Source organism: Peromyscus maniculatus, chromosome 15, assembly GCF_049852395.1.
Source record: "Peromyscus maniculatus bairdii isolate BWxNUB_F1_BW_parent chromosome 15, HU_Pman_BW_mat_3.1, whole genome shotgun sequence".
In the NCBI taxonomy this organism is placed as follows: Eukaryota; Metazoa; Chordata; class Mammalia; order Rodentia; family Cricetidae; genus Peromyscus; species Peromyscus maniculatus.
In genome coordinates this window covers 45287253-45359341 of record NC_134866.1, presented here as the reverse complement: position 1 = coordinate 45359341, position 72089 = coordinate 45287253, and the positions used below count along the sequence as shown (strand labels likewise).

Here is a 72089-nt window from a genome sequence, read left to right as displayed (position 1 = left end):
GTAGGTTGTGTGCCTTCCACACAGAGCAATCAAAACATAGCATCATAGCATCGGAAGGTAAGTTATGGGTATTTGTTCTCTCTCTTCCTCTTCCTCCCTCCTCTTGGTTTTCTTTTCCTTCTTTTTTTTTTTTTTTTGAGGTAGAGTGTCTACCTATATAGCTGCCCATGCCTACCATACCTACTCATACCTACTTCTTCCTTCTGAGTACTAGGATTACGACTGTGTACCACTGCACCAAGCTGTTTGTTTGCAAAGATGCCATCTAGGTTATTTAAAAGTATGTATTCATGGTTATAGTTATGTATACAACACAAACATTGGCATTTTAATCATATTAAGTGCAGAATTTCAAGGAGAGTTTCCTTTAGGCTTTATAGGTGTTAGCCAAAGAAACAAGTACAGGATGATTTGTGCATTGAGGAAGCAGGAGATTTGGGGAAAATGGAGAAAGTGATTGGTTATTCTCATAACATTCCTGTCACTATTGCACCAGCAGCCATATCTTGCCAGGTTAGTTGCTATGGCAGCCTCACAGCTGTGTAAGACTGTTGATTTCTGTTCTCCCCCAGGCGCATCTATAGAACCTTCCAGAACTATAAAAGCTAGCCAGCAGGGAATGAAGCTTCCAGATCAGCACCATGTCCATTTGGAAGTCTATGGGAACCCACTGACCAACAACCTACACCTGGAAGTGGGTTTTGTTTGTTTGTTTGTTGTTGTTTATTTGTCTGATAGTCTATGCTGCCTGGGCACTGTACCCATTATAGGGTAACTCTATTTAAATAATTTTTCTATAAATATATATGTATGTATATTATAGGAAGCTCCTAAAGTAGCAGGTTCCCATATGACCTTTTCAAAGGTCATTAGTGTTAATTGTCTATTGTATGCCCTCCCTTACCTCCTCCTTCCATTCCCACCCTACTTACACATCCCAGAAAGTTTAAGATACAGTGAACCAGAATCTTCCCAATGTATTTCCTTAGGACAAAGTATAAATATCAAGATCAAAGTCTTGGACTAATTCATGTCTTATCATGGACCACACTAAATTTATCAAAAGTCAATCAAAACATTTTCCCTTACAGAATTCTAGACATATTGTTTTTATCAAGTGACATAAGCAGGAGAGCCAATCCAAAACACAGCACAAATAATAATTTTAACCATTGAATTAACCTGTCTAACTAACTGGAAAGAAATTATCTACCAGTACCTTTGTAGATATTTGTAATCATATTCAAATTTAGAAAAACTGAAGCAAATAGCTAATACATGAACAGTAAACATGAAATGTCACACTCCTCCGTGGTGATGCCTACAAGCTCTAGGGTGTCTTGCAAAGGATAAATAAGTAGATGCATCAGCCTAAGTCCCTAGCAACATTGTGCATTTTTGGTGCTCAGAGATTCTTAAGCCTCAGAAGAAGAAAAAGAATAGATCACTTTTAAATGATGAGAAGTTGGCCTTGAGGTGTGAGGTTTACTCCCTACTCCAAAAACAACTCAGAGAATTTGGTAAACCCTGAACTACTGTAAGCAACTGCAGTCCTTATTGCAGAAGCAGTGGTTCTTGACATGTGGGTCACAACCCCTACAGAGGTTGCACATCAGATACCCTGCATTTCAGATATTTACATTAAAAACCATAACAGTAGCAAAAATGCAGTTATGAAGTAGCAGTGAAATGATTTTGTGGTTGAGGTCACCACAACATGAGGAACTTATTAAAGGGTTGCAGCATTAGGAAGGTTAGAACCACTGGGAGAATTTCACACAGGTGAACTGTATCAGAGACAATGAGCCTTCTCCAGAAAGGCTAGTAAAAAGAGAAGTGGAAACTACGTTCTGAAAGAGCTATGATCGGAGAAAAAGGAATGAGAAAACCTTTGGTTACCATGTTATAAGTGAGACCAAACCTCAAGTGATGATAGAGATGCATCAGAGGATTTGGTGGGAAGAAGGGTGTCATGTAAATGCTTCTTAGAGGAGGATAATGTGGTGTCTTGATAAAGAAGGATGGGAGGAAAGGGAAGTTGACAACAGCTAAGGGATCTGGGCTCTAAGCCTTTCTGGAAGTGGGATGCATTTTAACATGGGGGCGCACTATCATTGTAAACACTCAACATTGAGGTAGTGGGTAGTAGGATAGTTTTAGCACTTCTTTGCATCCCACAGTTACACCAGTTATGCCACATTGGTCCCTCAGCAGGTCGCTTGGTTTTTAAACTTGGAAGGATCCAACCCACATGAAGGTGACCCCCTTCTGCTTTTAGAGTGTGTGTAGAGAACCAGACTGTTCATCCAATTCTATTCTAAACTATTCCAGGACCTTGGGCATATACAAGGTAGACTAGAGAAGTATGACCCAGGACTCTCAGCCTCAACCACCATGTGTATCAGGAGCTCAGCTCAGCTTAGCATTACTGTTCATCAGATTCTTAATGGAACAACCATGACTGCTACCAACACTAAAGATTAATACACCTTTGCCAGTGTGTGATATCCCTCACAAGAGACAGGGAACATGGCAAGTTTGTTTTTAAGCAAAAGACTAGCTAGAAGAATGTTTCAGAAGTGCCATAAAAAGGAAACAGATGAATGCAGAAATTATTGTTGGTTTTGAACGGTACCCTACAGAAAAGAAGCCTTCTTTTGTTGGACAGATTGTAGGTGTTTAATACACCAGTTGTGTAAATGACTGGCAAATAAGTGCTTTAGAATGATTAATCACCCGACACTTAGCCATAGGCTGGCTGTGCTGCACAGAGCTGCTTAGCATTCTACTTCCATTGTAGAGTCTGGACTTGGAGGGCCTCTAGTGGCTGCTGCCAGCCTCATTAAGAGAAAAGTGAACAACTGCCATGTCATCTGAAGAGCTTTACATACAGAGTTTAAAATGGAAGAGTTCAAAGTCACCCCCCTTTTGTGACAATTAGGAAGCTTTGTAGTGACTATTTAGCAAGCCAAGTCTGAAAGAAGAAAACAGCAGCGTTGGCTGTCCTTGACAACGTGTACGTGCTATTGAATCAGTACAAGAGGTTCCATGGAGAAATAAAAGAGGTAGACAAAATACTCTATTCCAGGAAATGAATTTACTGACCTCTCAGCACCCACTTTAAGATGCTGGGTGGATAATTTTCAAGACTTAAGCACAGGTAGTCCACTTGGTTGCAAACTCCATTTGCTTCCCATTGATCACCCATAAAAACAGATACCAAAACAACAATGCACTTGTTGGTCGGAGAGCGAAATGCACCAAGCTTTTTGTCTGTTTGGATCCCACTAGTAAATTTTTACTTTGGACTAGAAAGTGAGACTGGAAATGCATTCTCTTGAGAGGTACTCCAGTCAGAAGTTCTGATCAGAGCTAGCTGAGTCTGTCAGGAAACCTCCATGTTGAAACTGTACAATGAGAGAAACTTTGCCTGTTCTGTTTTGTACCATGCCTCCTATGTCTCATTTTACACTAAAGGTTTTCAAAGCATTTTTTTCCAATTAGGTAATGAAAACATTTTAAAGCAAGTTTGTTTTTCAGAGCTAGTTGTGTTCCAAACATCATGGAGTGGTGCTTCAAAAACATTGTTTGACTTTGAATCGTTGTCATATGGTAATGCATTAAGATGAGCCTTTGCACAAGTGAGATTAGAAATAGTAAATAATAAATGGGAGAACATTACCCATATCCTGAGAATTATAGTTTCCTGGGTATGCTATGAAAGAGACTGAATACGTCATGACATCAACAAGAGAGAATTTGTTAGTGTCCAGAAGGCATGAACAATGAGAAACACAACTAATAAAACATTCAAGTCTGAAACTTTGGAGCGAGAAGGAGAATGAGGACATATAAGAATTTTTATTTAAACTTTTAGACTTTTCCTACACATATGTTTCACTCACATAATTTCTTCCTTTTCTTCTTCCTGCTACTCATCCCAAGTCCTCTCCCTCTTAAATTCATGGCCTCTTCTTCTTTGTTATTGCTACACACACACACACACACACACACACACACACACACACACACACACCCTGCTGCATCCATTTAATGTTGCTCTTCTGCATATGTGTTTAAGGCTGAGCAGTTGGGATTGGATAAACTATCATGGAGTTCTTCCCTTGAGAAGACTGTCCTTCCTCTTGCTCCTGTCAGTCATTCATCTAGGGTTGGGACCCTGAGAAATTTCCGCCATCCATGTTAGCATGTCAGCTGGAATTGTCATTGCTCTGGTGTTGTTTAGACAATCATACTTTCATTTTCACTTTTACGTTTCCTGGCTGTAGCTTCCCTCTCATGCTGTAGAAGATGCTATCTTGCAGCAGATACCCTGGTCCTCTGGTTCTTACCAACCTTTCTGTCTCTTCTCCCACAATTCCCTAAGCCTCGGGTGTAGGAGTTGTGTGTATCTATTAGAGTTGGGCAAACCACAGCCAGTTATTCTCTGCATTTTGACCCATTGTGCATTTCTGTAATAATTGCCATATGCTACAGAGAGAAGCTTCTTTGGTTAGGGGCCAGAGCTATACTTATCTGTGGTTATACAGATAAGCTTTTGGAATGCAATCAGAAATTATATTTGTTTAGCAAAGTGGCAGTAGTATGTTCTCTTCTAGGAGCTGTATTCTCACCAGCCAAGAGTAGTAATTGGCTAGGTTACAACACCAGGCATGGGTTCTCTCCTATTGATTAGGCCTTAATTACAATTAGACAGCTGTTGGATACAAACTAATACAGAAGTACCACTATTCCATGATGGGGCTATCTTGCAGTGCTAGTCATTACTGTGGTTTGTGGACTTTACAGTTGAGGAGGACTATAGATTACTTTTCTCTTGTTTCTACTGGTGTTAGAGAGATGGATGGTAGCATAATCCAGAATAAAAGAGATAAAATAAAATTTAAGAATTATTTTTATGTCTATGCATGTTTGTTTGTTTGTGTGTTACAGAGTGTATCAGATCACCTGGAGCTTGAGTTACAGATGCTTGTGAGCTATCTTATGTGGGTCCTGGTAGGTGAACTTGGGTCCTCTAGAAGAGTCGCAACGATTCTTAATTTCCGAAGCATCTATCAAACTCCCAACCTGACATTTGACTAAGGGCAGACATCTCTATTGTTTGGTTCTAGAAAGCAGAGATACAACTGATACAACTAAAGGTCTGAGAAGCGGTGTTCCATTTAGCATTTTGCTAGCAGTCAAATAATGATATTTAAAAGTAACGGAAAAACAATTATATATGTAGGAAATGAATCTTACCTCCTTTGTAAGTAGGTACTAGAGGCTGTGCTCCAATCTGGCAAAAGCAAATTAGGGAAATAAATATAAGTTAGATGTGGGATCCAGGAAATAATGGCTCCAACTCAAGAAAACAATTATAAAAGCTCTCCCTCATGCAGCAGGTGCCAAGGTCAATTATTCTAGCTTAAATCAAGGGCTGGAAGGTGTCAAATGAGGAGAAATAGACACAGGACAAGAATAAAAATGAAAAACAGCAATTTCAGGAAAATTAAAGGATACATGATAAAAAGAAAATGTACTCATGATTCTTTTTCTATACTAAATAGCACAGTAGTCTAGTGATATGAATTCTTTACATTAAGATTCAATCTATGTACAAAGTACAAAATGTTGTTACAAAATTGTTGTGGGATAATGCCCTTGTACACTAGTTTAATAAAACACTGATTGGCCATTAGCCAGGCAGGAAGTATAGATGGGATAAACAGACAAGGAGAACTCTGAGAAGAGAAAGGCTGAATAAGGAGACTCCAGCCCACTGTCCAGGGAGCAGCATGTAATGGCACACAGGCAAAGCCACGGAACATGTGGTGACATAGAGATGAACAGAAATGGGCTGAGTTTAAGTGTAAGATCTAGTCAGTACTTAGCCTGAGCTAATAGCCAAGCAGTTTTAATTAATATAAGCCTCTGTGTGTTTACTTGGGTCCGAATGGCTGCAGGACTGGTGGGTGAGAAAGATTTGTCCTGACCACCATGAGCCAGGCCGGGACAGAAGAAAACTTTAGCTACACAAAACAGCATGTAAAGGTTGAAAAGTAAAAGACAATTGGATAAAAATGAGAAACAAAAGAAGAGAAGGAGAGAAGGGGGTCAGGTCAGGGTTCAATACATGCTGACAGTTTGTACTGCGTGAAGGTGCCCAGGTACCGGTGCAATGAAGGCTAAGAGACAACACCTGGGAGACAAGACGAGTTTTCTCTGTGAACAGGAGCTGTTAGGAAGGGCCTGATATATAAGCCCCTAAAAATTCAACAACAATGTCTCAAAAATACATACAAGATGAAGAAGTAAGATTGGTAGCATCTGTGTTGCCATTCAGAGCCACACATGAAATAACTAAGCATCACAATTTACTCTACTTTTCCTTTTTCTCTCCTGCCTCTCTATGCATTAACTGTGTTCTTTTCATTGTTGGTGCACACATGCATGTATACACAACAGAACACTTCAAATAAACAAAAGGAAAAAGGAGGATACACTCACCATTCAGCTTCTATCTTTAAACAAAAATACCCCAACTTCCCTACTAATCTGTCCACTAACTCCTTATCTCTGCCTGTCTGTGACCTCCAAAACTGTTGATCAGAAGTACAGGGGCCATAAAGATATTTTAAAAAATGAGTCAAGTGATTTAGACACAAATTGTCACTTACCCACTGAAACTACACACATTTCCCATTCTCAAGAAGCTTCCTTTATAGAACAGCAGAGAGAGAAGATAAAATACATCCACATGTATTTTATCACCAACAATATTTTTAATACTTTTTTCATGTATAACTTAGGGTTTTAGGTAGCTTTTTCTGATGTCCCTAATGGTTTGGGATTGTCTTGAGATTGGTAGAGAACTATTGGAAGCACCATTCACAATTCTCCAAGGAAGAAAGTCTTGCTAACTCTTCCTTATATAGGTGAGAACACAGGCCTGGCAAAGTAAACCATAGGCTCAAATGATACATGAAGAAGGAACAGACTTAGCACTGAAAACCAGGCTGTGGAACTTCTAAGTCCCTCTTCCATCTCTCTTGTACCAGGGAAGTTCGTATGACATCTTAGTGAATATCACAGTATGAAAGATGAATGGAAGCAATGTGACAAGGTAGGTCCATTAGACATGTGCCTTCCCCTCCTAATGGAACCTTCTAGGAACAGTGGAAGGGGAGGAAGCCAATGGAAGAAGTGGAGAGAGACATACAGAGCCTCAGCTTATTGGGGAAGTAAAGAAATACACAAGAAACAAGCCAGGATATTATCACAGCCTCACCAATATTTTATCAAACATTATTTTTATTAATTGCCCATGAATTAAATGGTGGGATTTTACATTAAATATGCTAATGGTGTATTGTAGCTGCAAGACGTTATTCCCAGTTATGTCTAAATTCCACAATTTCTCCCCAATGTTTTTTATCCCCTGTGGTGACGGTGAGCACATTGCCTTTTAGAGAGGAATCTGAAATTTGGGAGGGAGAGTTAGAAGTGGGGGAAAAAAAGATGGAAATGGGAGAAAAAGAGGATAAAGAGAGAAAATGGAGGACTGAAGGGAACCCTCTAAAAATGCCTAACTTGGGAGAGATGGCTCAGTGTGTGAGAGTACTTACTGTGCAAACATGAGAAGCTGGGTGTGAATCCCCAGGCCAGGCCCATGTAGGAAGCTGGGCATGGCCTGGCTGCACATGCCTGTGACTCCAGGGTTGCCATAAAGAGACAGGTGGCTGCTGGGAGTTCACTGGGGAGCCAACACAGTTGAAATGATGGAAGAGCCTGACCCCAGGCCACAAGGTAAAACAAGACAGACACCCAGTGGCCTGCTCTGGTCTCCACGTGTTCATACACCCACAAACTCAAGCACGCATACACACGACCCACAAAAGCACAACATCAGAAATCATAATGCACGAGCAAAAAAAAAAAAAACTGGTAACACACACACACACACACACACACACACACACACACACACACACACACAGCCCAAACACACAAAGCAATAATAGACAAAAAAAAAAAAAGTCTACCAAAGCACCATTGAGTTCATTTTGTGTTGGCCATCTACTGCTGGGCACAGGCCTGCCCTACACAGCCAAATGCTAACATTGCTCACTTCATTTCACAGATTCCCCTAATAAAATTTGGTATGGCTATAAAATAACACATTTTTGTTTTGTGTGACCCTTGAGAAAATTGGAGGTAACATTTCAGGTAGGAAAACAAAATGTCAACCAGGATACGGTTAGCTAAGAAATACAGAATACACATCATAAAGGTTTAATTATGGGACAACAAGCTTTCTCTGATATGTGAATAAGATGAGATTTTACAGGAACCAAAGTTTGTATAGCAAATGATGCCTCTATTTTACGTCAGAGGAATGCAGAAGACTTTTAAGCCTACACCCTAACAGAACTATGAAAATGTCTTTAGTTCTGGTGTAAAATGCACAAAGCCAACTATGCACATTTAAGAATGACTTAACAAGTCTATTCTAAGGAAATGCTGACTGGGAATCTCCACCATCTAAAGATTTCTAAAATACCCATTAGAAAATTTCCTCCCAAGTGCTTGGTACTATCATTTCGATCTTGGTGACTGAAAAATGAAAGAAATAAAATCCATTATCACTTCAGGTGCCAGTCACTTGGTCATTGTCATGTGTAAATATGGTAACTAAAAACTATTGAGAAGAACTTTTAAAATATAAGTGCTATGTAAATTCAGACAGATACATCCTACTACAGAGATACTTGCTCATCAATGTTCATTGCTGCTCTGTTCCCAAAAGCCAAGAAATGCAAATAACCTAGATAACCATCAACTGAAGAATGGATAATAAAAATGTGCTACATGGACACAGTGGAATATTATTCAACTGTTAAGAAAATATGAAATTTGCAGGTAAATGGATGGAGCTGGAAACAATCATCCTGAGTGTGGTAACTGAGAGCCAGAAAGTCAAAAGTTAATATAACTTGAAAAAAACACTATTAATAATTTATAGTACCTATTTAAAGAAAGCATGCATGGAATCAGCCACATTGCTTGCCCTTGGGCATGTATTAAGTAATGAGTTTGTCATAGTCAAAAGCCTAACATACATTCAAATATTTCTGCATAGTATTTCCTTCTAGAAGAAGTATTTGACTTTTAAACAATAGCTTGAAGCAAATTCAAATATCTGAATCTCCAGTTTGCTGTCTGCTTTTGAGTTTGTAGTCTCCCGAGGAAGTAAATAAATATTCTGAGCTGGGTCACCTAGTCCTATTTTCCAAAGGTAAAACGGTAAGAAATGCCCTCTACCTGAAGCTAATTGTGTATCTTCTCTAGTGGAAAAATTTATAATGAAATTCTAATCTCTGATTCCGTTCTTGGGATGAACTCTGTGGGGGTTATTGGGGGAAGCAGAACAAACTTGCCCCAAACCAAAGTAAAATAGGACAAGTTCTTCATTTAACTCTAATTAGATGAAGCCCAGAGCAACTGAAAAGTTTAAAAATGTTCCAGGAGGTCATATACAGGATAGAATACATTGTCATCACTTCACATAACACTCTGAAGTTTGTCTGTGTTAATGTTTCAGTCAGTGGTTTGTTCTGTCTCACGGGGGTGGCACGGCTTTCCAGTTCACTGAGCAGGCAGTGGATGCTGAAGTCGGAGCCATTGACCTCCGAAGGGTCACATGCTAGAGACCGTTCCCCAGCATGGGTGGTAGTAGAGCCTGTAAGAGGCGGGGCTTAGTACAAGATAATTAGGTCAGGGTGGCACCGCCTCACAGGGGCTTGAGATGGTCTCATGAAGTGAGTTAGTTCCTGTGAGAATGAGTTGTTACAAAGCATGGCTGCCTCATGGGCTTGTCCCATCTACGTGTGCTTTTCTTCCACTCTATGTTGCAACCAGGAGGGGTCACCAGAGGCTGAATAGATGGAACACCTCCAACTAAGACTTTCAGCTTCTAGAATTCTGAGCTAAATAAATGTCTTTTCTGTAAAAAGTACCCAGCATCAAGTATTGTGCTAAAGCATCATAATTTTCATGAATATAGTGGCTATTGGAGATATTTTAAATATTTGACTTCTGTAAATCAAGCATCTAAACATACAATGTATGGACATCTTTTTGTGTGTGTGTGTTTGTTCTTGATAGACATTTTGCTGCATCTTCTAGTAAATGCATGCTAAACTTCACAGGAGGCCAGTCCCAAATCCTTATCAAGTGAAGCACTATTTGTGCATCCCTGCAATGTGTAGAGACCCAGTTCAGCAGCCTTGCCAAGCCTGTTTATGCAGTGCTTTGAACTGGGTCCATTTGAGAAGCCATGCAAAAAGTAACTTATTTGAAATTATGTTTCACTAGTGACTCAGATTGTTGAGAGGTTCCTTGTGTGCTTATTTGACATGAGCACTTTGTCTGGTAAGCATTTCTTTACATAACTTTGCCATTTTGACTGGGATTTTCATCCTTTTAAAAAGAGCTCTAAGTATTAATTTAAATTTAAGATACTGTCCTTCATCAGATAGTTACATGGCACTTATTTTCTCCAACCCTTTAGCCTGCATTAAAAGATTTAGTTTTAGTCTACTATATTAAAAGAAAATGCAAGCTTTGAGCTCTTCCTCAGCTCACTAGCCCACGTCCATCCTTGGGAGTGCTTTGTTTTTTCTTACGCTGTCTCTATATCTGTTCCATGTCTAATCAAAGAAAATGAAGCCATCTACTTCAGATGGGTTACATTGAAGGAAGGGTACTTGGAAGGGCCTGGAGGGGAAAAATGGAGGAGGGAGTGATATAATTCTATTTCAATTGAAAACATATATTTAAAAAATGATAACACATACAGTTTTTAAAAGGCATGCCTTTTTCTCTATCTCCCTCCTGGTGGATGCTGGAAATATCACCAAACATGAACAGCTTTTCTCTAATAAAATTGTCCTGAAGCTAAAACAAAACGAAAACCACCTATAAAGAGTTTCACTGAGCATCGGTTCCACAGAACAGCCTAAGGCTTCTCCTGACCTGCATGATGGCAGAGTAGACATCTTCCTCTCACCTGCCCCATACCCTGGAGTCTACCTCTTCTCCTGTCTGCTTGTGATGCTGTGCTGCACCATCTGTTTATCTCTCCATCACTATATTTTTAAATACCGAATATTGCATAAAGTTCCTCCTCTTCCTCATCCCCTTCCTCTTCTTCAGTTTGGTTTGGCAAAATATTTATTGCCACTATGACATAAAAGATGGTGATAATTGTTACTACATAACCATAATCTTAGTTTTCTATACTTTCATGAACGTGTTTATATGAACCTAATGGCAATTTATCCTAATTGGACATCTGGACTGTTGCATGCTTATACTGACAGTGTTCACATATTATGTCAGGAAGGACTCCACAGATAATTATTTCATACTTTGCCAGCAACTCTCATGTACACTCAAATTCTTGTCAAGTGAGGACAAGAATTTGGTGGGCTACAAATTGTTGGGCTGAGTAAATAGAACTTGTATCTTGTTAGAACCCAGTTTTGACTTATTTTCTGTGTTTCAGAGTCAACATTTATTTTTCCTTATTGTGTGGGGTTCTGGTTCCCTGGGACACTCACGAGACTTCGGCTCTAGATGAAAATAGGCAAATGGAAACTATCTGTCCCTCCTCTTGTGTAGGGAGCGTGCAGAAAAAAATGTGAGTGTAGCATCAAGAATGTCACGGGTCTCATGGAGACTCTGCTTCTCATGGCTGCTGTCTGTTCTATTCTTCTTCCCATGAAACCAAAATGGCCAAAGAGAACAAAGTCAAGTCGAAGCTGGAATTATGGTCAGGCTCGGAAGATGGGAGGTAGAGTGAGTCATAAGGAACTGAGCTTGTGAGTGCAGTTATCATAGGAAATAGGAAAACATGGGTGGTACAGTCATGTGACTGCAAGAGAAAGACATGCTCCGCCAGTATTTCCATAGACTTGCTAGTTGAGCATGATACAAGAGCCACTCACAGTAGATGGGAGTGGCAGCTGTTAGTCCCATGCTGGTAATAAATACCCCACTGAAAGAGTCAAGAAATTAGTCAAGAACTATTATCAGATTAATATCTATAGAAATTAATTTGGCAACACAATGTTTTACATTATAGATATCAATCATTTAATGTAGCCTCCTTCACATACTCAACAAGTTAAAGACAACTAAGCATAATGAGATTTTGAAAAGACAAATTTCATTGTTCTACACCAAGAGATTTTTGATTTAGTCTGCAGAGATCCTCAAAAACCTAAAGAAGTATCTTGGAAGACTGTTAAAAATTAGTCAATAGTTATAGGCTTGTGTTTTTCAGGCCATGAATAAACATTTTATGTAGGTTTTGAAGTGCAAGTAGGAAATTATGAATAGCTGGGTTTTAATAAAAATCACTTTTCTTTGGAAGAATTCTTGTTAAGATCAGAGAAGATGCTGAAGAAGGATATTGCTCCAGGAAGTTATTAGATTCAAAAAATAAGATTGCATTATATTGCTTGCAGGATTAAATTTAGGATCAAGTGTTTAGCTAAGACAATAAAAAACACTGAACACCATTATTAGCTCCAAACTTTTCTCTAGTAATTTTCTAAACATTTGTGAATTATAGTATCTCCTAGGTTTGGGGCATTAGATATGTCCTTCCTACATTCCTATAGAAGAAAGAGGCAGTGCTCAGACTCCATTTTCTTTAGAAACATCACTGTTAACTCATGTATTAGGAAAAGACATTTTATATATATATATATAAACACACACACACACACACACACACACACACATATGCCTGATGACCCAACACACACATACATACACACACATACATATACATTAGCAACTGTTAAAGAAGCGAGATATACATATGCAATGAGGTGTACACGCATACACACACACTCACACACACAAATACATATGCTGGCTAAAGTGAACAAAATGCACAAGTAAACACTTTGGCCTGTCAATATTTTTTGAGGGCCAAGCACATAATTCAATTTTTTTTATTCTAATACTATTACCAGCCAGGACGACAAGACTAGTATTAGAAAATTGTCAATTCTATGTCTAAGGGAAAAATAAATATTTGGATATACCCAATTATTACTCAAAAGCTGGGGAATGTGGAAAAAATAAAAAGCCTGCAGGAAGAAGACTCAACAGGCTAGTGGTGATTACTTGAACTTTGAGCAATTATAATACATAGTGTGGTGTTAATTTGAATAAGGTTGCCTGTGAAAGTTGATGAGTATTTAGTGCCACTCCAAAAAAATGGTTTGTATAAACCTTGTAAAGAGTATAGAAGAAAAGTGATTAATGAGAATGTCTTAAGTTTTATACTTAGTCTTCAAAGGTGTAGAAAATACTATATATAAGGTGTTTAGTTTCTTATGTACTTATGTGTCTTCTGTGTGTCTGCTTAGAAAGTATAAACTTGATTTTACTTTCTTCTGTGGATAATAGAAAGAATAAAAAGAAAAGCCTGAAGGAAGCCAAGAACTGCCAGGCGGTGGAGGCACATGCCTTTAATCCTAGCACTTGGGAAGCAGAGCCAGGTGGATCTCTGTGAGTTCGAGGCCAGCCTGGTCTACAAAGCGAGTTTCAAGACAGGCTCCAAAGCTACACAGTGAAACCCTGTTATGATAAACCAAAAAATAAATAAATAAATAAATAAATAAGCCACAAACTGCTGGGGAAATACACACACACACATTAATAAGCACACATGTACACACCCATATATACACAGATGTACACCTATATAAATATTCACACACAGACACACACACATGCAGACACACACAACCCAGAAACAAAACAAAACAAACAGAACCTATTATACCACAGCTTCAAGGGGGTGGGGGCAGTGGTACATGTGAATCAACAACAACAAAATTGATTGGCAAGGGAATTAAAGAGTGGCAGTCGGTGTCCACAAAGAAGCAGTTAGGGAGGGTGGTCACCACTGTTCCAGCAGAATTAATGAGCTGGTTCTCTTAATAAGCCGTGCTGACTACCTGGAGCTAATCCTGTGTGCCCGAGGACATGAAGTCCCTGTCTGGCACCACGGCTGCAATAATAACAAGTCCTAACAAACAATACATCAGTTCTTAATAATGCTTACACACTAGGTCAACATATCATAATGACAAGACTGTGGGTTGTGTAATGTTAGCGAAGTGAGGGCTGAAAAACACAATATGTCAGAAGTAGGAAAACAGGAGACAAAATAATGACAATAATAATATCCACACAAGAAATAAGGACAGGAAGTGAGTTGGCAAAATAGCAAATAAACCATGACCATTCAACAGGAACCTCACTGGGAAAGCAGACAACTTATTGCCCCATCTGTTAGTAATGATAATGATAATAATAATAATAATAATAATAATAATAATAATAATAAATCCCTTGTCAATCTGAGAAAGGTACATTTTTTCTTTTGGATATGCTATTATTAATTCATCCCCCAATGTTATCAAAATAATATCATTGTAGCTCTTGGTATATATGAAAAATAATATAGCAAATTTAATAAAGAAATTCCATAAAGGATACTAACAGAGAGAATAAAACAGTGAAGTAATTTAAACCTATAGTATTGAAGATACAGAATTCTTTTGAGAGCTAACAAGTTAACAATCATGCTAAATGTGTGTGTGTGTGTGTGTGTGTGTGTGTGTGTGTGTGTGTGTATTCTCATTTTAGGGTTTTTGAAGCATTCAAAGAAATTAATCACAGAAATGTGTATTTTCAGTTTAAAATTAAAGAAATTTTAATCATCCATATATTGTTCACATATGAATATTTGCGTAACTCGCTTTCAAAAATCTTGTGTGTGTGTGTGTGTGTGTTAGTGTATATGACTGTTAGAGTGTGCCATGTTGCAGGTGTTGGGGTCAGAGGTCAACTCTGGGTACCAGTCTTCATTTTCTACCCTGAGATGAGGTGTCCTTGGGCTCTGCTGCATAGGCCACCTAGGTAGCCCATAACCTCTGGGGATTCTCTGTCTCCTTCTCGCATTTATCCATGGAAGTGCAGAAATTAGAGATGTGTGTGCCATCGCATCTGGCCCTACAGACTCTTAAAAACCCAAAGTCAGGTCATCAGGCCTGCAGAGTAAATGCTTTACCCAATGAGCACCCTCCCCAGCTGACACTCTTGGGTATTTTTCTTTATATAATGGTATACAGTGTCTATCAACATCAACATCCTTGTGACTATTTCTGGTTTAAATCACACTGCTGTTGATATCGCTACACACACACACACACACACACACACACACACACACACACACACACACACACTTTTAAACCAGGTATAATCTTCATTTATTTTTCTGACATCTTTTTAAATTGTTTGACAGTTTCATACACTTACATAATAAATTGTAATCATTTTTACTTCCCATTTCACTGCTTTATCCCCAAATATAAGTATATATGTCTTTAATATGACAGTTAAAATAACTGTGTATAGTCTTGGGTGTTTCTCTCCTTGAAGTGTTCCTTCATCACATTAACAAAAAAATTGTCAGTTCAAAGCCATGCATAGCTATACAGTGAGAAAGCAAAAAGAAATTAAATAAGAACGTACTCTAAAGAATACTGTGGCTTATAATAAATTTCAGTTTTACTCAATTATTGAAAAAAAAATAGCCAAATGAATGGAAACACATGAACTATGAACCAAATGCTGAGGGGCCCCCAGCTGGATCAGGCCCTCTGAATAGGTGAGACAGTTGATTGGCTTGATCAGTTTGGGAGGCAACTAGGCAGTGGGACCAAGTCCTGTGCTCATTGCATGAGTTGGCTGTTTGAAACCTGGAGCTTATGCAGGGACACTTGGCTCAGTCTGGGAGGAAGGGACTGGACCTGCCTGGACTGAGTCTACCAGGTTGATCGCAGTCCTCGGGGGAGGACTTGTCCTGGAGGAGGTGGGAATGGGAGGTAGGCTGGGGGTAAGGGGAGGGGGTGGGAGGGGGAGAATAGGGGAACCCATGGCTGATATGTAGAACTGAACGGTATTGTAAAATAATATATATATATATATATATATATATATATATATATATATATATATATATATATATATATTACTGCACAGTTGTGTATCACTCATGTGCATGAATTTCAAAATCAGTGTTTCAGTTACCTGATGGCTCACGCCTGTAATCTCTGCACTTGGGAAGCTGACACAAGAAGATTACTTAAGACTGTCTCAAAAAAAAGTTACAATGAAGACATGGAAATACAAAAAGCCAAAGCATAAATCACTTTTTTTGCTGGGTTTAGCTTCTTTTATGGTTTCTTAATTTAACCTGTTAAGCGGCAAAAGATGAGATTGTTTGTTATATTTAAAAAATGATCTTTTTTTAATTAATTTTATATATATTGGTGTTTTGTCTGCATGTGGGTCTGTGTGAGGGTGTTGGATCCCCTGGACCTGGAGTTACAGACAGTTGTGAACTGCCAACTAGGTGCTGAGAATTGAACCCCGATCCCTCAGAAGAATAGCCAGTGCTCTTAACTGCTGAGCCGTCTCTCCAGCCCCCAATTACTGATTTTTAAAATTAGATTTCTTTTTTATTAAATTTTATAATTTAATTTAATTTTTACATATCTTTTGTAAGTCATATTCACAAATCTTTAAGCCTTCATCTGTTCTATTTCTATTTCTGTTTTCAACTTTCTTGTCCTCCTGTCTTTAACCATTTTATCTTCCTTTGAAACAAGTAGATTTTATTTCCTAATGTGTATATTAGAGTACATTTGGACAGCCTGAATAGCCATCTTTTACATTTGGCTTGTCATATTTCATGAGAAAAGACTATTAGGTTGGTTGGGAAAATGCATGCTATTTCTACTCAAAATCCCAATGGTGAGAGCTAAGCAAATATGACCTAAAAAAATCTTTAAAAGACATAAATGTATAAAGTAAGGGTGTATGTTGTATTTTTGTTGGTGAATAAAGAGATTGAGAATGGAAGAGAGTATTATTTTTCTGAAGTAAATTATAATGAGCTTTTATCTTTTAAAAAGATTTATTCCTCAATCTGTATTTCTCCTACGTATTTAAGTTTTCTCTCACTTATTTCTAAAACATACTCAAAACAATTTCCTGTTCCCATGAATGGATATGAATGTATCAGTAGGTCATGACAAACATGACGAAAAGCATGAAGTAATTGTATCCTGCTTTATTTTGTTGATGGTGATGGGAGAGGAAGACGTGAGGGAGGATGGGGCAAGAAACTCTTAAGAGAGGACATGTGTTAACAAGACACAGGTGAGGCTCTTTCAGCCCCACAGGAGTGTTCTCTGTTCCCTACTCCATTGCTGGGGATGGAAACCTTCCATCTATCTTTATCAGCCTTGCCAGTTGCTTTCCGGTTTGATTAGAAAGTAAGATTGCTGTGGGATATCTTTCTGTATGCTGTGAATTATGTGTTGGTCCCATTGGCTAATAAATAAAACTGTTTTGGCCCGTGTCAAGGCAGCTTAGAGGCAGGCAGGAAACCCAAGATAGAGACAGGAGAAGAAAGGAGAGGCAGAGAGAGACACCAGCCACTGCCCAACAAGCAGCAAGATGCCAGTGGAAAAACATAGATTAATAGAAATCGGTTAATTGAAGATGAAAGAGCTAGCTAGTAGAAGCCTGCCATAGACCATGCAACTGGTAATTAATATTAAGCCTGTGAATGGTTATTTTATAAGTGGCTGAGGGACCTCAGGGCCTGGTAGAACCGGAGGAACATGGGGCTGTGGGGCCAGGTGTGAACGGAGAAACTTTCGACTACATGGGATGAAATCAGAAGGTCTTAGTTCCGCTTTCTCTCATACCCGCTGTGGTGATGGCTCAACAGTGGTGGCTGCCAGTGGCTATGCGTGTGGCTTCCTAGGCTCCTGCTCACACAGCTTTAGTTCACCAGCCAGCTTGTGGCAACTGTGGGCTCTGGGCAGTTCTGCTTCCTTTGCTGCTGCCCTCGCTGCGCAGCAGGGGATGGAATTTAGGGAGGAGGGAGAGAAGGAAAAGAAGTCATCAAGGTGTGGAGAGAGCAAGAGGAAAGCTCAGGGAGATAACTTGGTTGGTAAAGTGCTCACTGCACAAATGTAAAAACCTGAGCTCAGATCTCCCATACCCATGTGAAAGGCTAGGAGAGGTTGTGAGGGGCTCCGATCCCAGTGCTAAGGAGACAGAGTTGGGAGGATTCCTGAGGTTCGCTGGCCAGCTGGGAGCTCAATCAATGAACTCTTGATTCAGTGAGAGACCTGTTTCAAAAAAAAATGTGCAGAACAATTACTCCTGGGCATGGTGTCTGCCTTAGGGTGTAGTTGATATGTCCAGTGATGTTCCATTGGAGAAAATGGATTTTTATGTCTTTCCCAGCAGGTAGCAATTCCAAATAGCTTCTTGGGTAGGAGTGGGACTTTGTGTCCATTTCTCCATTTCCCTGTTGAGATTTTCTCTGGTTTGAACTTGGTTAGATCTTGTGCATATTTTGTTTTATTGCTTTATTTTCTTAGTGTGTTGGGGGGAGACTATGAAAGAGAGAGAGTTGAGTGGATAGAGAGGTGAGGATCTGGGAGGAGTTGGGGGAGGGGAAATTATATGATCGAATATATGTGAAGAATGATTTAAAAAGACATCAACTTTTACCTCTGGTCTTCAGGTGCATGTGCTCACATCCAGTAACACACAAACCCCAAATAAATAAACAATTTTTTAAAAAAAATAAAAAGCATAGGTAACAGAGAGTGAATATGATCAAAGTGGATTATTCATGTGTTTGGAATATCACAGTTAAACCTATTACTTTGTACAATGAATGTGTACTGATTTAATTAAAAGATAATGGGTTGCCAGGGCGACTGATCATTGAATACATGATACCTTCTTTAGTGACAGAGTCCTCCAATATCTTTGTAACAAATTCTTTTATTTAATTTTCACTCCTCAAAATGCTTATATATACTCATGCATGGATTTCCTACAAAATTCTCATGTCTGTGCTCACATTTGCTCTCACATTAAAGACAGCTTATCCAGTTCATAATATGGATGTATTTCCAGTAAATTCCAGAGTAATAAAGTCTTATGCAACTTCCCAAACTGAGCTCCACATGTATTTCTGATGACACCCATTTTACTCTTTCAGGTAGAATTAGACTTTCTTATCTTTGTTCATTTAGCTTTAAATCAGGATAACACTTACAAGTCCAGTGGACTGTGGATTGTACTGACCATCAGATCAGGGAAGGCATATAAAGCTATAAAAGTATGATATAGACACATTGAATCCACAGTCAGAAACTGGAGGGAAATGAATGTGTGATGCTCTATCTGTCTTCTCCTTTTAACTCAACTTGATATCTCAGCCCATTCACATGTGAAAACACCGTCGTAGAAACAGTCAGAAATTTGTTTCCCAGGTGATCCTAAGTGCTTTCAAGTTAACAATCAAGGTTAAGCATCACAGCACATATGGAAACTAACATTTAGCTAGATAATGTTTGTACATTAGACTCATTTGAGTCTCTCGGAACTGCTGGAGGGAACAGTCTCATTTATCTCCCAACCAACCACCCTCATCTTGATGCAACATCCTTGCCCCCCCCCTCCCCCCCCCCCCCCCCCCCGGTTTTCTAGAAAGAAATTTGGGCAAGACCTACTATGAAGGGACTCTTAATGTGAGGGCTGGCTATTTGGAGTTTCACAAACACAAAGAGGTTGTAGATTATTCTCTTTAATCATTTTTTAACGTGAAAGTTTAAGAGGCCAGTGTCATCACCCTCATCAAACTTCTGGATGTTAGCGACAAGCATGATTATAAAAAATTTCAAAAAGAATTACTATGTGATAAATAAAATTGTTGTATTGACCGAAGTATTTGAAGACCTTTGGAGGGTAAGATCTGGACAGAGCATGTAGTAATGAGAAGAATAGCCACCGACAGAAGAGACAACCAAGGGAAGCCACGTGAGAGATGACCACATAACTCCCCCAGTTGCTGCATGGTGCTGCCATTTGAAGTGCTTTCATGTATTTTCTCATTCAATTTTCTAAGCAACCTTCAGGATTCTTGGTACCACTACTTCCTAGCTTTGAGTTTTCTACTTCAAAAAAGATAAATAATGTTTTGGAGCCATGCAGCTAATATTCATCAGAGCTGTCGCCCGAATTTTGGTCTGCTAAAAAATATAGTGTTTCATTTGCCCCCATGTTACACTGCTAGACATAGCCACCTTTATGCCAGGCTTGTGTAGAAAATCAGTCTTTACTGACTTTCTGGAGCCCACTACTTAATTGAACACCTTACACAGCCTTGATGCAGGGGGAGGGGCTTGGATCTGGCTCAACTGAATGTACCAGGCTCTGTTGACTCCCCATGGGAGACCTTATCTTGTCGGAGGAGGGAATGGGGAATGGGTTGGGGGTGGGAGGAGGGAAGAAAGGGGGATCTGTGGTTGGTATGTAAAATGAAAGAAAAAAAGAAAGAAAGAAAATCAGTCTCTAGGAAAATGTGTCAACCAGGGTGTTCATGTTCCTTTCTGATCATTTTAGTAGCACTGTAAAAACCTTTCAGAGCAGTTTGAGATTTGCCCTTTCTTTTAAACAAGCAAACTAATACAAATGCTAATGTTCGCTAATAATGGGTCTCTTTTGTATCAAAGCAGTCACTAATTCTTGTTTTCTTCCTAGGTAAATTCTGTTATATAATTAGTACATTAGTAATGGAGTTTAAATAGCCTGCTCCAACTGTTTGAACAAGCCAAGTTCAAGTTAGTTTATTATAAGCTTTCATAGCACCCACCACCTTGTTCTTTCTTCATGGTGTTTATCTTTTTGCTCCTAATTATGATTCAGTTATGTGGCTTGTCGTTCAGTATTTCATCTGTACTCTGGTCATGTTTTCAATTATCATTGAAACCCCAGACCTTATTATAATGTCCAGCAGCTAACAGTCTCTTAATATTTGTGGGTTGGGTAGCTGGCTAGGCAGACAGATGAACAGAGAGACAGGGAAGAAATCCACAAATACATGAGCTATTTAGAATTGCTTGTATTGAAGAAAGCTTCACAAATGAGCTAGGATTTCATCCAGACTTTGAAAAAGGAGGGAAAAGTAATATCCCAATTTACATGCTGAAAATACACAAGTTATTACATTTTTTTTTTTTGCCACTAAATGCAGCCAAGAAGATGCATCCTAAATTAAGCGTCCCAATTTTCTTTTTAACACAGGTGGGAGAAAGTGGCACATTAAGCAATGAAGCTAATTAAAAGAAGAAACAAAAATCACTCTTAGATGAACCACACTCCACTTTCCCTCTGGTTCCTTTTGCTGTTACAAAAGCATCCATCTTCGGTGGATGTATCCTTGCATGTGCCATTCTTCCCCGAGAAATGACTTTTATAAAAGAAACCGAAGCCATCTTTGCACATTTAACATATCTGCACAAGGCATTAGGAATGAAAGGACAGTGCCTTGCCTTGGAGCTAAGGGGCATGCTTGTTTTCTTGTTTTGTCCTGATACCTGAAAAGAAAACACAACAGAAGAGCTGCTTAGCCTGTTCGATGCAAGGACTCATGTGTTGCTCAATTTTCTCTTCCTTGTGCAGCTTGCCAGAACTCTCTTAAGCGTTTATTCTGCTTTAATGGGGACTGCTAACAAACTAGTACTCATTCTTGCTTGGCAACTGTATTTTCATCTTTTGATTTTAAATGTCACCTCAGCGTTTCCCGTCATGGATAGTTCATCATTTGTTTTTCTGGATTTTCTAAAACAAAAAAAGACCAAATATAGCTTCCAGGCTTTTCCTGTGCCAACCCAGAGAGGATGATGGGCTCGTCACGAGCTATTCTTTATTCAAATGTGCTCGCTGTAGTGTTCTCATTGAAACACTCTTGTCACAAACACAGCTCTTCCTCCTGATTCCTCTCCTATCTTTAAGAACACTATTCTACTCTTGGTTATGTTTCTTATCAGGTAATTGAGTTGAAGTAGATATGGTCTAGACATCCTGACAGATGAGACAAGAATGACAAAAGAGTGTACGTTAAGAAATGATGACCAGAAGAGGACATGCTATACATCACTCTGTTCTTGACTGTCTTCATGATGGATCTCCAACTACGGAAGTGCTCATGATTAAGAATTTGAAAGAGAGAAAGGAGGGATATACGGAAGGACTTTGAGCAGGAAAGAGAAGGGAAAAAAGAAATCTGTATAATCTCTTCTTACATCTTTCTTTGCCTATCTTGTGCAGTGTCATACTGCAACATCCATTTTAAATTGAAACATTGGCTCCAGGATGGAAGAAGGCCCAGGAGCCTAGGGTAGTAGACAAAAGGGAAGCAGAAGGTCATGTGTCTGTGTTTGTATCTAGGAGAACAAAGGCTCAGAAAATATTTGAGCTCCCCTAACAACAGTGTAAGAGGAATAAAGAGTTGCTGCAGGGTGGCCACTGAGCAACCAAACTGCTGAAATACAGATGTTCAGAATGTGAAGCCTGCAAGCCTTGTAGAGAGCTCCAGGGTTGCAGTTTTGGGGGAGCTGTGACTCATGTTGGAATGGGAATTCTGGTGATGCAGCTGTTTTTGAATTATCCTTGCTCCTTGCCAGTAAGTCCTCACTCATGATCCCCCTAGTAACCCCAATAAAGCCATATGGGTTCACGAGATCGGACATTAGTTCAATAGCTATCCAAGTAAGGAGGTTCTGTGACGAACACTTGAATTAACAAACTTGAACAAGGGGCTGGAGAGATGGCCTGGTGCTCACTGAGCACTTGCTGTTCTTGTAGAGGAGCAGACTTTGATTCCTAGCACCCACGTGGATGAGAGGACCAAGTAGATGCCATAATAGGCTGCTCGGTCTTCTCTCGGAGATGAGTCCTTGGCCCCTGCTTTATGTAAGTGAGCAGGCAGTTTCTGAGAAAGAACCACAAACAAAGAACAATTAATCACTGGTGCCCCCGACAACAGGGACAAGGGAGATAGGATGCACCAAGCCTGGGTCACTGAGCGGGACCCCACAGTCAGCACATGCTAGGCCATCCAGTCTCCACAGCAGCTCAAGGACAAAGCCAGGGACTTGTCCAGGCCTGCCCCAAGATGTAAAACTGTACCGTGACCAGCCTCTAACTATCCCTGGCCAATTAAAACATACTAATATGATTGCCATTTGCTTAAGCCAATCATATCTAAAATGACCTAACTGCCTTAGGACCTCCCCTTGGCTATGCTTAAAAGGAGCCCACACATCCCTTTCGGGGTCCTCGCTATCTTGCCTTTGTGTGGGATGGATGGTTCCAGTATACTGGAATAATAAATGCTCTTGTTGATTGTAGATGTGGATGGTGGTCTTTTGTGGGACTTCTCCAGGACCCTACTAGTAGAAACTCACAGCCATCTGTAACTCCAGATCCAGGGGATTCAATGCTCTTTTCTGGACTCTGTAGATACCAGGCATGCAGGTGGTGCACAGACACACATGCGGGCAAAACACCTATACCCATTAAAATATGAAAGTAGAACGTGACTTAACAGTCAATCAATAGAAAAGGAACAAGCTGTGCTGAAAATCATCAGGGAGCTTGGAGCCCTGGATCCTGGTCTTGGTTATTTGTTAATTCCCTGTGAAAACTCAGGGACGGCAAATAAAATTTCTAAGCTTGTTCTTGTTCTTAAAGGGGAAATCTCCATTTAGGTAGCTTCAAAGTAGTTCTTCAATCTGAAGTTCTATGATGCTACAATGTAGGGGTATTATCATCTGCTGAGACTACTTCAATAAAACATCCTGAGTGAGGCACTCTCACTGGGACAACTGGGTTCAAATACTGCCTCTAACTATTTTCATTCATTCTGAGATCTTTGATCAAATTTTAGTTTTCCCAGTTGTCACGATCTCATCTGTAAAAATGGGAATTGTGACAGCATTTGAGAGTCAGGGTTGTTGATAAGTGAAGGAAAGTAGTTCACTGTGGTGTGAGTGTGCAGAGGCCTCACAGATAATCAGCATATGATGTGATCTGGAGTCTTTTTCAGATATGCCCAGGGAGAAAAGTCGAACAAAACAAGAACCTTTGTATTTATTTGCTTGATGAGTTTCAGGTATCCTGATATACTTTAAAAGACCATATGTTAATGTATGAAACTTACTTTTCCCTCTCAAATTCTAGCTGTTGCTTACAGTTAAAATATCAGCCCAACACACAGCATGAAACCTGGGAAGTATGTTTGAGGTACCATCTAAATGCAGCCATTTACTGAGTGTCCATCTTGAGCTTGTCACAGGTGCTGGGCTTCTGAGGAGTTCACCTCAGCCCGAAATAGATACTGTCTCGCCTCTGTAGCTACAAGCACATGTGTCAAAAGACGATCCACCTTCCTTAATTTTCAGCCTCAACTGTTCACAAAAGCCAATCTGGCCTTCCCAGGGAAACCACACTAGGACTACGGAGCTGTGGTTTCCATGGCAACGATGGAGGTCAATAGTCGCAGTGACACCTTCATCAGCCTTGATTGCAGTGGCAACTTGCCATCCTCTGTGCTTTCCTTTGTTTGCGTGTCCCTCATTTGCTTAATTTCTATTTCTCGGAATCCTCAAGTGAAAACCCACAGGAGCTGAACTGAGATTGAAAACTGCGCAGGCTTTATTAAAACGCTGGGGAGCACGCTTGCCTTACCACTCGTAGGCATGTGCGTTGAGAAATGAATTCCCGTATCCTCCACTGCAATCTTTCATAATGTGCTGCAGCTTAGAAATTCTTTGTTTGCCGCGCCCTGTGCTGTTTCTTTCTTTATTATTTTAAAAAGCCGTTTTCAATCCATGCCGGTTTTGCCCCCAACACCGAATTTTGGCAGCAAAGATAACAGACGTGTTGGGTGAAAATCCGTTTTTGAGTTATCACACAAAGGCTTGCACATGGCCTTTGCTCTGTCTCCGCTAGCCCCCCCCCCCTCTTCCCCATGCTGTCCACATCACTGCTCCTCTTCCTTTGGATTCTTCAGCATACCTTCTGCTCTTGGCCTGCATATGCTGACCTCTCTCTCTCTCTTTTAAATTTGCTAATTTTATACATGAGTATTTGCATTCTTTCCCCCTCCAAGTCCTCCCATGAGGCCCCAACACCCCCCTTTGAATGCATAGTCTCTTCTATATTTATTTTGGGGAAAGCTATCTACCATATCAATCTATCATCTATCTATCTATCTATCTATCTATCTATCTATCTATCTATCTATCATCTATCATCTGTCTATCTATCTATCATCTGTTTATCTATCTATCTATCTATCTATCTATCATCTGTTTATCTATCTATCTATCTAGCATCTGTCTATCTATCTATCTATCTATCTATCTATCTATCTATCTATCATCTATCTACCTATCATCTATCAACTGTCTATTTATCTATATACTAGCATCTATTTATCTACCATCTATCTATCTATCTATCTATCTATCTATCTATCATCTGTCTGTCTATGTATGTATGTATGTATGTATGTATGCATATATATATGTATGTATGCATGTATGTATGTATGTATCTAACTATCTATCTATCTGTCATACCAAGTCCAATTAGTGTTGCTCTTATTTGCATGTTTTAGGATTGACCCCTTAGGATTGAGATCTTATCCTTTAACAAAAACCAAAGGATTTCTTTCTTTCTGAGCAGCTACTGACTGCCTGTAGTGCTTCACCTAGGTGTGGAACCTTATGGAAGTTTCCTCCATCTATGTTGATGTATCCAGGTCTTTTGTAGGTAGTCATAATGTTGAGAGTTCATGAGACTAACATACCGTCCTGTCTAAAAGAAGCTATGATGCAGTAGTCATGGCAGTCCTCAAGCTCAGTTTTTCTGCCCCTCCCCATGCTTTTCCCTGAGATTTAAGTGTAAGGATGTGTTTTAGATGTCCCATTTGGGCTTGGAAAGCCCATGGGCACTTACTTTCTGCAGTTTGGCCAGTTGTGTGCCTAACAGACTCTTCCTGCTACAAAAGGAAGCATCTCTGATGAGATGTGAGAGCTGTGATTGTTTATAGATACAAAGATGAATATTTAGAAGGCAGTTGGAAACTGTATTACTATAGAATGTGGTCAGAGCAGGTCCTTTTCTAGGGTCTATGGCCTCTCCAATCACAGGTTCTTGGTTTGGTTTTTGCTACCAGGCATGAATTCCCTTGAATTGAGAGGGTTTTGCATCTAATTAGACAACAGTTATTTGCCCCAAAGATACAAGTGCCACTATCACACCATTGGTGCTATATTGCCTTAGCAGATTTGATAGCACCTTCTCACACAAGGAGAGCTATCTCGGGGAGGAGACTTCCTCTGACATCAGTCCCTCAGCCCATCAGAGGTTATCTCTTCCTTGTCCTGTCCCATCTGCAGGAAAGCTTTCCCAATCCAAGCCTGTCTTTTGTCTCCATTATTACACCATGTGCTTCTCTAATAGATCATTATCATGAGACCTTTTAATAGCTTCAGTCTGGGAGTGCTTCTGCCATTTGAGAGCTGTGTGACTGCTGAGACATTATCTGTTTCCCCACCCTGCTCCACTATTGATGCCCCAGAACCGTCTCAGGGCTTAGGCACTTGAGTGATATTTACAGTATGACTAAAATTCCTTTATCCTATTTGGTCATTAAAGTTACTTAGAATATTCATGACTTTGATGTCCAATAACTTCACACCCATCCAACAGAGGCAAACAAAGTGCTCTTTATTTCAGAGATAGTTACAACCAAGATATATTCCACTCAAGATATCATTCTGTATTTTAGAAAAATAAAAGTGAATATCCACTCACTATATGTGTAAAAATTCTTAAATTCCTGATACAGCTCTTTTTTATTTCAACCCAAGATAGTTAAAACAATCCAGTACAATAAAGGAACTTCTAGAGGTATCACCATTCATGACTTCAAGCTCTACTATAGAATTATAGTAATAAGAACAGTTTGGTATTGGCATAAAAACAGACACATGGATTAATGGAATCAAATCAAAGACCTTGACATAAAGTCACAACACTTAATGAACTCCTGATTTTTGACAAAGAAATCAAAATTATACAAATGGAAAAAAAAAGCATCTTCAACAAATGGTGCTGGCATAACTGGATGTCATAACTGCATGCCAAAGAGTGCAATAGATCCATGTTTAGCACCCTGCACAAAACTCAAGTCCAAGTGAATCAAAGACCTCAACATAAATCCAGTTGCACTTAACCTGATAGAAGAGAAAGTAGAAGTAGCCTTGAACACATTGGCACAGGAAACCGCTTCTTTACACTAAAATTGACAATTAATAAATGAGACCTCCTGAAACTGAGAGGCTTCTGTAAGATAAAGTACATAGTCAATAAGACAAAGTGATAGCCTACAAAATGGAAAAAGATCTTCACCAACCACGCAGGGGACTGATCTCCAAAATACATAAAGAACTCAAGAAACTACACATCAAAATATCAACTAAAAAACAGAACTAAACAGAGAATTCTCAACAAAAGAATCTCAAGTGGCTGAAATACACTTAAAGAATTGTTCATAATCCTTAGTCATCAGGGAAATGCAAATTAAAATGACCCCGAGATACCTTCTTACATCTGTCAGAATGGCTAAGATCAAAAACACTAAGGACAGCTTATATTGGAGAGGATGTAGAGTAAGAGGAACACTCCTCCACTGCTGGTGGTAGTGCAAACTTGTACAGCCACTTTGGAAATTAATATGGCGGTTTCTTGGAAAAATAGGAAGCAATCTACCTCAAGACCCAATCTTGGGCTATACCACTCTTGAGCATATACACAAAGGATGCTCAACATACCACAAGGACACCTGCTCAACTATGTTCATAGCAGCATTTTTCATAATAGCCAGAGCCTGGAAACAACCTAGATGCCCCTCAACTGAAGAATGAATAAATAAAATGTGGTACATTTACACAATGGAGTACTATTCCACTGTTAAAAACAATGACCTCATGAAATTGCAGATAAATAAATGGAGCTAGAAAAAAATCATTCTGAGTGAGGTAAACCAGACCCAAAAAGACAAACATGGTATGTACTCACTCATAAGTGGATATTAAGTATAAAACACAGAAAAACCAACCTACAATGCACAGCCCCAGAGAGGCTAGATAACAAAGAGGGCCCAAAGAGGAATGCATAGATTTCCCTAGGAAGGGGAAATAGAAGAGATCTCTTAGGTAAACTGGGGGACAGAAGTTGAGGGTGGGGGATGGTAACTTGAGGGAATGGGTTGACTAAGGGTGTTGGGTTGGAGGGGAGATGGATAGAGAGAGTAGGAAAGAGACATTTTGATGGGGGGATCATTGAGGGTTAGGGAGAAACCTGGTGCTAGGGAAAACTCCCAGGAATCCACAAGGATGACCCCAGCTAAGATTCCCAGCAATAGTGGAGAGGGTGCCTAAACTGGCCTGCTCCTGTAATCAGATTGGTGGCTACCCTAATTGTCATCAGAGGGCCTTTATCCAGTAACTTAGGGAAGCAGATGCAGAGATCCATAGCCAAGTATTGGGCTGGGCTCTAGGAGCCCTCCTGAAGAAAGGGAAGAAGAATTTTAAGAGCCAGGGGGGCCAAGGTCATGACAAGGGAACACACAGAGACAGCTGACCTGAGCTCGTGGGGGCAATAGTTAGGGAGCCAGCATGGGACCAACCTAGGCCTTTTGCATGTAGATGACAGTTGTGTAGCTTGGTCTGTTTGTAAGGCTGCTAGCAGTGAGATCAGGACCTATCCCTGGTGCTTAGCTGGCTTTGGGGAACCTCTCCCCCAGGCTGTATTACCTTACCCAGCCTTGATGCAGGGGGAGGAACTCAGTCCTATCTCTACTTGATATGCTATGTCTTGTTCAAGCCCATGGGAGGCCTGCCCCTTTCTGAATGAAGACAGAGGAGATGTGAATGGAGAGGAAGGTAGATGGGAGTGGGGAAGAAAGGAACAGAAGGGGAGGAGAGGATGAAGGGAAAACTGTAGTATGTAAAATAAATTTAAAAAATGTTAATTAAATAAAATTAAATTTAAAAATATTCTGTACATTAGCCGGGCGGTGGTGGCGCACGCCTTTAATCCCAGCACTCGGGAGGCAGAGCCAGGCGGATCTCTGTGAGTTCGAGGCCAGCCTGGGCTACCAAGAGAGCTCCAGGAAAGGCGCAAAGCTACACAGAGAAACCCTGTCTCAAAAAACCAAAAAAAAAAAAAAAAAAAAAATATTCTGTACAACGTGTTTTTTTTTTGTTTGTTTGTTTTGTTTTGTTTTGTTTTGTTTTTCGAGACAGGGTTTCTCTGTGTAGCTTTGCTTCTTTCCTGGATCTCAGTCTGTAGACCAGGCTGGCCTTGAACTCACAAAGATCCACCTGCTTCTGCCTCCCGAGTGCTGGGATTAAAGACATGCGCCACCACCACCCAGCCAACATGGGTTTTTAAGTCTAGTTCAATGTAGTGTGTGTGTGCACACACGTGCATGCTTGCGTGTGTGTGTGTGTGTGTGTGTGTGTGTGTGTGTGTGTGTGTGAAGTATGTTGTAAATTGAAGTGTTGAATTAAGTTAAAGAAACCACAGGACCATGCCAGGCACCTACAGCTATTAAAAAAGTCCTTTAGCCAGATGCCCAATGTGCTCTGACTCCATCTCTACTCTGCTCACTGCCATGTATTTAAGACCCCTTTACTCAGAGGCCATGAAGAACAGGAGAGACACACTGTAAAGCTTTCTTGCTTCCAGGCTGGAGATTACTGAGCCAAAAGGCTTATTCTTTTGAGTCAGATGCTGCTGTTGAAGACGCAGAGACTTGGCAGATGACACATTCATATCATGATATATGATATGATGCTTTTGACACTGAAACGTTTTTGACTGTCAGCTTTTTAAGTCATTAGCGAGTAACAAGGATAATGGGTGCTTCCCTTTCCTCCATGTGTCTTCTATCCCAGTTAATTCCATATCTATTTCTAAGTGAGCTCCTAATACTGACCCTTAGCCTACTAGTTTGGATCAAATTGAATTTCAGATGTTTGAAGTGCACCAGCTAGAAATAAGAGGTTGACTATCTTGATGAAATGATTCAGAAAGACCTTGGAGCAGGAGATTTCTCATATCAATGCCCATCCTTATGGAAAGAGCCAGGAGCAAAGAAAAACAAACAGAGAGCCACTTACCAAGGGTTGTAAGACATTTCAAAGGAACCCTACAAAAGAAGATCAGGGATCAAAAGTACAGTGCCCCCAGGCCTTAGGATAAGGCAAGCACTGAAAAGTAGATGTTGTACTTACGCTCTGAATTAAAAAAAAAAAAAAGAAAAAGAAAGAAAGAAAGAAAAAGGAAAAAGAGGATAAGGATTGTGGAATATAAGTCTCCAAAGTGTCTGCTTAGGCAGCTATAGCAAAATGTCACAGAATGGAGGGCTAAAACAGTCATGCATTTCTCACAGCCCTAGAGGCTGAGAAGTTCAATATCCAAGTGCTTGTATTGACAAGTGCTCTCTGCTTCTTAATGTTCTTGCACGGTAGAGAGAGGAGATGGGGGAAAGAAGGAGAAAATTCTCCTCCATTCTTTCCCCCTCATCATCTTCCTCATCCTCCTTTCTCCACTTCTGTGTTTGTCTATCTGCATCCATACTGGGGACTGAACACAAGGCTTCACAGTGCCAGTCAAGCGAATGCCACTGAGCCAAATCATCAGCTCTCCAGTCTCTTCTGGTAAAGATGCTAATCCCATCCCCATTCTCCATTCTCATCTAAACACATCCAACGCTAATCGCACCCCAATGTGCCCACATCCAAACACCGTGGAGGTGCAGTTTGAGGATAATAACACCAAGGGAGCACAAACATCTAGACCATAACCGTGTGGATAAAAGTGACATCTTCTTCTCGGTTTCTGTCTGTTACCTATTTCACAAGGAGCCCAATCACCTTGGCTTAAGTGCCTAGTGGCCCTTGCTCTTACTCTCTAGCCTAAGCAGTAACTAGGAGGTTGTAACGCAATGCTAATGATGGGATAAGCAAGGCTTTCCTTGTAATAGAGATCAACAGTGAGTTAGGAAGCAAGATATAAAATAGAGAGCAAGGTCAGTATAGCCATCCGCTCACTGTTGGTAGCTGACGCTCACTGTAAGTCATAGGATGTGAACACATCTTCATGTCTTGTAAGCATACAACCAAATAACACTCAGTGTAGTTGATGCTGTTATCTCCTCTCCTCTACCCTAACCTCTTTCCTCTTTTGTTGATGTAGGTAATTACATCTAATAATATAAAACAAATACAAAATGATGTCCTCAATAGATATAAACAAATTTATTATCTCCCATGGAAGATTTTCAGTTTCAAAGTTTTAAGAATGTATAGAAATCCTATTTTAAAGAATGAATTCACGCCTAGTATTTGGGGTTTTTATTAGAGAGCCGTACACAAAGAGTTACAGGCAACTATGAAGTGTTGAGAACAGGGGAATTACTCTTCCCTAGGGAAGAGCACACCAACTGCTTGTCAAATACTAAATGGTCATCCCTGAAAACATACATATGAATGAGTAACACACAGGCTGAGCAGGTTTAAACATGTGTGTTTATAACACCATTATTAATTAATGCAGAAAGAGGCTGTGAATTTGAGAGAGGAAGGAGAAGGAGTATATGGAAGGGGGTGGAAAGAGGAAGGGAGAGAGGCAAACGAAGCAATTATATCATAATCTCAAAAAAAGAGAAGAAAGAATTTAATAAGTAAATAACAATAAAAGGAATAATAAAAAAGTGAACCTGGGTGACAAATGTTGGAAGAGGAAAGACCAAGGAAGGAAAAAGTGGAGAAGAAGCAGGACAAGCAGAGAAGAGGAAGCTCCAGTCAGGGAATGGAGAGGTAATGAGTTGGGGGCCAGACAGGAGAGAGGTACAGACAGAAAGAAGAAAGCTGGATCACAATTCCCCACCTTCTAGGGCCTCCACCCAAATATCTGCTAGGTGAAAAGGGAGAGGCTTTCAACTTCCAATTAATTTTAAATTATTTAAATTTTTAAAGGAATTTTAAAATTTTAAATAATTTAATTTTAAATTTTAAAAGGAAGTTAAAATTAAGCAAAACAGGTAAAGGATCATTTATGAAACACTTCTGTTACAAAGTTTGCCGGGTTAGTTACTTTTTGTGGCTCTGACAAGAATTACTAACAGGAGCAATTTAAGGCAAGAAATTTTTCATTAGAGCCCTGGTTTTAGAGGATTGCAATCCAGCCTGGCGTGTCTCTGCTGGAGCAGAAGGCAGCCAGTTGGTCACATTTTGGGTGACCAGAAAGTTGGAGGAAGGGACTGGCAGCATGGCCAACCTGTAGCCCTCAAAGGTCCACCCATAGTGACCCATTTCTGACTCTCAGGACCAACAACTTCCCCTAACAGTGCCACCCATAGGGACCATCTTCGAGTCAAACCATGACGCCACCTATTCTTTTCGAAGAGAAAAAAAAAAAAATACCATCTACAAAACATTCTCTTATCTGTTGGTGGTTAAGATTTCCTCCAGGCACAGACGGGAACCAGAGTCCTGCAGGAAGCAGCAATAGCCCAAACCAAACAGGATCACCTCAGCTAAAGTTCCACACCACTAAATTGAATCTGAAATATTCGTCTGGAGATCAGAGAAATCCGGAGAGAGATGACAGCCAATATCCAGAGGCCTTTTTCAGTCAGCACAAGAAAGTCCAATCTGCCTCCACAATGAAAGTAAACTCAAGCAGCTTGCTGTTAATTAACCAACTTCACAGTCTCTGCTGCTGTTCCTACAGATCATGGGCATGAATTGGTTCTTCCCCGGACACTCTTTCGTAATCTCTTCTGTTGTACTTTCTTCACTAATTAGGCTCAAAAAATGCTACAATTTGTGTGTACGTGTGTCCTTCTGATTTTTCTCTAGCCTCTTCTTTGGATTATCAATTTTGTGTTCCATATAGTTGCAGGATGCTCACCCCCATGTCTGTTCCTATGAAGTCCATTCATATGGTTCCCAAACATAACCCCCCAGCTATGACCTCTCCTCCAAAATCCAAACATGGACACACAAATTGAATATTTCTTTGTATGTTTCAAGGAGTATTTTTTAACTTGCCCAAATATGCATGTACCAAACTGATTCTTGTCTCTGAGGTAAGTACTGCAGGTTGATTAAATCTCCATGACTCCCCTTTCCACTTCTTCTGTCTCTATGATGCTATTGAAATTCAGACTTTACTTTACCATCCACCCTTATAACCAGAAGTGTCTGTGTCACAAATTCTGGATGGCGAGCTATAAACCAGCATCTCTCCATACCCCTCTTCCTCTTATTCCTTCCTCATGGCGGGAGCTGACTATGAAATGGAACATGGCCACACTGCAGATGGTAGCGAGAAGATGCATTACCAGAAGGACCTGGCTGTTTCTGGGCACCATCATTGAGCTGGTGGCTTCATGGTGCTGACATGTTAACCACTGACTGCCTAACTGTAGTCTCTTGAATAGAGGAAATAAATGAAACTGTTAAGTGTCTCGGCCAGTGCAGTCTTGTTCTTTGTTCTTGATATAATAATAGGCAAAGCACCCTATTCCTGGTGGCTATAGCATCCTAGCCTGCTCTCTCCTGAGGTCTGCTCACCTCAGTAGAGTACTTCACCATTGCCCCTAGTCTGAAATAAGGTGGCTCTTCCAGATTCTTTTTATCACAGCTTCCAATCTTACCTCTCCCATACCAAACACACTCATTGAGTTCACCTGGAAATCCTGTGCCCTTTCTTCAAGAACAAAACAGCATTATCAATGTCTCTGTGTGTCTAAGTTAACTATAAAATCTACCCTTCTACTTCATTTGCCTCTTCCCAGTCATTTCTCAGCTCAGAAGCTCTTCTAAAACTACAAATGTTTTATGTTATATCTCTATTAAAACCCTTTACTATTCTAGTTGTACCCACAATAGGTGGAAGCTACACCTATAAGCAGGTCAGAGCCACATGCCCATAAGTCCCATAGTCTATTATATATTCACTACCCCCATCAGGTGGTTCTGGAACTCTCTCACCTCCATACAGCTCCAGCCACATCCTTTCCTTTATGTTCTAAGATCACCATGAACTCCTTCATGTCTTTCTGACCTATTAGCCCATTCTTACCCCTCTGCACACCATATTTGCATGTCCCCTTTCCACCCTTAGCTCTCAGCTTAAGTGTGTTCTAAGAGGCCTCCATTGACCATTCACTAAACTTAAATTCTCTTTTCTATTTCACCTCACTTCTCTAAAAAGTAGAATGTCCTTTATTTCTCTCTTCCTTTCTTTTATTCCCTCTTCAAAGCACTCACTATCATCCTTACTTCTGTACAATTTGGAGTCTAGTTGGAGAAAGAAGGTTTTTCAGTTTAACAAAGAAAACATAAGAAAAATAATTGAACAGGTGTTGCCAACACACACACACACACACACACACACACACACACACACACACACACACACACACACACACGGGGTGGGGGTGGAGAACTAGATGGGACATTGAGGCATTACAGAGATAGTAACTTCAGATGTCTGTAGCCTCGTAACTAAGATCTGAGCTTCAGAGGCCTGCAGAGCTGATACTTAGAACTCAGAATGGGTCTTGTCCCTTGATGGTACCCAGGGAGGATCTGAGAGCTAACCCTCTGGTTCTAACAAAGGATGCTGCCTGGCTGGTGTGGACATCCATGAAAGAGAGGGATAAGGCTAGGAGAAACTAGGAACTGCACACTCTTGGCAATGCTGGAGTCAAACACATGCTTGTAGAGAGGACGAGGAGGAACAAATTCCTTTTGATTCCGGTTCCTCGGAAAACTTCTTGGCAGCAAAGCTCAGTAAAGATTCACCCGGCGAAAATAGCAGTCTTCTAGATACCCAGCCAAGTAGTGCAGAGCATCCTATAAAAGCCTATGCTTAAAGATGAGATATCCATGGTTTCATAATGAAATGTTGTTTATTGTCTTTTCTTTTTGTGTAGAAAGTATATACTCAAGATCTCTCTCTTTCTCTTTCTTTCTCCCTTTCTTCCTTTTCTTTCCTTCTTTCTTCCTTTCTTGGCTTGCTTATAACAATTCCTCTCTTTATCCCCCAACTGCCTAGTACAATTACAAGTATATATACTCTAATAAGTAGTTAAAAACATTCAATAAATATTCATTAGATAGATTTGGAATTAGTGAATTTATTAATTTTTTTCAAAACTACTTAACAAAATGCAGGATATAATTTTGTCAATAAATCAAACTTTTAGTTCCTCATATGATTTCTTTGGGATTAAAAGCATGTTAACGAGCCAGTTCCTTCCTATTCAACTGCAACTGAAGATGTTCTCATACTACATTAATAATAGAATTCATAGCAAATATTCATATCTTTAAATGCTCAAAGAATTAAACAGTCAGTAATATCTACAGAATATTGGAAATTAAAAAAGGAAATGGAGGTTTCAAATGATTCAGAGGATGTTGGAGAAGTTATAATCTGAGGCAGGCTTGAGAAGGTGGACAAGGAACACCATGGAGCAAAGAGAAGGGCTTGGCAGCTTTGAGATGATTTTGATACAAGTAACAAAGTGAAAGGTTAGGAGAAATCATCACTGGGAAAAGAAATTGTAACTGGAAAAGTCATAAATTCTGGACTCAGGCTTTGGAGCTTTATGTCTTTTGCAAACAAAACATAAAATTATATTTTGGCAAAGGAATGGTCTGGCGATCTAAGATGTTTTCTGAAGATCAATCTGCTGTGTCACAGGCTACTGAATGGATATAATTCAGAAGACCAGGGTAGACATGTGGCTCAGGGGTTGAGCACTTACGTGGTGTGTGAAAGGCCTTGGGTTAACCCTTAATCACAGCAAAACAAAAGAAGAAGACAGGTGAATTGCTAGGAGACTGGCAATAATATTGAGCCTCAAAGATAGTAAAGGAAGAAATGAAGGAAAGCTATACCAGCAAATATTTAAAAAGAAGAATTAATATAATACAACACAGATTTAATCCAAGGCAGAGAGGGTTTCTAGAATTTGTGCACAGTGGTTCTCTTAGTGAGGATGTATAAGGGCAGAGATAGGAAAGAGACCTCTGATTTCATCAGAATAATTTGATCATCAGTCCACCCAGAGGCCTGGTGATCATTTTTTTCCTGCAGCAATGAGTCTCAGCTCCTTCAAAAGCTAGTAAGAATCTGGAAGGATGTATATGTCTTCATCTTGAGGAGCAGGAGGAGGAGGAGGGCTAGGCTTCTGGAAATTATAATAGAGGACATCTGTTTGATTACCGTAGACGTGCTCCTCAAGATTAGATGGCTGCGTGTTTTCATACAGCGCCTTCTCAGGTGGCTCTTCAGTGCGGGGAGGACCCACTTTCACGTTTTCGTACTCGCCATGCATCCTATTTCTCTTGGAAGTAGACTTGTGGCCTTTGCTTTCCACTGAGGTTTTAGAGCTGGAGCAAATCTTGTGGTCACTCAAGCCAAGGTTTTTTGTGCAGTCTTTATGTCTGCTACTTCTTTGCATAAACTTCGGTAAGGTAAAGGGTGCGCTGTCCTGGCGCTTCCAGTGCCAGACACACCCAATTCCACAGACCAGCAAGAGTACAAGGAGGGAAACGCCGGCAGCCACGCCCATCGACGAGCTCACAAAGCTTCTCAGCATTTCAGCACAGTGTTGTTCAGCGGCTCGATAGGGCTGATGAACTCACAGGCACGAGCAGACGCAATTTTTGGTAGCCTGTTGTGGTTCAAAGCCGAGTTTGGAGGCTCTCTGAGGCATTTCTTTTGCAGAGCTGAAAGGTCATTACGTGGCAAAGTCCTGATGCAGCGGGAGGTGAGCTTGAACAGTCTCTGAAGATGGCTGTTACATCACCGTTCCTGTACACCAGAGCTGCATCGGGGGAATTTTATTCCTCTCCACTTCTTTTTCTTTCAGTGAATCACAAAATGAAGCAGAGAACAATATCGCAGTAGAAACCTCAATAAAGTGGAGGCTGAGGAATCTGCCGTCCAGACACGGGCTATAAATTAAAAATTAAAAATATATTAACACTGTATACTTAGTACCTGGTGGGATTATACATTTATTGTATCTACCAGACATGGGAAACATCACCATATTGTCAGTCCTGTCTTTTAATATTGAGTGTAATATGAGCTATTTTGAGAAGAGAGTGAAGAATTCCCTGCTCCCCTCCCCCTAGGGCTGGCTACATTGTTTGTGGTGATATGGTTGATGATTCAAGTCAAATATAAGGTACTTCCAGCATTGGAGCAGCATGACAAAACCATCCATGTGTGGTCAGTCCATTGCTTCTTGCCTAGCTAGGAAGCCTTGTTATCCTTCTTTAGAGAGGACAGAGGCTGTGTCGTCTTCCTGGTCACTCCTCCTTCTAGAATCCCACATTAATCAGCCCATTCTCTAACATAGTGTGGCACCATAAATGAAAGGGGATTGTGTCTTCCTACCTGGTCTAAAGGTGAGCAGGGGTCAGCTCCTTCCATCTTTAGATGCCTACACAGAAGACGAATTCCATCAGTATTTATCTGAATGAAAGAGGGCATTTTTAAGTGACTCCAAATTTCATCAACTAATTGTTTATACTGATACTTGCAGACACAAGGTATGAACTTTAAAGGGTGTATAGATTATTCTTAAATTTTAAAAGATCTTTTAAAGTGAAGCAAAGTATCGTTGTAAAATTATTAATGACAAATTTTCTTACATCTTGTAGCAAATAATTTTCACTTAATTAAGGTGATGTTTGAAGTGCTCTGTTGAAACTTTAAAGTATCGAGGATAAAAACACAAAGTATTCTACCAGGCAGAATTTTCTCCTGCAATTTTATCAACAAAGCATTCTTGCTATATACTATGTTAGACATAGGAATAGTTGACAACCAATATTTTCAATAGTGTTTGTAGCATTTTTACTATTGTCTATTGAATGTCATCATTGATCATATTTAATTAGGAGCATACTTTAAATTGGCTTCCAAGCATTTTTATGAGGATTATCTTATTTAATCCTACAGCTCTTATATGTGGGTATTATTGTTATCCTCATCTTATAGACAATAAAGTGAAGGATCCTAAATGATAACTCCCTAGCAACTAGTAAGTTTTATTCATCTCCTAGTCACTAGGACTAGTAATAAGCATGGGTGTTACGGGCCACAGCATAAACATGAAGTAGAAATTCAGCTGATTATGACAAAGCTAATACCTGGAAGAAGCTAAGGGCCTTCCAGAGGATTAAGCCAAATCTCAAGGAGTATTTGGTGTTATTCAGCTTTTAGTATATCAGCTGTTTTCTGCTATGAATTCCATGTGCACTTATAACTTCCACAAGAACTTTTAACAATGTTTTTACCTAGCATCCTAGGCCAAAACAGCGAACAGCCTCCTGAATTAAGGTAAATACCCTTCTGGAGACATCGCCTTGGAGACAAGGTGCATAGCTTTGTTTCCTGTGCAAATGAAGCCCAGACCCTCCATCCTCTCACAGGCCAACTGGCATTCCAGAGCAATTGACTCAGAGCAAAAGGGTTTTTTGCATACCAGGTGCCCTGAAGTATTGAGGCAGAATTCCTAGCTCAGAGCAGAGTTGCCCCACCTGGCCAGGTAGCAGCAAGGCAGAGTTTTTGCAGATTGTAGAGAAACTGACTTGGTCAGGTTAGGAGGGTAGAAGAGGAAGGAATGTGTAATAGATAGGATTGGAGAACGTAGATGAGGTGGAGAGCAAAGGAGCTAAGTTAGAACTGTGACAATGAGAAGACAGGAAGAGAAGGGACAGAGAGGAGCTACATGTGAGAACAGAATGGAAGCCATGTAGAAAGAGAGAGAACTGACTCAGAAAAATAAAGCATATGGACTAAAGAGTTTCTTGTACATAGATTCATTTAATATCATCAAAGATTAGATTATCAGCTGGCCATAGATTCTCCCTGGATTCTGGGAGAGGGCTATCAAGGGGCTGGAGCCCCATAGTCAGCAACATGTGGGGAGGCTAATATACTAAACATCTGCTAATGGATAGAGTGATCCATTCGTAGCTACAATAACAACAGTGAGCAGGGAAAAGAAATCCTATAAAGTAATACCCTGCCCTCAGTGAGAGCACATTTCTAATGATGACTTTTAATAAATTTACTTAAGGTCTGATCATATCAATGCACAAATTTTCAATTTTGAATTTTTATATCAACAGAAGGAATGTGGCATGCAGCTTATTTGATACCAATTTAGTGACAAACATCCCCAATCCAGATATCTCTCAATTTCCTTGGGGCTCTGGAGAGCGGTACATTGGGGATGAGTATAGCATTATCTAGTCATCATGTAATATTTACAGTCTGAGCTCTTTATGGTGGCTCATGCCTGTGTAGTCCTAATACAGGGAGGCTGAGGCTAGCCTGGGACACAGAATGAGACCCTGCGTCAAAACAGAAACAAAAACAACACACCTTACAGCTAGAGACAGGCAGCATACAGAATGGTGGTATTCGGTAGGAATGAGCAAACATGAGCAAGATATAATGATACAGGCATGAAAATGTCATAATAAAACTCATTATCGTGTATATTAACTTAAAAATTAATAAAAGATAAAGCCATAGTCTTTGGAGTCCTCCCACTCTTACAGGGGCAAACGGAATGCAAAGGCTAACCATAAACATCTGTCAAATGACTTCTACAAATAGAGCATCATTTCCTTTATGGGCAGATGAGAATGCATCTTAATCTTTTGTAGCACAATAATTGCATTCATAATCACCACAATGTTTGAGACGCATTTCCAAAATAAATTTCAAATATTGAGTGGAATGAATTAGTTTTTAGGAAAGTACAAAAGAGAGTAGAAGTAGGTTTCCTGCATGGTTAGTTGCTGTCCCCTCAGCAGCTGAAGAGAAGCATGAGTGTCCCTCTTAGATTCTGAAATAATTCATTTTTAACGTTTATGTTAGTTCTATGCAGAGCAGATAACCCAGTACATCCTTAATATAAAAATTATGCAGAGTGCATTCAGTGAGAAACGGAACAGACAAAGAAATAGATTCTTTCCTTATCATCAAGCTAACTTTATAGGAGAAAAAAAATCTATGAGATACAAGAAAAAACTAATAATGAAAAACACATGTCAAAGAATAAATGATCCTATCTTAACGCCTAAATGAGTTGCATTTTGCCCAGCCTGGAAGCTCTTTTCACTTAGGAAAGCAGCAGCTTCCAAAAATTGACTGATAATCATTCACTTGTCTTCAAACCACAAGTTCTTTAAAACGCATACCTTGCAAAGCAGATAGTATATTTTTGTCGGGAAGCAGGATGGGCACACGGAAGAGCTGGTTAGTTTTGCAGGGTCCTAGACACACCGAGCTCACCCCAACTTGCAAACTGCTTTCCCCACTATGACTAAGGCAAAATTATTCTTAAAAAAACTGTTTTTTGATGAAGCAAAACATCATTAATTGATTAAAGGTGAATCTCTTTCTTACCTCTTTTCATTACCCAAATACTTTAAATGGTGTTCCGACTCACTTCAAGTCTGGGAGTGTCGGGCTCTCTCACCCTTCATCAGACTGCTTGGGCTGAGAACTGTTCCTCTTTTCTTTCTGGTCAGTTACTTCCTTCTTCGTCTCCTCCTTTCAGGTTATTTAATACTTGCAAAGTTTCCTGGTTCTTGAGGAAGTTGTTATTAGATACCGCAGAATTATAAATGGCCCTCCCTCTTTATAGATAGAACTTTTAAAAGTGTATATTAAGTCAATACATCAAGATGATATTTTTTGAACAATATTTACAATGCTCAGTTTAGAATCAATCATGCACTTTTTTTAAAAAAAGAGACTTTAAAAACTCACACTAAAACACAGTTTGAGTATTTTTGTTTGTTTGCTTTGTAAATGGTAGAACAATCCTCATTTAAATATGAAGCTATATTTAATTTTTAATATTTAAAATTTAAATATGAAGTGATGCTCCCAAGTAGCATCCATACTTGCTGAATTAGTGCCCTGATTTTGGTCAGAATGTGTTTTATTATTATTGTTATTATTATTATTATTACATTCATTAAATAGGAGTTTCCCAGAGAATGTTAGTCACACTACTCTGGGATGCAATAGGTAGGTTGTCCATCAAGTAAATCTGTAAAGTTTCTTTTGCTAGGAGACTCACAGGCACAGCAGGGCATTACATATTGGCAGCTGTCTGATAGGTAGCAAATAAACTAAAGCCAGAAAGAAGGAAAAATTGCTTTACTTTGTTTGCTAACAGTATTCAGTCCATTCTTAGCACTAGGTATCCTAAGACTTTAATGTAATGCCCAGGAAGCCCTTAGAGGAGAAACACAACTAACCCCAGTTTATAGACAAGCAGAAGCACAGCACACACCATGTCTAGAGCTACACCATCATCAGTGTGTGTTGAACAATGTCATTTCTCTGAGCTACAGGGATGAGGTAGCGAATACACTCCAGACAGCACCTGGAGACCAGCAGAAGAAGAAGCCACTGGACCCAAGGATCATTTCAGACCTAGGAAGCAAGACTAAGAAATTGACAGTTCTGGGAAACAACTGGAAGCAGGAAAACAGGCGTGAAGCTCGGGGTGGGCAGGAAATGGAGATCTGAGACAAGCAAGAGTGATCCAGCCAAAATCCCAGACAAGGCTATGAAACCATGAGTGGCATGTACTCCACTCCCTCCTGGTGCACTTGAACAATGCAGTAAGGTGCTAGCTGCCCTGTGATGTCACACACACACACACACACGCACACACACACACACACACACACACACACACACACACACACACACTCCATTTGTATAAATTTATGGTGTCTCCTCTAAAAGGGAAACTAAGGAAAATTAACTCCTATTACTTTAAATGTATTAAGGACAAATAAATCAGAGGGATGTCACCTGGTTCTTACCTCAAACAGGAATATTTTTTAAGTAATAAAATTAATCTTTAGGATTATGGAAGGAACACTGTGTATGCTTGAAACTGAATTGTGTAATTATTGATTTTATGGCTCAGTCATTGTGTTTTAAACTTTGTGTTTTCTTCCCTGTCTTTAGTGTAGCACAATACATCTTGCTTTTCTTCCCAGACTTTTTTCTTTTAACCACAACAGTTGTGTGTAGATTTCTTTTGCTCATTTTTTTTTTCTGCTCTGTTTTTCTATCACTCTATGGCTTGCGTAGCAAAGAACTTGGAAGGTAGTTTATTACCCTGCAATATAATTTAAACTGGACAATTAATTCAAGTACATTTTCCCCCTACAGACTGATGGTAGCAATTTTTGTTGTGTCAAATATCTATTTGCTTTAACGATAAGGTTTTTTAATGCTTGAACTGCGTTGCATTAATGACAATAGACACAGACAAATAATTGTGTATGTAAATTCTATTTGAAAGTTTATTACACTCATGAAATTTTCCTGGATGTTCTATAAAGGACTCAAAGGCTTCGTGTTATTTGCTACAGATAGTACAGGAATCTACATCTTGAAATAAAGCATTATATTGGCTGGTAAAAGTAGTATATTTAGACAGCAAATAACTTAGGATGTATAGGCTTATGGGATTAACCAACAAAGTAAGCAGATTGTTAATAGAACAAGTCTTCTAATCAGTAAAATTTTACTATGTGTATGGAGAAGGTCACGAAAAATTTAGAGTGTGGAAATGTAGTCAGTGATGGTGAATGAGGAAGGTAAGGATGAGTAGGGTCAAAACAAAACCATTGCTATGCTAAGGACCCAGCCTGGTAGCATTTGGCAACACTGACTTAGATGATTCTTCCAGTGGTCAGGATAGATTTCAGTGGAAGAGATCTCAGATAATTTTTAGTGTAGGAATATGTCTCTAAACCTGAAATAGAATCACTGATGAAGCTTTCTAGTGTGACATCCTAGGACCATGGGGATTCTCCTTCATTAGGTCTGGAGTGGCCATTTTTATTTGAAGATAAGAGCAATACCGCAATACCTTCACAGACAAGGGAACTGGAGGAATGATATTTTATAGACTGAGAAGTGAAGGTTTCTTAAAAATCACCTTACACTCTTCTATAGATTTTGGCATCATTTCCATTACTATGTACCATCTGCGTACCAAAATAAATGGTTATTATTGATTTAACACCATCTCTAGATGAGGTACGGTCATGTACTGTGATCTACTCCAGAGGCTCCAGCTGAGGAAGTAAGTAGAAGTCTATGACTGCTCACATGCAGGTTGTGCAGACACAGAGGGCCAACTGCATTTATTTATGATAGGCATCTATCCTTTCCATTCTTCCATAACTTAAAAAAAAAATCTAACCTAATCTTCCTTAACTTTTATAAGGAAATTTTAATTTGTTAAATTATTTTAATGTCTGGGAAAAGCTGTAGAACTCTAATCTGCATATAAATACCCAGCCACAGGATATTATGGAGGACAAATTAGGTTCAAAAGAGAATGAGTCTTGGGAGGTGTTTCTCTGGTAATGAACTGAGAGCCATGAAATCTGCCACTCACTCTAAACATGTCTCAGGCCTAATGGAGTGCACTGTTACAGTTCTTTTGGTGACTTGCAAAGGCTGGATCATGTCCCACAGCTAAAAAGGAAGACAAAAACAGAGTGAAGTAAAAGACAAAAATTCTACTCTTAGATGCATGCTCTATAGTGATCAGTGTCATTTCCTTTTAAAACATAAATAATGCCTCAGATCTATAGTGATAACCTGTAAGTCCACCAGCAGGAAAAATGGGAGGCTAAATCATTATAAATTCATAAAAATGAGTGATATACAGCCACAAAATAAGCGAACCACTAACATGCATGGCACTGTAGATGGTTACCATACTGTAGAATTAAAGAAGTCACATGCAAAAAGAGTGCACACTATATGACTCCATTTATATGAAGTCCAAACACATACAACTGTCCACAAATATGTGATGGTAGGAGTCGGAAGTGCTGAAGGGTCTATAGACGTGGAAACACATGAAAGAGCTTCTCATCATCTTCATGGTAGTTAATTGAACACTGAAGAATGTGGATCTTATATATAAGATAATTGTTTCATATATATGTATATATATACATACATATATGAAATAAATAGGAAAAAATTAATAGGCATGAAATTTAGAACAATTTAGATATATTTTATTTAATTTGGTTATTGTATTTTTTTGGACAAACTACTCTAGAAGGCAGAGCGGAGGAATACTTTGAAAAGTTGTCAGTGGACTTCTAAACTAGGTGGATTCTAAGTTATCTGGCTCTTACTGGGTTGGTGAGGCTGTGTGGGTAAGGAAGATGGGAGTCTGATGATTTGAGCCTCGGGTCAAAGCCAGATTTTCTACTTTCTGAGATTATGAGTGCTCTTGTTGGTACAGGTAGATTTCCTCACAGTTTCTATTCCCCAAAATTCATGTACGACTTAAAACCACAAAGGCATGTAATAATTTAACCTAAAAATATTAGCATTGTAGGTAAAAAAAAATAAAAATAAAAACAATCTGAATCTTGCATTGTTCAACCATAAGAAAACAATGGATGCTAAGATCCCTGGATTTCTTTCACATACCACTGAGGTCAAACGAACTATATTAATAAGACCATCATTACAGTGAGATGCTGCTTGAAACTGGATTTTATGTTTAAAATATGCTTCCTTCCGGTCCAGCTCCCTTTCTTCATGTAACTCTTTCCCAACTGCTATCAGATCAGATAGCAGGACTGGAGACTTGCTTCAACTTCGGTTGAACGACACTCCCTCTTCCCCCCACTCTTCCCCCTTTTACTCTTCGTCATAAAACAGAGATGAACATTTAAAAAAAATGGTAACCATTGCTCATGAAAAGAAACAGAACCATTTCACTCCTCCATGAGTGAAACAATGCGCTGAGAAGTTCAGCATCTCTAAAGCAGATATCCCTTACCTCAGACTGGGTATAACTTTCAAATCGTGTAACTACACACAATTTCAGCAGATCTTTGTGTTCATCTGATGAGATTTCTTTCCATTGGCAATAACAACAGACTCCAAAGTAGTCGCTGTTCAATTTTGCCAATTCTTTTTTTGGGGGGCGGGAATGTTGAGAATAATATAAAGTCATAATTTTTAAGTAACTGGCCATATTTTGAGGTTGGGCAGAGCATACAGGCTGGAGCTGGGATCATCTGGATTCATGGAGACTTGGCTCACATGGACACTGCCAATCCATCCTGCCATTTTAAACTTAGTAGGGGTCTGGGGTTGGCTTGCCAGCTTCTCCAAGGAGAACAGGACTGTGAGTCCATGCCCTGAATCCCATTATCTCACCTGTACACTGATTCTGAGAAAGAAATCTAGGGAGGCAGAGAGCTTTAATTGCTCCCAATATGCTCTCTCTATCCCCCACCCTTCACCCCAGAAAAGATAGTGATGCTCTGTAAAACTCTTAGGAAAGAGTAGAAGATGGTGGAATCAAAACAAATACTAACAGATTCTCAGGGACAGGGATGGTCAGGGTGGGGATCCTAGTAATCGGGACACACTTTGTTCCCTCTGTGGGAAACATGCCCTGGAAGCCATTTTCTCCTCAGATAAATGTTGGTAAACACTAGACAAGGTTACTAGCGCGGGCCAGGCAAGGGCCATCGTCCTAGGTAAGCCAGAGGTATTCTCACCAAACCTGCTTTCTTCCACATAGATTCGAAGCTCTCTTCAGCTCTGTCAGCAAGCGCTTAGACTGAAGTCAGAGGATTCCTTCTTCGTAGAAACTTCTCTGACCATGACACATACCTTTTTATCAATTTCTTAGAATTTTAAATGTGTCTGTGTACTGTCCTTAGAATCTTAACCTTTTTTTACCATTAGCCATCTTGGAACAATCATTCAATGACAGGTATCCCTGTTCCCATGTAACTCAGTTGGCGTTATAGATAAAAAAACACAACTCTGAATTACAATGGTATTTAACTCCAGGTCTTTACTGAAATCTTCCAAGGCACTTTTAACAATACGAATGTTTAGGTTCTCTCTGTGAAGATACAGCAAAGTCCTCGAGGGTGCTCTCAAGCCTTAGTGGCTAAAAGTGTTCCCTCAAGTCCTTCAAGGTCCTCAGCAGGCCTGAGTCCTTCTCAGGCTTTCTTTGAGTAGATCCTGCCCAAGTGTACCATCTTGAGGAAACCACTTCACTCTTTACTTCACTTTTCTTCACCAGACAAAAAAAGGAACTTGCAAGTGTCGCAAAGGAAAACAAACTTCAGCCGCCAGAGTTCATCAGAAAGAAGCTCTAGAATTTGTAGGCTGGCTAAAACAATATACTAATAATGCATATGTTGAGCACTGGAACAATTACTGGACACTCCTATAAATCATTTACATGAGGTTTTTAATCTTCCAGCAAGCATGAAGGTGGGTTCCATTTACTGGACTGGAGATGATAAAAGGAGGCACAGTTGGGTGAAGCTACCTACCAAAGTTCAGATAGCTTGTAGAATTCAAACTTGGACTATGATATTTAAATGCAGAGCCTGTTTTCTTTGAGGACTAGGCCTTCTTGCCTGTGTCTAAATTCCTGTGATGATGCCACATTGAATCTGCTTCATTCTAGAGATGTACAGTGGAACCCCTTTTTTGCTTTTATTTCTTTCTTAACATTATTATTTTTTAAATTAAAATATAATTATACCATCCTCCCTTCTCTTTTTTCCCTCCAACTCCTCTCATGCATCCCTCACCCCATCCTCTCCCTCAAACTCAGTCCATTTAATGCTAGCTGTATGTATATGATTTCAGGGCTGACCCTTTGGTATTGAATGAAGGGCTCTTGCCTGAGCAAGATCATTTCCCTCATACAGTCTGATCTTTATCTGATTAAGAATATTTAAGTCAAGCTAAAGGCAGTAGACCCAACTGTGGGGCATTGGAAGATTAGGTAGACTGGAGGCGAGCACCTGCATGATTTTTATGAAGTCAAAGAAGGTACAGGAAGCATTCAAAGAAATACACAATTGAGAAACTGAGTCACAAGATCGTGAAACCCAGAAATAAAAAAAAAATCTTCTTTCTAATTCACAGATGAGGTATAACATGCCCAAAATGGGACCTCTGTGATCCTTGTTGCTACTTGAGGATCTGTGAAAATGGCCTTGGATTTGGTTCTAGCTGAGAGTACAGTTGGCTGCTTTGGTAGAGGTTGCCCACCAGGGTAATCAAGACTGTCATACATGCAAGGATCTGCTCTCCACACTACTCCATCCTCTATCTGAACAACCACAGCAGCCTTTTGCGGGTTTTCTTTCTACACTTCGTCCCTAAAGCTAAATGAATGGCATTTCTCAAGTATTAGCCAGACAACATTGTCCCCTGATTAAGATGTTCTTGGTAGCTTCTTCGAGTCTTAGAATTCACCCTCTGCCATTGTCAGGGGTTAAAAGCCCTCCCCCATGATCAGCCCCTGTCTCCTGCCACTTCATTTCCCCCACCTCTCTCCTGAGTCAGGAGACTGGAGATGTATCTGCTGCCCTCTGCTTCCCCAACATCTCCAGTTCTTTCCTCCCAAAGGAACAGCCCCAGCTTGGTTCTTTTCCATAATGCCCCAGCAGGTCCTCTTGTATGTCTCTCCTGCCATTCTGCCTTTCTCCTTAGAACTCCTCCTCAGGAGGATTTCCTGGACCACTTACTGCGAAGTACTCCCCCTCTTGGTCTCCATTGTAGGTCTGTCTGTCTGTCTGTCTGTCTGTCTGTCTGTCTGTCTGTCTGTCTCTCTCTCTCTCTCTCTCTCTCTCTGTGTCTCTGTGTCTCTCTGTCTCATATGCATGTTTGCATGTATGTCACATGTCGTGCAGGCATACAAACTTTCTCCTAACTCAGTCACTCCCCTGGAACACACTGATGCAACTTTTCCCTGCCATCACACACATGTTGTCACTTCCTGTCACCCCTTTGTATCTGACAATTTCCTGCCAGCCTGTTTTAATTACCTAGCAGCATGGTGCATGTCCCAGTAAGCTGGCATTTTGTGCTTACATTTTTGGCCCCGTGTGAGCTTAGTGCTAATGTCTGTCCTGAGAACAGGGACTATTTTTACTGCTGTTCACTGCTCTCCCTTTCTAGAGTTCTCATTACTTTACCCGGAAGGGATTCAATAAGGGACAGTTTGAAGCAATGGAAAACAGCAAGGATTATTCTAAGAGAATAAACCTTTAGCTAAAAGAAATTATTTTTTTCTTGGTACTAAACATAAATACATATAAAATGATATGTGACATATTTGCACAAATACAGATATTTACACACATATATAAAGAGAAAGTCTGAGTAACAATATGAATATATATATATATATATATATATATATATATATATATATATATGAAATTAATGCTCACCATTACTTCAGAAGCCCTAATTTTGTGCTATCTCATGACGTTTACCATCCCTCTTTCTAGAATAAGGAAGATCTACGGTCTTTAATTATCATTTTTTTTTCTATAAAATCTAGCTTTATAATTGAGCATGCTTCTCTAAGTCATCCTGGAAAACTGGAGAGCAAGTGCAGGCTTTGTTACTGTGGAGATGCCAATAGCCTCACCCTTGGAAGCTTCACTGAGGCACCGGGCACTGGCTGGAGCAGCTGGTTGAAAGCTCACAGTGCCCTCTAGGAGGTTCCAGTGCTAGTGGGAACTTGTAGAAAGCTCCAGAAGAAACACAGATCCTCAGGCAGTTGTCTGAGCACCAACCTGGCCCATGTTTGCTTTCTATCTTCAGCTTAGGAGTCAGTAAAAGAAGAGCCTGTCTTTGGGGTAGAGGGGACTTCAGCTGACCCACACAGCACAACACCAGGAACAGGACAAGTGTAAGCAAGTGACAGCCAGTTCACTGGGGCATGTAAAAATCAGCTTGAATGGGCTCTGTTGTTTTCAAGTAGACTGTGGCTGACAGTCTGAGCTTTTACTCACTTATCGGTTTTGGTTGTTTTGTTTTTGTTTGTTTGTTTGTTTGTTTTTTACCCTGGGTCCATAGGCTGTCTTAGGATACACATAAACTCCGTTTAAGGGCTGGAGAGATGGCTCAGTGGTTAAGAGCACCGACTGCTCTTCCAGAGGTCCTGAGTTCAATTCCCAGCAACCACATGGTGGCTCACAACCACTTGTAATGAGATCTGGTGCCCTCTTCTGGCCTGCAGGGACACATGCAGGCAGAATACTGTGTACATAATAAATAAATAAATCTTTAAAAAAAAAATAATAAACTCCGTTTAAACTCTTGTTTCAATGGAGAGAGTCAAAACTGAAAGTGGCTTCATCAGAGGGATCTATGTAACTAAAGAGTGTGCAGATTTAATCTCGTCGGTAATCTTTCATTTCTCAGATTATTTACTGGGCACATGGAAGCTTATTGTGATAGTCTTTGTGATATTTCCTAATTTGGTCACAACAAAACAAATGGGATGTGGTTTGGATCCAAAGGCTGGAAAATGCCTATGTATTCAGTCACTCCTTCCTTCCTTCCTTCCTTCCTTCCTTCCTTCCTTCCTTCCTTCCTTCCTTCCTTTCTTCCTTCCTTCCTTCCTTCCTTCCTTCCTTCCTTCCTTCCTTCCTTCCTTCCTTCCTCCCTTCCTCCCTCCCTCTCTCCCTCTCTCCCTCTCTCCCTCCAATCCTTCCTTCCTCCCTCCCTCCCTTCTTTCCTTCCTTCCATTGCCCCTGCTCCAGCTGGGGGATCCCTGCAGCTATAAATTCAATATATTTACAGCCGGCAGTATAGTAAGAATGTTTCCCCATCATCCCACATGTGCCAGAACTGACCATTGACCTGAGTCAAATTTTAAGCCAAGCCTTGAATTAGTCTTTGTAGCTGCATCTGTAATGCTCTGGTGGGCAGGCAAAGCTAGTTTTGCCTACAGAGAGGCTGAGGAATGAGGAAAGTGGCCAACACACACACACACACACACACACACACACACACACACACCACTATCAGTGCATGGCTTCCCAAAGGACAGCATGCTGTTTTGATTAAAAGGAAAGCCAGTGCCAGGTGGGGAGGGAGGGAACATGGGTGACAATTAAAAAAAAAAAAAGCAGGGGTGAAAGAAAAAGAGGAGGGAGGGAGAGAGATGAAGAGAAAGGTGTGTGGGGGGACATCTCTCTATTTGTCTCCCAAATTATGTTGGGGTTGTAAGGAATAACCATAGCATAATTGAAGTCAATAAGTCGTTAAGAAACATCAGAGCTTTCCTATTCACGGAAGAAGATGGTAACTCTGTTATCAACACACTACCCCATGATGAAATTCCCTCCTTGCCTAAACTCTAGCTTGGCCTCTCTTAGTCTTTCTCTGCCGATATCGGTGTTCTCCTAGAAAGACTTAAAACACCAACATTGTTTCTGATAAATCATGGCCACACCCTTAGTATGATCCAGCCTCCCCTAAAGTGCCTTCCTGTTAAAAGCCTCAAAGTGGCAAAAAGAATTGAGATGGTCCCAGTCAACACCTAAGCCAGGGCTCCCCAGAAGCACAGGAGCCTGACTTTAATAGGTGCCGGTAGCAAACCTGGGTGAGTCTCTCGCAGGCCTTTTGCAATGTTTCTACTTCCCTGACTCTGTTAAACCCATGCCTAGGGTACATACCTTGCGCTAGCCCCTCATTCTCATTTTCAAATGTTCAGTCACCTCTGTGCAAATCACAGTTGAATTCAGTTTGCATTGGGTTATTTCCCCTATTGTAATAATTTATTTATTCACTGATCCAAACTGTCCTTTCCATTTCCCAAGTCTCTAACGTTGCTTATCTTTAACACCTATATCATGGGTGGCAGAAAAATCTATTCTAGAAAGACGTTAAGTGCATGCTTTGCAAGCAAAGGTCCTAACTACCAACAGCTAGAGAATGCTGCCCTCTGCTGTCTGAAAACTATGGCTTGGCCAAAACTGTATGCTTTTGTGTATACGCCCAGCTGTCACTTCCTTTATGATAAACATGACTTATAGGAAGCAGATCTTTACAAGCCATGGGTTTCTGAATGGGCACCCTTTGAATGAGGCTGTGTAGATGAACATTTTCGCTGTTTTGTTCAACTGTGGACAGACTGCCCCCACAGTACTAGCATAACCTTTGTAAACCATCTTGGACTGGTAGCAAGAACCCCATAGTTATTCCACTTAGATAAACACTGCCTTTTTTATAGCACCAAGAGAGACAGACAGCAGCACTCTTTATTCACACTTTCCTTGATCTCTTTGCCTTTTGATCATTTATTTTAAAATAATAGTATTTATTCCTTAGTCACTAGAGGGAATTCTAAAAGTACAAATGACCTTTAGGGAGGGCATTGTTACTGATACAATTGTACTTAAAACCCCATTAAGCCAGGCATAGTGGTGCATGCCTTTAATCCCAGCACTTGAGAAGCAGATGCAGAAGGGTCTCTGTGAGCTCGAGGCCAGACTAGTCTACATAGAGAGGCCTTGTCTCAAAACAAAGCAATAACAAAAACAAACAAACAAACAAAAAAACCACCACCACCACAACTCCTAAGAAAGTTAGAATGGGCAATGATTCGAAAGTGGTGATTCTCCCACTCTTCTCTTTAGGAGTTTTTGGCATATACACCAAGCAGCCACTTCTAACTTCAGCTCTCCACTGACTTCATTGCTTTCACTATACACTTTTCACACCTCACCTGAAGATGCTCACTCTCAGGGAAGACGGGCTATCTCCTCCTCTCTAACTCCCTCTTCATCATTCCAGTTTCAGGAATCCAAAAATCGGCAGAGCTGCCTTCCTCATGCCGAGGGTGAATTTCTTCCCCTCCCTGCCATTCATTCTGTCTTCACAAGATTCCCACTGTCTGGTATCTATAACTGATCCTTCCACTGTTAGCTCTCTAAGCCCATGGTTCTGCTGGGGAGCACACACTGGGTGATACTCTGTTTCCTCATCATCCTGTCCACCTTCTTCAAGGATTTAAACTACTAACACAGAGTCTGCCTACATCACAATCTGACCTAGGTAGGTCTACATGCTCTCTATTAGCACTCTGCCACCTGGAGCATCTTCTAGCTGCTCTGTTGCTTCTGTCTCTGTTCTCCACCACCCCATCCTTTTTCTGACTCTTCCTGACTTCAAACTTCCAAGATTTCAGATTTTTTTGGCTTACAGAATTGACCTCCTAGTTAAACAATATTCAAAATTATGCACTACTCATACTTTTATGGTGCTATGGGTATTTTTCATAAGATTAGAGGGGTTTCAATGATAATATAGGGTATTGTAACAGATACCTGCAAAATATCCCACCCAAACATCAAAGAATATACAGTCTACTCAGAAACTTCTCTAAAATATGTATCACATACTAGATAAGCAAAGCAGATGCTAACAAATTTGTGCATACTATTTAACTTATCACAATGCAGTAACAGTTCAAATCAATACTAAATGGCTCTCTAGTAAGCACATAAACTTATGAAGATTAAACAACATGTTACTAAATGACTAGTGGATCAAAAAGAAGTCAAAATAGAAAATTTAGACATTCCTGGAACGTAACGAAAATGATAACACAGTAGAATAAACCACACAGATAGATTAAAAGGAGTTCCAAGGGTGAAATGAATAGCTCTAAGTACCTATATTTAAAAAAATCAGAAAGAACACAAATAAATGACTTAAATCATGCAACTCAAGAATTTGTAAAAGCAGAAACAAAACAAAGTCAAACCCAGTGAACAGCAAGTAATACTAAAAGTCAGAGCAGAAATTCATGACATAGAAACAAACGAAAACAATATAAAAACCAACAAATCGAAGAGCTCGTTCCTTGAGAAGATAAACAAAACTGACATTTCTTCAGTCCAATCAACAAAAACAAAGGGAGGGACCCAAATTAACAGACTGGTGATGAACAGGGCAACATTACGGCCGACAGCTAAGACATTCAGAATATTATATGAGAATATTTTAAAAACTGATATTCCATTAAGTTAGAAAAACTAAAAGAAACAGGCCAATGGCTAGATTTATCCAAAGCACTGAAGTCAGACCAAGATTATATCAACAACTTAAAATGATCCATAACAAATGAGAAGATTGAAAATTTGAAGAAAATACTCTATTATCTATTCTATCTTGGTGAGTCTAAAGTTTTATACCTAACGCATTTTCTACCAAAACTTGTATTACTAGCCTAAAAAAATATCCTTTTAGACCTTAAAACATATTTTGGATAAATAACAGTGGTGGTTTGAAAGAAAATGCCCCCCCAAAGGGAGTGGTACTACTGGGTAGCTTTGTTGGAGGAAGTATGTCATGGGGGCAGGCTTTGAGGTCTCTCTTTCTTAAGCTTCCCTGAGTATGACAGTCAGTCGACTTCCTGTTGCCTGCAAGATATAGCATTTTCAGCTCTGTAGCATGAATCTTAAAAGTCCTTATTAATAAACATAAACCTGGAGCCAGGTACTGGGGTCAACACTGAAAGATAAGAGAAGCAGAACAAGCCACAGCTTCCTCACTTTGCCAATTCCTCAGCTGATCCCATTTCCTCAGACTGGGAGCTTCTGAGTCCTCATCTGAATGGCTCTCAGCTGAACTGCTGCTAAAAACCTAAAAGCTTAACCAGCTAGCTCCTGGTCTTCAGGCCTTATATACCTTTCTGCTTTCTGCCATCACTTCCTGGGATTAAGGCTCACTTTGTGGGATTAAAGGCGTGTGTCACCATGCCTGGCTGTTTCCAGTGTGGCTTTAAACTCACAGAGATCCAGATGGATCTCTGCCTCCAGAAGTCTAGGATTAAAGATGTGAGTGCCACCGTTTTCTGGCCTCTAAGTCCGTCTAGTGGCTGTTCTGTTCTCTGACCCCAGATAAGTTTATTAGGGTTACAATATTTTGGGGAACACAATATCATCACACAGCCCCAGCACCACTGCCTGCACATTGCCATGCTCCCCATCATGATGATACTTGACTTAACCTCTGAAACTATAAGCAAGCCCCTTCAATTAAATGTTTTCTTTGCAAGAGTTGCCATGGTCATGGTGTCTCTTCACAGCAATAGTAGTAAACCCTAACTAAGACAAAAAATGGTACTAGGGATTGGATAATAGCTGTGATAGGCCTCACCATGTGTTTTTTTTGGAGGGATTTGGGCTTTGGTACTTTGGGTTTGGAAAGCAATGGAATGCTTTAAGCACTGTTTAATGGAGCATACTACTAGGAGCATGGAAAACAGGGGTGCTGATGATTTGAAATGTCAGGAGCTGGCTCAATGGGTTCAAAAGAAGAATTTTAGTATGTTGCCTAGAAATCATTCTTGTGATATTTTGGTGAAGGAAATGACTGTCTTTGCCCTTGTCTGAAGAGCCTGCCTGAGGCTAAAGTGGAGAGTTTTGGATTAATTCCCCTGGCAAAATAAATCTCAAAACAGTCTGGCATAGATTCTGTCATACTGGTAACATTAATGAAGATTTATAATGAAGAGGAGCGAGCTGAGCAGGGTAAATTACAAAATGTAAATTTTGAGGAGAAAAGGAGCACCAGGCCGTGGAATCGAAGTAAATCCTTTTTTTCAAGGAGATGGATGGATTAAGATAATAAAGGGAGTGATGTCCTCAGGGCAAGATCCCACCCAGCTAAGTTTCTAACTTGTGGAAAGGAATTAAAGAAACATTTAGAGCTGAGTGTGGTTACGCATGTCTTTAATCCCAGTACTGGGAAGGCAAAGACTGGCAGATCTCTGAGTCTCAGGACAGCCTGGTCTAAAGATCAAGTTCAAAGACAGCCAAGTTTAGGCAATAAAGGAAAACAGAAAGGTGGTAAAGATGTAATTAAACAAGAGGGCGGGGCGTGTTACAGCCCCAGTAAGCAGCAGATCTTGGCAACTTCAGCCATGCGGTTCTGGCTTTAGAGTTAAGGATAGAAGAAGCAAGTTACAGAAGTTGCCTCCATGCCTGAGGACAGCCGCTGAGGCCAGGCATGTGTCAAGGGTGTCCTGGAATGGAGGCCTAGTATATGTGTGAGCTATGAAGTTGCAGCCTGGATTATGTTGGAGAACCCAAGATACTAGAAATGTCAGAGCTGTGGGATGTCTACTGAGGAGCACTGCTAACAGAGAGTGGAACCAGCCCAAGAGAAAGAAGTGTGTTGCAGTCAACAAAGCTGAATGGAATTGGAGATGTGGAGAGCATATTGACATCAGACATGCAGATGCAGGGTTTAGAGTTTGCCCAGCTGGTTTTTAGTCTTGCTTTGGTCCAGCATTTCCTCACTATGCTCCCTTCCCTGTGATTTGGAATGGTAATGCATATCCTGTGCCATTTTATGTTGGAAGTATGTGATCTGCTTTTTGATTTTGATTTTTGCAGGTGATTACAGTTAAGAGATTGTCATACACCTCGGAAGAGACTTTAAACTTTGAACTTTGAACATTTTGTTTTCACAATTGCCTTCAATTCCATTGTAAGAGTTTCTCATCATTTATTTAATCCATCCTCTATTCATGAGAGCTTAGGTGATTATTAGTTCTTAGTAATTCAACAATTTTGTAATGAATGGCCTTGGACACTAAGGGGCAGCTGTTTATTTCTGTGGAGGCCTTGAATTCCAAAACTTTCCAGGCTTTGGAAACAGATAGTCTCTGTCACAGCCAAACTCTACCATTGCAGAATGGCACCAGTCACAGACAAGTCTGTGTGAGCAAATGGGTATGGCTTGTGTCCTAGTCAGGGTACTATTGCTGTGATTATCTAAGAGAAACTTGAGGAGGAAAGGGCTTATTTGGCTTACATTTCTGCATCACAGTTCATCATCGATGGAAATCGGGACAGGAACTCAAACAGAACAGGAACCTGGAGGCAGGAGATGACGCAGAGGCCATGGAGGGGTGCTGCTAACTGACTTGCTACTTATGGCTTGCTCAACCTGCTTTCTTACAGAATCCAGGACCACAAGCCTATGGTGGCCCACCCACAATGGGCTGGGCCCTCCCACATCAATTACTAATTAAGAAAATGCTCTACTGTGCTTGCCTGCCTACACTCTTATATTATGGAGGCATTTTCTCCTATGAAGTTCTTTCCTCTCAGATGAATAATAGCTTGTTGACATAAAAGTAGCCAGCATGGTTTGCTTTTCAATAACTCCCACCATACAAATTTGACTTTGGGTTTGATTTGTCATTTGCTAATTCCTAACAGGAATTGTTTTACATATGAGATCCTATTCGTTAGATAAATTCTGAGTGAGAGAATTCAAAAATTTCTAGTTTTTTTTTTTTTTTTTTTGTAGCTTCTGCCAATGTATCTTTTTCCAAGACTGAAGTAGCCTCCATCCCCACCAATAATGTATGGAGTGCTTATGAATGAACACTTCATGAGTACAACCTAGCCACAAATTCTAAGGTTTTGCTAGTTTTGTAGGCATCTCAATACAGTTTTAAATTCCAGTTTGTTTGTTTTAAATGAATTTGAGCAAACAAGAGAGACATTTGTTTTCAATTAGTTTGTCTTCCATTTACCCTCCTGTGGAAGCTTTTAAAAGCTTTTCTGGTATTTGAAGACGAAGTTTTCAGTGTGTCATCTTTTATTTATAGTGCCATTAACCAATGAAGTATTTTTAGTTTATATGTGGTAGGTTGAATGGGAAGAGCCCCCACAGGCTCATATGATTGCAGGCTTGGTCCCCAGATGGTGGAACTGCTTGGGAAAGGTTAGGAGGTGTGGCCTTGCGTTTTGAGCTGTGTCCCGGGGCAGGGCTCTGAGGTTTCAAAAGATTCACACTATTCCCAGTATGCCACTCAGTTCTTCTTTCTTGAAGATCCTGAGAGATCTGTGAGATCTGTGAGATCTCAGCTATTTCTGCCACCATGCCTTCGAGCCACCATCATGGACTCTAACAGTTTGAAACCAATAAGTCCAATTAAGTGTTTTCTTTCCTAAGTTGTCTCGGTCCTGGTGTTTTGTTATAGGAGTAGAAAAGTAACTAAGACTTTCCATAAGCATCTTTTTTTTTTTTATTTAAAAGTTTTTTTTTTCATTTTACATATCAACCACAGTTCCCCCTCCCTCCCCTGCTCCTGCTCCCCCTCCCTTTCCCCCCCCCATCCCCATCCACTCCTCAGAGAGGAAAAGGCCTCCCATTGGGGAGCCAAAAAAGTCTGGCACATCAAGTTGAGGCAGGACCAAGCCCTTCCCCCCTGCCTCAAGGCTGAGCAAGGTATCCCTCCATAGGGAGTAGGCTCCAAAAAGCACTATGGATAAATCCTTGTCCCCTTCCTGGGGACCCCACACACTGCCCAAGACACACAACTGTCACCCATGTTCAGAGGGCCTAGTTTGGTCTCATGTAGGTTCCCCAGCTGTCAGTCCAGAGTCTGTGAGCTCCCACGAGCTTAGGTCGCTGTCTCTGTGGGCTTCCCCATCATAATCTTGACCCCTTTGCTCATATAATCCCCCCTCCCTCTCTTCAACTGGACTCCAGAGCTCGATCCAGTGCTTAGCTGTGGATCTCTGCATCTGTTTCCAGCAGTTACTGGATGAAGGTTCTATGATGACAATTAGGGTAATCACAAATCTGGTTACAGGAGAAGTCCAGTTCACACACACCCTCTTTGCTATTGTTAGGAGTCTTAGCTGGGGCCATCCTTGTGAATTTCTGGCAATTTCCCTAGCACCAATTTTTCTCCCTAATCCCATAATGACTCCCTTTATCAAGATATCTATTTCATTGCTCCCTCTCTTTGTCCCTCCCCCAAGTCGACCATCCCATTCCTTCATGTTTTCATCCTTTAGCCCCTCCCAACTCCTTCCTCCGCACTCCCAGTTTATCCAGGAGATCTTACCCCTTTCCCCTTTCTAAGGCAATGAATACATGTCCCTCTTAGGGTACTCCTTGTTATCTAGCTTCTCTGGGCTTGTGGATTTTAGCCTGGTAATCCTTTGCTTTATGCCTAATATCCACTATGAGTGAGTACACACTGTGTTTGTCTTTCTGGGTCTGGGTTACCTCACTAGTATATTTATTTATTTATTTATTTATTTATTTATTTATTTATTTATTATTCATTTATGTATGTATGTATGTATGTATTTATTTATTTATTTGGTTTTTCGAGACAGGGTTTCTCTGTGTAGCTTTGCCTATTTCCTGTATCTCGCTCTGTAGACCAGGCCAGCCTTGAACTCAGAGATAGTTCCATCCACTTGCCTGCAAATTTCATGATGTCATTGTTTTTTTTTACCACTGAGTAAATGTACCACAGTTTCTTTATCCTTTCTTCAGTTGAGGGGTATCTAGGTTGTTTTTAGGTTCTGGCTATTATGAATAATGTCGCTATGAACATAGATGAGCAAATGTCCTTGTGGTATGATTGAGTACTCCTTGGGTATATGACCAAGAGTGATATTGCTGGCTCTTGAGGTAGATTGATTCCCAATGTTCTGAGAAACCACCATACTGATTTCCAAAGTGGCTGTACAAGTTTGTACTCCCACCAACAGTGGAGGAGTGTTCCCCTTACTCCACATCCTCTCCAACATAAGCTGTCATCAGTGTTTTTGATCTTAGCCATTCTGACAGCTGCAAGATGTTGTTTTGATTTGCATTTCCCTCATGGCCAAGGATGTTGAACAATTCTTTAAGTGTATTTTGGCCATTTGAGATTCTTCTGTTGAGAATTTTCTGTTTAGATCTGTATCTCATTTTTTAAATTGGATTATTTGTAGCAGGAATCTTAAAGAGTCTTTATTAATAAAACAAACCCGGAGCCAAGTATTGGGGTGAAACTGGAAGATCAGAGAGACAGAACAAGCTACAGCTAACCTCACCTGGCCAACTTCTCAGCTGATCTTGTTTCCTCAGACTGGAAGCCTCTGTGTCCTCATATCCGAATGGCTCTCAGCTGAACTGTGCTGCTCAAAACCTAAAAGCTTAACCAGCCAAATGCTTCTAGTTTCTGGTCCTCACGCCTTATATACCTTTCTACCATTACTCCCTTCCCAGTTTGTATCCCCTTGATCTCTTTTTGTTGTCTTATTACTCTAGTTAGAACTTTAAGTACTACATTGAACAGGTATAGAGAGAGTAGACAGCCTTGTCTTGCTCCTGATTTTAGTGGAATCAGTTTGAGTTTCTCTCCATTTAATTTGATGTTGGCTGTTGGCTTGTTGTATATTACCTTTATTAGGTTTAAGTGTGTTCCTTAAGATCATTGATCTCTCCAAGACCTTTATCATGAAGGGGTGTTGAATTTTGCCACAGATTTTTCAGCATCGAATGAGATTATCATGTGTTTTCTTTTCTTTCAGTTTGTCTATATGATGTGGGAGCCCACAGCTGATTCAGTTTCCCAGTTTTAATCTGAAGTCTATTCTGAGTCTATACCATTCAAGCTTGCTTGCTCCAGTGCTGTGAGAAAGTCCTGATTAGCCCACAGGAAGGAACACACTATCTAGCTAGATGCAGGCTGCTGATGCCAGTTAGAGGTACATTGAGACAGAAGATGGAACTGCCTGCTCCTTGACACAGGGCAGGATAGACAGTGGTTGAATGCCTGCTGTGCATTGTTGTACCTCGTCCTTCAAAACTGCATGGTTGTAAAATAAACTGGAGGCTGCCCAGCATTGACCTGCAGACCTCTCGACTCTTTTCTGTCTGCTTCATTGTCTCTTCAATCCACAAGCCTCTACCCAGCTACCCAGCTGACTGTCGGCAGGCTCTGACAATATGGTGGATTACATTGACTGATTTTCCTATGTTGAACAATCCCTGCATTTCTGGGATGAAGCCTATTCGGTTATGGTGGATGATTTTTTTGATGTGTTCTTGGAGTCCATTGGCCAGTATTTTATTGACTATTTTTGTATCAATGTTCACAAGGGAGATTGGTCTATAATTCTCTTTCTTTGCTGCATCTTTGTGTGGTTTGGGTATCAGAGTGACTGTAGCCTCATAGAAAGAGTTTGGCAATGTTCCTTCTGTTTCTATTGCGTGAAACAATTTGAAGACTATTGGTGTTAATTCTTCTTTGAAATTCTGGTAGATTTCTGCACTGAAACCACCTGGCCCTGGGCTTTTTTTGTTGTTGTTTGTTTGGGAGATTTTTAATGACTGTTTCTATTTCCTTAGGTGTTATAGGTCTATTTAAGTTGTTGATCTGGTCTTGATTTAGTTTTGGTAAGTGATACCTATCCAGAAAATTGTCCATTTGATTTAGATTTTCCAATTTTGTGGAGTACAGGTTTTTGAAGTATAACTTAATTTGATTCTCTGGATTTCCTCAAGTGTCTGTTGTTATGTCCTCCTTTTCATTCTGATTTTGTTAATTTGAATATCTTTCTCTGCCTTTTTGTTAGTTTGTATAAGGGTTTGTCTATCTTGTTGAGTTTTTTTTTTTTGAAGAACTAACTGTTTCATTGATTCTTTGTATTGTTCTCTTTGTTTCTATTTTATTGATTTCAGTCCTCAGTTTGATTATTTCGTGTTGTCTACTCTTCCTGGATGAAATTGCTTCTTTTTGTGCTAGAGCTTTCAGATGTGCTATTAAGCTGTTAGTGGGAGATTTCTCCAAATTCTTTATGTAGGCATTTAGTGCTATGAACTTTTATGTAGGCATTTAGTGCTATGAACTCTTATGTAGGCATTTAGTGCTATGAACTTTCCTCTTAGCACTGCTTTTACTGTGTCCCATAAGTTTGAGTATGCTGTGCCTTCATTTTCACTGAATTGTAGGAAGTCTTTAATTTCTTTTTATTTCTTCCTTGACCCAGTGGTGATTCAGTTGAGCATTGTTCAGTTTCCATGAGGTTGTAGGTTGTAATTTGTGTTGTTGTTGAATTAACTTTAAGGCATGGTGATCTGATAAGATACAGGAAGTTATTCCTTTTTTTTTGGGGGGGGGGTATCTGTTGAGATTTGCTTTGTGACCAAGAATGTGGTCAATTTTAGAGAAGGTTACATGGGGTGCTGAAAAGAAGGTATATTCCTTTGTGTTTGGGTGGAATGTTCTATAGGTGTCTGTTAAGTCCATCTGAGTCATAACATCTGTTAGTTCCCTTATTCCTCTGTTAAGTTTCTGTCTGGCAGGCCTGTCCATTAGTGAGAGTGGGATGTTGAAATCTTCCACAATTAGTGTGTGTGGTTTGATGTGTGATTTAAGCTTTAGTAATGTTTCTTTTACAAATGTGGGTATTGTGCCCTTGTATTTGGGGCATAGATGTTCAGAATTGAGACTTCATCTTGATGGATTTTTCCTGTGATGAATACGAAATGTCCTTCCCCATCTCTTTTGATTGATTTTAGTTTGAAGTCTATTTTGTTAGATATTAGCATAGCTATTCTAGCTTGTTTCTTGGGTCCATTTGATTAGAAAAATCTTTTCCCAACCCTTTACTCTGAGGTAATGTCTATCTTTGACATTGAGTTGTGTTTCTTATATATAGCAGAAGGATGGATCCTGTTTTCGTACCCATTCTATTAGCCTGTGTCTTTTTATAGGTGAATTGAGTCTATTGATGTTAAGCGATATGAATGAACAATGATTGTTAATTCCTGTTGTTTTTTGGTTTTGTGTTCATGGTGGTGGTGGTGGTAGTGTATGTGTGTTTCGTTTTTTTTTTGGGGGGGTTTGCTGGTATGAGATTATCTATTGCCTGTGTTTTCATGGGTGTAGCTAACTTCCTCAGGTTGGAGTTTTCCTTCTATTACTTTCTGTAGGGATGGATTTGTGGTTAGGTATTGTTTAAATCTGGTTTTGTCATGGAATATTTTGTTTTCTCTGTCTACGGTAATTAAAAGGTTTGCAGGATATGGTAGTCTGGGATGGCATCTTTGGTCTCTTAGTGTCTGCAAAATGTCTGTTCAGGATCTTTTGGCTTTCAGAGTCTCCATTGAGAAGTCAGGTGTAATTCTGATATGTCTGCCTTTATATGTTACTTGGCCTTTTTCTTTTGTAGCTCTTAATATTCTTTCTTTATTCTGTATGTTTAGTGTTTTGGCTATTATTTGGTGAGGGAACTTTTTTTTGTCTCATCTATTTCGTGTTCTGTAAGCCTCTTGTACTTTCATAGGCATGTTGTTCTTTAGGTTGGGAAAGTTTTCTTCTATGACTTTGTTGAATATATTTTCTGTGCCTTTGAGCTGGAATTCTTCTCCTTCTTCTATCCCTATTATTCTTAAGTTTGGTCTTTTTATGGTGTCCCAGATTTCCTGGATGTTTTGTGTTAAGAATTTGTTGGATTTAATATTTTTTTTGACTAATGAATCTATTTCCTCTATCGTGTCTTCAATGCCTGAGATTCTCTCTTCCATATATTGTATTCTCTTGGTTATGCTTGCATTTGTAGTTCCTGATCATTTATCCAGATTTTTCTGTTTCTATAATTCCCTCAGTTTGTGTTTTCTTTACTGACTCTATTTCAATTTTCAAGTCTTGAACTGTTTTCTTCACCTATTTTTCCCCCTCTTGGCTTTCTTTAAGGGATTTATTGAGTTCTTCCAATGTTTTGTTTATCTTTTCCTCCATTTCTTTAAGGGAACTTTTCATTTCCTCTTTAAGGGCCTCTATTATCTTCACAAAGTTATTTTTAAGGCCATTTTCTTCTGCTTCATCTGTGTTGGGATGTTCAGGTCCTGTTGTAGAACCACTAGGTTCTGGTGGTGGTGTATTGCTCTTTATGTTGCTGACTGTATTCTTACACTGCTGTCTACCCATCTGGGTTTGCAATAATTATAGGAACAGGTGTTGATTCTTCCTCCAGTCTGTGCAGGTGGAGCCTGTGCCTCCAGGGGGGCTCTGACTGCTGGGTATGGTGGTGGAGTGGCCTGGTCACAGGAGTCTTGCCTGCTGGATGGCTGCTGGGGCTCTTCCTCCAATTGGTGCAGGTGGGGCCTATGCCTCTGGGGGCCTCTGATTCCACAGGGGATGGTGGTGGCTGCAGGAGACTTGTGACAAGCATCTTAATGAGTCTTTTCTTTCAGGAACTCTGGATTGAGATTTATAATATAACTACATTTTTCCACCTTCCCTTTCCTCTCTCCAATTCCTTCAATGTACTCCTCTTGGCTCTCTTTCAAATTAATGGCCTCTTTTTTTCATTATTAAGTACACACACACATATATACACATACTTTAATTATAAACACATACACACATATATACTTATATATTTGTTAATTTAAAGGGTTGTTCTTCAAATTATTATGAAATCTTTTGCAGTGATACTTTATTTTTTTAAAATTTTGTAATTTTTCTTCATCCTAATATTTTACTTATTCTTTGAGAATTTTATTTAGCACATTTTTATTATATTTCTTCCCATCCCCCAACTCTTCCCACATTCTCCTCCCATACCCTACCCACCCAACTTCATGTACAATGAGTCTTAAAAGTTCTTATTAATAAAATCAAACCTGAGCCAGGTATTGGGGTGAACTGGAAGATCAGAAAACCAGAACAAGCCACAGCTACCTCACCTCAACAGATCCTCAGCTGGTCTTATTTCCTCAGACTGGAAGCCTCTGAGTCCTCATCCAGAATGAGTCTCAGCTGAACTGTGCTGCTCAAAACCTTAAAGCTTAACCAGCCAAATGCTTCTAGTTTCTGGTCTTCACGCCCTATATATCTTTTTGTTTTTGCCATCACTCCCTGGGATTAAAGGCTCACTTCTTGGGATTAAAGGTGTGTGTCACCATGCCTGGCTGTTTCCAATGTGACCTTGAACAGATGGATTTCTGCCTCTGGAATGCTAGGATTAAAGGTGTGTGCTACTACTGCCTATCCTAAGTATCTAGTGGCTTTTCTGTTCTCTGACCCCAGATAAGTTTATTACAGTACACAATATTTTGGGGAACACAATACCACCACAACTTCATGTTCTTTTCCCCTCTTAATATAAAAGAAAAAAGAAAAAATACTAAAAATCATGGAGTCTAATTTGTGTTGGCCAATTATTCCTGAGCATAGAGCCTGCCCTGAAGTGTGGTTGATACATCCAGAGTCACTCCATTGAAGAGAAATGGATTTCTCCTCTACCAGTAACTGTCAGCTGTGGATCTCTTCTTTGCTGAGTGTCCACTTCCCCTCCACTGCACTGAGATTTAGATTGACTTGAGCTTGTACAGGTCTTGTGTGTAGATGTTGTTAGTTATTTAGCTGCGTTGTGTTCTTACCCTGCAAGGAAGAGTCACGAAACACGACAGAATCTGCTTATAAGAGTTTATTAGAGATAAAGGGATAGAGAGTGTGCAGGCCTGTGGGAGAGACACGTGTGTGGAGAAGAGGAAGAGGAGAGAACCGGGAATATGGCGCTCTGCTTTAAAAGCGGCTGGGGGCGTGGCCAGGTCACGTCACTACTCTAGGCGTGTGCATAGATCACATGGTCACGTTGCGCGCTTACGTGGCCATGTAATGTCACAGATCCTGGTTATGCGAGACGCCTTGACCCAGAAATGGCTATCTTGACCTGGAACTGGCTAGGCGGAGGTGTCCAGGTCCACCAGGTATCCTGGTTATGAGAGACGCCCTGACCCGGAAATACCTATCCTGACTGGAATTGGCTAGGCGGAAGTGTCTGCCTGGTATATGCGACCGTGGGGGCGTGTTGTGAACCCTTCAGATGTAATTCTGAATGGTTTTATTAAATTAGAAACACAGAGCCAAAAGCAGAGTTAAAAACCCCAGAGGTCAGAGAGCAGTAGCCAAGAGCTGAGACCAAGACCGCCTTCTTACCAACCCATGCCGTTGCCGTCCTTCCCCTGAGAAAGAGACCTACTTCCTGTGTGTCTGTCTTTTTATTGACTTTCTGTTCTTCCTTCTTATTGGTTGTAAACTCAACCACATGACTTCCTTGTCACTGCCTGTCTATACAGACCTCCAGGCCTCTATGGTTGGTACTTGGATTAAAGGCCTGTGTCTCCATGCTGGCTATGTCCTTGAACACACAGAGATCTGCCTGTCATGTGATTGGAATTAAGGGCATGTGCTACTACTGCCAGACTTCTGCTATGGCTTGCTATTAGCTCTGACCCCCAGGCAACTTTATTTATTAACATACAAATAAAATCACATTTCAGCACAAATAAAATATCACCATACTGGTGCATGCTGCCACAGTCTCTGTGAGTTATTTGTGTACCTGCCCTACTGGGTCTGGGAAATGATGTTTCTTTAAAGTCATCCACCATTTCTGGATCTTATCATCTTTCTGCCATCCCTTCTGTATAAAACCCTGAGCTTTGGGAGGGGGATGTAATAAAAACATCCCATTCAGGGCTGAGCACTCCAAAGTGTCTCACTCTCTGCAGCTTGTCTAGCTGTGAAACTCTGTGTTATCACAGCAAGAAACAGCTTCTCTGATGAGAGCTGAGTGATGCATTGATCTTTGGGTACAGCACTATGTCATCAGGAGTCATTTTTGTTGCTATATTTTTTGCCAAATAAATAATAGTGGGTTTTCCCCTAGAGTCCATGATCTATCTAATCTCATGTTCTTGGTCTAATTAATATTATGCATGGGTTCCATCTCATGGAATGGGCCTTAAATCCAGTCAAAAAGGTGATTGGTTATTTCCATAACAACTATGCCCCCATTGCACTGGTGGACATATCTTGCAGGCAGGCAGGTCATTTCTGTAGTTTGCAGGATCCATAGCTGGGTAAAATTGATAATTACTTTTATCCTCCATTACTGTATATGTCACTTTCTCATCTTACTACTGGGACATCTTATTCCCTTAGACCCTCCTGAATACTACAGGTGACTGCCAGTGCTTGGTTAACCCCACAGCTTGATGGTAAGACCCTGTTGCTGAAGACACGGCATGCTTATTGCACAGAGCACAGAAAAACTGAGCTGGCAGTCAACAGGAAACTGCATCCATACTCGCTAGCATTCATTTTTATCGTTATGTGTCTGAGTGATTTTTGTATTGATCTGCTCTTTAATTATAGATTCTATACTTCCAGAAGAAACTTTACTATTGATGAGAATGACTTGCTCTTTCCTTGCTTAAATTTTGTGTCTAGTGTTTTCCCATCAAGTGTGATGCTACCCTCTTAGCTAAGAAATCTATAGTTTATCATTTTCAGTATCTGTTGATTATTGGGTATTTATATTGACTTTGATTAAATGTCTCTACTATTTATGAACATGCTTGTTTCTCCCTGTGTATATCAAACCTTTAATATTAAATTAGTTAGAGATCAATAATTTTGAGTTTTTAACAATGGAGCATCCTTGCATCCAGGAATCAGTTTTTTTGTTTTGTTTTTTTTTTTTTTTTTGGTTTTTCGAGACAGGGTTTCTCTGTGTAGCTTTGCGCCTTTTCTGGAGCTCACTTGGTAGCCCAGGCTGGCCTCGAACTCACAGAGATCCGCCTGGCTCTGCCTCCCGAGTGCTGGGATTAAAGGCGGTGGTGGCGCACGCCTTTAATCCCAGCACTCAGGAATCAGTTTTACATGGCTGTGATTAGTTGTTCTGCTTACAAATTACTGAGGTTCGTTTTCTGACGCCATTGTTCAGATTTTCCTTTAATGTTTTTATTCAGCTCTTATCACCTGTTCTAGTTCTGTGATACATACCCCGAATAAAAAAGCAGCTTAGGGGAGAAAGGGTTTATTTTAGCTTTGTCTAGGACTGAGGTCTCCTGAGCTTCCTACCTTCCACATTAGCATGGCTATTGCTGTTGTCCTTGCTCTGGTCTTGTTTAGGCAGCCATGTTGGTGAGAATTTGTGGGTGTAGCTTCTCTGACGTTTCTAGGAGACACGATCCCGCAGCAAACTTCCTGTTACTCTGGCCCTTACAATGTTTCCATCCTCTCTTTTGCAAGGACCCCTAAGCCTTACGCGTGGGAGTTGTAGATGTATCAATTGAGTGAGCTCCACAACTCTGAATCTTAATCGACTGTGGTTTTCTGTAGTGGTCTCCATCTGTTGCAGAGAGAAGTTTCTGTCATGAGGCACAAGCACCACACTCATCTGGGGGTATAAGGACAAAACGTTAGAACATAGTTAGGGATTATGCTGGTTTAGTAACGCTCGAGGAGGGGAGGATCAAGCGGACCCCCCTGGCTAGACCCTGGAGAAGGTGGTGACGACGAATGACTTTCTAAATGTTAATTTTAGATAAGTTGAATTTGTAGACTAATTGAACCCTCTATGATGGGTTGAAAAAGTGAGATCATTTCCCCCTTGGGGCACTGCATCTTCTAAAGCAACCATGATTCAGCGTTGCTTGCCATTATCATTGACTACCAGCAGAGGGCGATGTATGTCCAGACAACAGATTCAGTTATAACAGTTCAACAGTACACTCCGGAGAGCTTGCCAGAAACACATGAGCAGACAGTAGACAGAAGATAAAAATTGTACACAGATAAATGAACCAGTGATAAAAAGGTGAATTCTGATCGGATATTTTAATGCATTTATAACAAAGCTTTTTAATCAAGTTACTAATTAAGATCCACTACACCATTTTTTTTTTACCAGCAACTGTATGTCAAAATTAACACCACAGAAACCAGTATTTACTACATTTAATAATATCCACAAGTTAACCCTTTATCTCATAGGAAGCTAATTTTCCAAAGTGTTGAATATTAAATTTCCAAGTCTAATTGAATGTTTTAGGAGGAACATAATACAAAGCTTGTGTTCTTTTCAACATCAGAAAGGAAGTCTCTGGAGTCTAGTGTCAGCCCCTGAATGTTGGTGTGCGCTGGACCCGATACCCAGGAGGTCGTGTGGGTTCTGCTCTCACATGAAAGGGATTATTAGTACCTTTATAAATGGGGTGGAGGCAGGAAGTGCCCTGGCTTCCATCCATCACCAGAGGGCCCAGCAAGAAAGCTGGGACACAGAATCTCCTGGAGTCCTGATCTTGTTTTTTAGCATGGTTTGTATTAACTGTTTGGTTGCTGTGGCAAAATATGGAACCAAATCTACTTAAGGAAAGAAGGATTCATTTTGGCTCACAGGCAGTCAAGGGCACAGTCTCTCACATCAGGGAAGTTGTAGCAGCAGGAGCTTGAGGCGGCTGGTCACATTGTACCTGCAGTCAGGGCCAGAGAGAATGTTAGCACTCAGCACACTTTCTCCTTTATAGTCAGCCTAGGAGCCCTGTCCAAAGAATGGCACTGCCCAGAGCTTGTGGGTCTTCCAACTTCAGTAACCTTGATCTCCACAATCCTTCACGGGTATGTCCAGGTACAAACCAAATCCAGAAATACCCTCACAGGTACACTCAAGGGGCTCTCTCCTAGGAAATTCTCTACAAACTCATGTTCAATCTCTAATGCCTAGTACCACAGAATACAATATTTGGCAGTAGAAACTTTAGCGATTGTAGCAGGAATCTTAGTCTTATTAATGAAATCAAACCTGAGGCCAGTTATTATGGTGAATACTGGAAGATCAGAGAGACAGAACAAGCCACAGCTAACCTCACCTGGCCAACTTCTCAGCTGATCTTGTTTCCTCAGACTGGAAGCCTCTGAGTCCTCATCCAGAATGAATCTCAGCTGAACTGTTGCTCTAAAGCCTGGAAGCTTAACCAGCCAAATGATTCTAGGTTCTGGTCCTCACGCCTTATATACCTTTCTGCTTTCTACCACCACTCCCTGGGATTAAAGGCTTGCTTTCTGGGATTAAAGGCATGAATTACCATGCCTGGCTGTTTCCAATGTGGCCTTGAACTCAGATCCAGAGGGATTTCTGCATCTGGAATGCTAGGATTACGGGCGTGAGTGCCAACATTTTCTAGCCTAAATATCTAGTGGCTTTGGCCAGGCGGTGGTGGCACACGCCTTTAATCCCAGCACTCGGGAGGCAGAGCCAGGTGGATCTCTGTGAGTTCGGGGCCAGCCTGGTCTCCAAAGCGAGTTCCAGGAAAGGCGCAAAGCTACACAGAGAAACCCTGTCTCAAGCCCCCGCCCCCCCCCCCCAAAAAAATCTAGTGGCTTTTTTGTTCTCTGACTCCAGATAAGTTTATTAGGGTACACAATATTTTGGGGAACACAATACCACCACAAGAGATAATTAAGGTTAAATGCTACGGTGAGTTGGTCATACAGTGAGTCTCTTGTCCTTGTAAAATAAAATGAGACTTAGGACAGCAGGCATGTGTGCGTTGGAGAGGCACCACGTGGGGAACACAGGCAGAAGTGGCCGTCTGCAAATGTGTCTGAAGAGTGCAATAGCCAGCAGCCTTGACCTTGGATTTGCAGTGTTCAGAGATGTGAAGAAAAACAAGTCAGTTAAAATATCCAGGCTGCAGCCGGGCGTTGGTGGCGCACGCCTTTAATCCCAGCACTTGGGAGGCAGAGCCAGGCGGATCTCTGTGAGTTTGAGGCCAGCCTGGGTTATCAAGTGAGCTCCAGGAAAGGCACAAAGCTACACAGAGAAACCCTGTCTCCAAAAACCAAAAACCAAAAAAAAAAAAAAAAAAAAAAAAAAAAAAAAAATCCAGGCTGTAGTGTATTGGCAGCTCTGGTAAAAACTGTATTCTGTGTGATCACTGACTATTCCTGCAGGTCTCACATACTGAGGGAACTGGAAACAGGAAAAGGAGCTTGGTGGATGTTTCTGCCCCCTGTCTCCTTTGCTACCTTAAATCTTTGAGTTGGATTCCTGTTCAACTACATATGTTGACACCAATTCATTTAAGAAACATTCAGAGCTTACAGGGTTGTAATAATCAATAGAGCATCAGCTGCCAGCTTCAATGTCCTGTTCCAGATTGCCAAAATGGCACTCAGAAGTCACCAGTTGTAGGTTGCCCTAACCTAAAGAAGGCCCTCTGGACCTTGGCCTTTCCTCAGAGTCATCTCTTACAGATGCTTAGAATTTTAGGAGCAGCCAGGTGGATGGACCCTCCTCTGGGGAGGATACCCGAAGCCACCCAGGCAGCATTTTTCTTATTACTGAGGAGGACCCCAGATCTCGAGCTGCTGATCAATCAGATCTTGATCAAGACTATCTGATGATGCATATGTCTTGCTCCCAGATTCTCTCCTTCCCACGTGTAACTCCAAAGCTCTTGTTAGAGCCTCAAAGACAGGACTGAGGACATTTGATTCCCTGATCCTCCCCAGTATGGCTGCAGAGAGTTAATTCCATTCCTACTTAACCATTACTCTTTACGTTTGATTCCTAGAAGGAATAGCTACATCTGTTGGGACCTTTTCCCCCACCACTACCCCTAATCAGGTTCCCCTGACATAGAAATCTCATGGCAACACGAGATAGAGCATTTCTCTCTTATGTATGGAAAAAATGCTTTGATTCTAGTCTCCATGTACTAAACAGTCTTATTCCTCACTAATGTATCACATTGTCCCACACAGAAAAGTTCTCTCCAGATGGGGATCTACCATTAAACTCCTTGTTCTATCTCTTTGGTAAGTTTGTCTAATTAAATAATTTAGCAGCTTTCTTGCTACAAATTCATCATAAGGCTGCAAGGTTGTTCTCTTTTCCTTCTTGTTGAAAGGTGATTTTGCTTTTTGATCTTTTAAAGTGGTTATCAGTTTGTCAGGTTTTTTTCACAAGAAGCTCATTGGGATTTTGTCATTGAAATCTGCATTCAGACCATAGATCTACAGAGAAATGTTTTGTAATTAGAGATTTATCACCAGTAGAAAGTAGTTTTGTTATATGTGCTACACTTTTGATTCTGTCCACACGGTGGCGCTACTATAAAGAAAATCTGTCTTTCCCAGTTGGCAAGGAGAGCCAGCCCGAAGACTCAGCGTTGGTATTTTTACTAAATGCCTGCACATTTTTTGGAAGACAGAACTGAATTTCACATGGGATGGTCAACAGTCTACCAGATGCTAAAGTATCCCCGATAAAAAGATTTAACAGTCTATGATACAAAATTGAAATTAAAAAGTCTTAGATATTTTTTCTTCTGTCTTTTAATCCTAAAACGTGAACACACATGCACACAGGGATTAGTGCAAAACTATTTCTGGGAAAAAGAGGGCGGTCTCCAACAAAGCCAGCAGACTCGCTCAGTTGCCTTGCACAAGGCTGGAGAGCAAAGGTCATACCAAGTTTATGAATAAAGGTGGTGGGGGATTGTGTAATTCTGCGCTTCCACTTCCAGCCCCGCCTCTTATTCAAGCCTGGGATAATCTTGGGTTAAAGTCCTACTGTACCTTTTGAAAAAACATGCCTGGGCTTGCAGTGAGCTAAAGCAAGAAAAGGGAAAGTGATGAGAGACTTGCCTTGTCTACTCTGCAGAGTCCAGGAGAAGAGGGAAATGCCTGTAACTGTTGATTGATACTAGAGCTCCCAATGTTTGAGAGTGGCCTGGAGGGAGACCCAGTTTTCCCTTATTAATCTGGAATTATGTGTCACTGGGTCCCATACGAAATAACTGCTGATGTTCCAAGTGAGCTGAGACAAATGGATGGACATGTAGTTGACCTTACATAACTTGGTGGTTCTATGAAAAATTTATTGATAATAGCTATTTAGATTGTCTGGGATCCAGTTTCTATACCCGTAAGATGGGGGAAATGTAGATGAGACCACGTCACTTCAATATGTCCATAGGAAACCAAAACATGTCACCCTAAATATACCTCTGAGTCAGGATAATTTTGAGCTGAATGAAAAAGTAGACAGACACAGAAGCCCCGAAAGTGGCATACTGCTCTTTTGTAAGGAAAGAAAAAAACATTAAACAGTAATCTCAATTTCTAAAAATGTCTCCTGTACCAGAAAAAGACTCTAAATAACAAGTTTATCAGTGAAAAAACAAACAAAAACAAAAACAAAAATCCAAGCCTCACCCCTATTTACTCCATTGTTTATAAATGCCTTCTCTTTCTCCTGTCTTCTTCACACTCTCGTGCTGGTTTAAGATTCAAACCTCAGTTCTAAGCCACCCGCCTCTTAGGGCACTCATTTCGCTGTTTATCTTCCATGTGTAGGGAAAAAAAACAAAAACAAAAAACAACAACAACAAAAAAAACACTTGTGTTTCTGTGGTTAATCTGCCCTGCTGGAGGAACCACACGT

General features: G+C 40.4%; 1 protein-coding gene and 1 long non-coding RNA gene across 5 annotated transcripts; both read right to left on the bottom strand.

Moving 5' to 3' along the window:
• Positions 1-21079: 21079 nt before the first annotated feature.
• Positions 21080-24504, bottom strand: LOC143268764 (uncharacterized). 2 transcript variants are annotated; one of them, XR_013044889.1, is made up of 2 exons: positions 24197-24504; positions 21080-23543 (listed from the first exon to the last, which is right to left on the bottom strand). It is a non-coding gene; the product is annotated as an uncharacterized LOC143268764 (long non-coding RNA). The 2 variants fall into 2 exon arrangements; XR_013044890.1 differs by having other exon boundaries at positions 24284-24504.
• Positions 24505-34510: 10006 nt separating this feature from the next.
• On the bottom strand, positions 34511-40710 carry Gapt (GRB2 binding adaptor protein, transmembrane). Of its 3 annotated transcripts, none has more exons than XM_076551919.1 (3): positions 40573-40710; positions 37543-37620; positions 34511-37094 (listed from the first exon to the last, which is right to left on the bottom strand). In XM_076551919.1, exon 3 carries the CDS (start codon positions 36734-36736, stop codon positions 36257-36259), a length of 480 nt encoding a protein of 159 aa, XP_076408034.1. In that variant the 5' UTR covers positions 36737-37094; positions 37543-37620; positions 40573-40710; the 3' UTR covers positions 34511-36256. The 3 variants fall into 3 exon arrangements, with proteins under 3 accessions (XP_076408034.1, XP_076408035.1, XP_015855668.1); XM_076551920.1 differs by having other exon boundaries at positions 37543-37588; XM_016000182.3 differs by lacking the exon at positions 37543-37620.
• Positions 40711-72089: the final 31379 nt, after the last annotated feature.

Excerpts from the sequence above, each read along its gene's own strand:
- Gapt (XM_076551919.1), bottom strand. The coding sequence starts at position 36,736 with ATGCTGAGAAGCTTTGTGAGCTCGTCGATGGGCGTGGCTGCCGGCGTT.